Source organism: Amphiura filiformis, chromosome 16 (assembly GCF_039555335.1).
Source record: "Amphiura filiformis chromosome 16, Afil_fr2py, whole genome shotgun sequence".
Lineage (NCBI taxonomy): Eukaryota > Metazoa > Echinodermata > Ophiuroidea > Amphilepidida > Amphiuridae > Amphiura > Amphiura filiformis.
The window spans coordinates 47,961,268-48,033,356 of NC_092643.1; the positions used below are offsets into that span (position 1 = coordinate 47,961,268).

The following is a 72,089-nucleotide window of genomic DNA, read 5'->3' on the forward strand; positions in this document are numbered from 1 at the left end:
AAAAAGGTTTTCAGTTTTGGCTTAGTTTACTCAAGGGCTTTAATTTGATATATAAAACGATGCAATTTGATGGCAAATTTGAATTCACCTAGGATACCTACAATAATTTATTGATAGAGTTGTGCTATTCATTGATTTATTTACATGACAAATTATAAGCTTACACAATGTACATGACTATAATTAGACATTTATGGCAAGCGCTATGTACCTGATAAACTGATCAAAGTTAAAGTTCCGACTCCAAATTGAAGCGTTGAGAAGTCAACATTCAAATCAGATCCATAACATGCATGTTACATGAATCATTTGAACAAATTTTCGATCCCTTTCCTCTCTGATGACCTTAAAAAAAGTTTATGAACTCTTTGTGGTGAATTGGCCAATCAGGAAAAAACAACTAAACACAGCCCGTGGTATGTGTGTATTTACTTAGACAATAATGCAGTGAGATGACCTGAAATGGACGCTACAAAATGCTGCAAATCTTTCTATTTGCAGGCTGTGACTACAATAGTAAGTTTATTAGATGTGTATTAATATTTCACGCAGGCATGCAACATACTGGATTCTAGTGTAATGCTACATGTAGGTTATAATGTTAACATTACCTGGCAGGATTTTTTTGACAAAAAAAAAAGCATGCACACCTTCCGAATTCGACGTAAGCTTAAAATAATTTATAAAAGCGTATGTATTTTTACATAATTATAATTGATCAGTAACAGATCATCGTTCAAGTGCAGGTTGTTTGTATGCCAGCATTTATTCAAGAGTTTATTGCAAGTTGCCATCATAAATCGCAGTTATTCTGTTGCTCAAGACGTCTCACTAACAAAACTGCTGCATCTGCTGATATACTGCCCAACACTCCTTGTTGCTGTATGCAGGTGGAGTAATCCGAGCAGGTACATAATTTCGATCGGCAGTCCGGCATGCGCATATTGAAATTTGCATAGCTAATGAGCTTCACCCACATGCAGAATGGCGCACACCGTACGTTTTACCATTGAATTGCTTACATTGTAATTACTTCCTGGTAGTACTTGTAGCTGAATTCGCACCAAAAGTAAAATACAACTCTCAACTTTACACTAAAAACATACCTGATTGCTGAAAAAACTTACTTATATATGATAGGAAGCAATCAAAAATTGACCTTTTGATTTACTTAAATTTGGCAATCCTGAGTTCCGAGGTGCAAAACTGACTCGAAACAGCGATGAAAAAATTGCTGTAACTTTGGTAATATTTGTCCAAATTCGCCGGGGTAAAAAATATCTTGATCAAAACATATAGACGACACCGGAAGGGTATCGTCATTGGTTTGCAATGGGAAGTCAATGTTTGCCAATCGGGATATCGATTGATTTGCCCAGCGCTAATGCTAAAGCACATGATCAATGACGTCATAATGAGCGGCGCTGTTTATTACGACTTGCCTTATTTGGATAACGAGCTACCATATTTGGATACGATAGATAATTTATGTCTGTTGAGATTCCCTACACAGTTTTGTATATGTGCATCTAGCCAAGAATTTGCTCACCGATAGCTTCACATTCTAGGCTAGAGACCGTAGCATTCAAAATGTAGTCTGATTCGCTGAAGCATGACACCGTGTAAAGCAATGGAAGTTCAGAAGTAAACACAGCCGATCACGACAGGCGATTGCATCCAAAAATGTTGCCAAAATTACACTTCAGCAAAATTTTAGACTGCCCAAAATAGGCAAATCTTGCTTAAAAGATACAGTTGATTGATTCATCAAAATAACTTTCATCCAAATTTCAACATTACCAGAATTAATCCAACAGTCCGACCGAAAAACCATAGCAAAGCACTCTAGCTTCGAATGCGTAAGTATCGTCTGCAAATTCGAAGCTAGAGTTCTTGAGTAATGAAGAACTGGTCTTGGCTGGAAACGGTACTACGAAGGATCAGTCCGAAAAGGGTTAGGGCATTTTATGTTAAGGTTAGAGACAGGTTACATGTACATTGTACACATTAAGTGCATCTTTGCTGGCCGGGATGCATTAAATTTACAACATTATTGCATCCGCCAGGCAGGAGTCAATAGGTTTCCATTTTTTTGGACTCAAAATAACTATGTGTTTTTCAAGCATGAGAACATTTTGAACTCTCTTACGATCCCTTCAGAAAATTTCATCAAAACACTGCAAGAACCAATACGGTATGACAATACATTTTTATGCACATTTGCGATCTTTACTAGGTTTACTTCTGGGTCCAGACTGGAAATTCATTAGGCCTATGTAATGAAATTATTAGTTTCCCGTCACCCGCCCGCAATTTGACCAAAACTTTCATTATTTTCATAAAAAAGTCAATTATCTGAAAATTGAGATGGAAATAAAATAATCAAAATTGAAACTCTCAAAATGTCTGACATCCCCTGCTGATCATAATCAGCAGTTTTTCTTAGTTGTAGGGGTAGAGGATGTGGTAAATAATGGAAATTTAAGGATTACCTCATCATATTTCTAGTGGACTTACAGAAATTGCAAATTTCTTTTCATATTAATAAAAACAAATTCAAATCTTTTCTCAACCTGTTGCAAAATGTCTGTAATGATGATCTAAGCATTAAAACCTGCTTTGAGATGGTCTTTCATCAACAATATATAGGTAAATAGCCTAAAATGAAAGTTTTGACAATAATGAAATTTTCCAAAGTAATGAATAATGAAATCATGACCTCATATTTCACTGAAAAAAATGTGACGGGGAAACTAATCATTCATTTCATTAGCCTTATGCTGTGCACAGTGATCATCTCCGCCATGTGAGAAGTTTTACTCTGCAATGTGCCGTATTTAATTTGGCATGGACTTTTATGGGAATTTAAGATTTCTCTTGTTCATTGAATGCAACAGCTAGTAAATTTTCAATGTTCCTCTACCCACCCGATTACTAAATAGTTTATATACCCATCACCATTGATAACATGTTTCTTGGTTATTGTATATAAAATAAGTAACTTCACACTTAAAGTAATAATATGAAGTCTCCTTTTTTATAGGGCATTCTTTTCATATTCATCAAGAATTCACACAGCCTTGATTGTCCACGCGACAGATCCAGAATAGCCAGGAGGCTTATCAATCAGGTAAAGTATGCATGGTGCTGTCATTAAATTACCACATTTCCTCTAGTAAATGCCTCAAGGGCTTGAAATTTTAAAAACGGGGGGGGGGGGGGGATGTTTATTAGAATTCATTTTTACAACAATAATTCCTGGAAAAATCGTCAGGTAAGCTTAAAAAAATGACGAACTGTGAACTTGGGATCACTGACTTCAGGTTCACTGCCAGGTTTGCGATGTAATACCAAAGCCGTTATATTACCGATCATGTGTGGACTTACTTTCAGGGGGAGTTAGGCAGCATTTGTTTAATTAAATTTTTCAAAAAGACTGGAGGGGTATTAGAGGATGTACGGTACATTACTAGACTATTATAGTCCAACTGACTACCTGGTTCCTAACATTACGTACCGTAAATCTGTCATTGTTGTTGGTAGATTTAGCTAAACATGTAAATGTTTTTAAAAAATACACACACATTGGTTTTGTATATGTATGCATTTTTGTTTCCTTATAGATTATGAAGTGAACACAAATCACATCTTCCCCCTTTCTGGATGCAAGTTGTAATTGTTTTCATTTTTTTTTTTTTTCATTTTAAGCAACCACAAGTGATCCTATCTCTTGGTTCTAGGTCCACAGACTTAAAAAAAAACCAATTTTACAGCCACTGTTTTTTCTATTTCAACATTTAGCACATTAAATGGAAATCAACAGCCTTAGTAATTAGTATAATTTTGTATTTTTGTATTTTGTAACTATAACAAAACCCAATTTTGACACTTACCTGACAGTTTGGACTAGTAGACTACTAAAAACACTGAAGTTGTGCAACCCAAGTCTTGATGCTTTAAGTAGTACTACACCCTCGATAAATTTGTGTCCATTTTGCATTTTCTCTAAAACTAATAACACAGTGGTAGAAAAAGTTATGTATATTATAGGGGCAAGGAATCCAATTACTACACTGGAATTTCAGTGACCCAAGACAAGCGGTTTGTTATTTATGATAATAAATAAGGTACCCCTAGGATGTACCTCATTTCTTATCATATATACTAAACCACGTGTCTTGAGTCACTGAAATTTCAGTGTAGTAATTGGATTCATTGCCCCAATAATATACATAACTTTTATTACAGTGTGTTATTATTTTTTTTGCTAAAAATGCAAAAATAGTCACAATTTACCACAGGTGTAGTACCCCTTAATATGGACATAAATGAAATGTACAGGTGTGCACATTCAGTATCTGGTTGGAAAATTGGGTTATTTCTTCATGTAATTTTACACAAAATTAAGGTTAGGCGGAGGGTTAGGATTAGCTTAGGAAATAATTACATGAAGGATTAGAATTAGCTTAAACAAAATAATAAATGATCAATCAAAAAATTGACAGCAATAGTGTGGTTGTAATCAACATGTTATATAATTACGCTTTTTTTTTTTTTTTTTCCAGAATTTTATATCATTATATGAGTATTATGGCTACAAGATCCCAAACACCTGTGAACTGACTCCCAGACGAGACATGTATCTGGACAATGAGCGACACAAAGATGAAGGTGGTCCTAATAAATGGGGATGTAATTACTGCGGCAAAATGTTCATCCATGAACAGTGGCTGGACAGACATTTTGAAAATCGCCATATGAGACAAGTTTATCGGGTAGGGTACCGTTTTCCTGAATTTATCACTGTGAAAAGAAAAGTACATTGTATTGGACAAACCACCTCATTATATTAAAGTTCGCCTGAACAATGGTGGAATAGCTTTGGTATCCTGGCAATACGAGGAGCAAAACAATGTAGAAAATGAGTACTTATTCCACCCAAATTAGCAAAACAATTTACAAAACTAGTACTTATTCTATCCAGTTTTAAGTAGTTAACCAAGGCAATGCTCTGTACAAGTAGTGGTCTGAAGATCTACATGTAGTAGTGGCATGACGATCTTGAGTTAGTACTCATATTAGTACTAGTTTTGAAGTGGAATGTCAAAAGCTGGTCTTAAATTGCTACTTGGAGTAGTGTAACTAAAACGAAGGAGAGACAAAAGATAATTCCTCATTGTTACCAGGAATTAAAAACAAGGTGGTTTATCTCATACAAGGATACTGTTTTACAGGGTATACTCTCTTGAGAAAAAACAATTTTTCACCTGTGAATCAATATTGTTAGATTTTCTTTTAAGGAAGCCCTGAAGTATTTGATCTCACCTGAACTCTGAGAAGATATCTAACCCTTCCCAGAATCCTTTGCAACATGATACATCCCCTCATTTCATCAAATGACACTCCTTCAGCTGCTGTGTGCAAGTGCATTGATATAAAATTGGTCATTTGATGTCAAGAAAGGGGTGAACAAAAAGGGTGGGCCTTGAAACCCCCAATACCCTTTTTACCCTTTAAAACTTTTGCTACTTGTTTTCATTCTATGTTTACCTTCAGCATTCAGACAAAGTGTGCTTGGCAGATCATTGCGACTACTTACGCTGTGAAGTAATATCAGGTGCAAAGAAACCATCGTACTGGGAACAAGCACTCTGCAAACAGCCAGATCTAGATAAGCTGCGACAAAAGTGTGAGGTAAGGTTACAAAATAATGTATTCTAGCAACAGAATTACTGTAGTTGTTTTTATAGATCATAAAGTTTGTTCGGCTTATAAGACCATATATTGATTAGAGGTTAATAACTGCGCATCGGTTATTTGGAGGGCATTGTGAAAAATCTAAACATTTTGCCTTTGGAACCGAGGAATATCCCGAGGGGCTAGGGATATTCCGAGGTCCAAAGCAAAATGTTTAGATTTTTCACAATGCCCGACATATTACCGATGCAAAATTATTTACCTCATTCATAACCGTCACTTTGATCTCTTCACTTTACAAAATTACACAAAATTTTGCTCAAAAGTTTGTAAAAATTAATGATTTTTACATCTTCCCTTTCCAAAAATCGATCAGGCTAAAACAGGACGACCAATAACAAAAGTGCATATCACAATCTGTGCAAATATGATATCGTGCAATCCAAATACGGCAGCCAGCACGTGCGCAGTTTGTTTGATGCACACGGCAACGCGGAGGCTACTAATATGTTACTTTCGAACAATTACGCATTTTTGTGGTCAATTGTGAGATATTAATGACCTCAATTTGCGTTCGCGATTTCACAGATAACTAAATGTGATTGGATCCCACCGTTCACACGCATCACGTTTAATAATGAGGTTCTGAATATAGAATGGCATGCATGCGATTGGGCCCAGTGCTTTCGCTAGTTGTCTAGTCTGTATGGTCAAGTTAGTCAGAAAAGTTAGCATGAGCCCTGAGCACAAGTAGTAACTGTAATGTATTCAAGGCCGGGGGGTACTCGATGCAAAGGACCATAATAATGAGATGTGTGCAAACGTGTATTGCATTTTTGGCCATTTGGTTTATCAATGACCCGTTTTTCTAGACCAATTTTCCCCAAAAAATTCCCAATTGCATGACTACTGGCATGGAGTGCAGTGAAAGTGGAATTATCATATGATTAATTCTTAACACTTTTACTTTGTTGATTTTGAACCATCTCACTTGTTTCCAAATTTGCGAATCTTCAAAAATCCATCTCACTTGTTTCCAAATCTTCCTAACATAAACATATACGCGGAGGAAATTTACTTACACAATCTTGCTACTTGCAGTGGAAATAAGAACCATGTATCGCACACAAGTACCAATTTTACCAATAAATTACAATGGAACCATGACTTGCATAGGCAAATAAGGCAGAGAAAAAATTCCGGACGTATCTGCCTGTGTTGAACCTGAGCCCTTCAGATAGTGCATCTGATGCTCTAACCAATGAGATGTGGTTTATGTGTAACTCTTTATTTTATGTACTGTATTTGTTAACATTTATACAGGCTACCATGAAATCCTGTCTTCCAGATTCACTCACAGGGATGCATCGGCATGACTTTCTAGGTATGATTAGTAGACATACAAATAACTGATGTGACATATAAATATCTTTTTCAAAGTGGTGATGGAGAAATACATGTAGATACCCTTGAGGCGACAAAAAAAATCCTGTTCTATATATGTCCGACCCAGTTTTTTTTTTTTTTTGGGGGGGAGTTTTCATGTACAAATGAATGCCTACCCAAATTTTAAAAATTTCAGGAAAATGGTTTTTTTTTGTATTTCAAAATATTTACAGATTTTGGTGATTTTTAAAGTCTCTATAATCTCTACATTGAGTACACTCAGTACAAAACAATTAAAAATGTTAAGGTTTGCTTGACTTTAAGTGGCACAGAATAAATGCTATCAACACACAAGTAACACATGGTAAGTTTGGTAATTGGTAGTCTCTAACTTCTAAGTCGCATTGCAACATGCTTCTTTATTTTGTACTTAATGCAGTAGAACATATTAAAAAAGCTGGGCCAGTAAATTTATTGCAGGGCCAGTAGATTTGCCATTTCACTGATCCGGAGGGCCAGTAGAAAACTGAAACCTAAATCTGTCCCTGATTTGAACGTTTGAATTTTGCCAGGAGCTAAAATCAATTTATTATATTCTGTCAGAATTTTAACATACTTTGCAAAAGTAATGTAAAAAGAATAGCAAGTTAAATTTTGTTCTTTATTTTCAGATAAATTGAAGAAAAATATGTGTGCTTCATTAACATGTGAAAAATACTGGGAGAATCCCATGAAACAGGTGAGGTCTAGGAGTGTTATTGTTGAATCACAAGATAGATTGTTCCAATTCTATGTGACAGAATGGCAAGTTGATAGGAACAATGCATTTTTCACAGAATTTAAGATAGATGAAATTTAAGACAGCTAAAAGGGAATTTTGTGATCCAACGCATCATCCCCCCCACTTTTCTTAAAAAATTTTGGAAACTTCTGACTACAAAATGTTCATGTACAAAAATGTTCTTGCAGATTAATTCGCTAAGCAAGACTATCGTGAAATTTGAATTACATTCTGGTACACCAGAACTAAATTACAACAGCAGTGTAACACATACTCATGCATAATTGCAAAATCGAAACCAACTGAAATTTTGGGAATATGTGACATGATCAAGGAGAATGAGTCACATGTTGACCCTGATCGAAAATGAGTTTGACATATGTTTCTAAAGAGGACATTTAGAGCTTTCTGAAACTGAAAACCATATATTGATACTTTTCTTTGCAAAGTTACATCTATTAATCAATCACTGAAAACAATATAAAACAAAAGAATTTCAACACTTTCTTTGCCAATATCTCAAAATCAATATTAGTGACATCCGACTCATTTTCCTTGATCGTGTCACATATGCTTTTTTCATAGATATCTACTGAAAAATGTCATAAAAAAGAGGATGCTAGGATCACAACCCTTTAATTTTTGTTTTATAAATGATATTGCTTAAAATACTAAGAAATACATTTAGTCATTATCAACATCACACCATATTTGGTGTGACACACTTCACATTTTGGGGTCCATCCCATAGCTAACTTGGTGAGTCTGAGAGTCAGGGTACGGTTTGACACATGCTACAGCATAGCACTGTGATGGTATACAAATATTAACTGTCTATGAGTGTGATGGTCGAAATATAATCACGAGATGAAAGATGAATTGCTGGAACAATGCATCTTTCACCGAGTGATTATATTTCGACCATTACACAAATTTAACACAGTTAATATTTGTTTTATATCACTCATACATAAATTCTGTTGCTCAAAAATACTATTTAAGATAGGGAATACATTTTTTCATCAACATAACACCATGTTTTGCCGTGACATACTTAACATTTTGGTGTCCAACCCTTAAACTAAATTGGCGAGTCTAAGAGTCAGCGCACGGCTTGGCGCAGGCGCACTACGGTGCTGCAGAACAATCCATCTTTCTCCTCGTGATTTAATTTCAACCATTACACTCATACACAGTAAATATTAGAATATTATATCACTCATACATAAATTCTAGACAGTTCATTGGTTGATAGCCATCCCATCAGCCTCTCCGTGTGATAGTTTTTACCATCATAGCATTCCACAAGCTGGAATGTGAGTTGGCGACTCTGCGTTTTGTGACTCATGAATGAGAATTGAGAAATGATGAGAAATCATGCAGTCACTTCATTAATATTATTAATATTAATAATGTGATCTACTGCGGGGTAGTTCATTGTTTAGTTTAGCAGCCGAGTATTAAGTAGTGGTGTAAGTAAGTAACACAGCATTTATAATGCGCCTAATGCCAGAGGATACAAAGCGCAGAAACACAGAAAAACAAAAACAAAAGAGTCAAAAGCAACATCATGAGAAAAGGTATGTTTTGAGAAGGGATTTGAACCCGGTGACAGTTTGGACACTGCGGATATTTAGGGGAATTGAGTTCCATTTGTAAGGAGCAACCACTGAAAAGGCCCTGTCTCCGGCACCCTTGTTCGTCCTTGGTACACGAAGATTAAGACCGTGGTCCGAACGTGTGGTGACTGAGACCTCATGAGGACGTTTAACAATTAGGCACTCATCGATATACAGGGGACACAGCCCATTCAGTTGTATATATAAAGCAGAGTTTTGAAAGTAATGTGTTCCTTTATACGAAGCCAGTGGAGTTCTTTCAACAGGGGACTGATGGAAGTGCGTCTCGGCGACAAGAAGACTAAGCAGGCACATTTATTCTGGAGCCGTTGTAATCGACCAATATCCATCTGCGCAATATTGTTGAACAAAACATTACAGTAGTCCAGGCGGGATAATATCATGGCTCTGACAATATTGGCACAAGTATCCTGATAGATATATTTCCGGATCCTGTACAAATTACGGATTTGCCAGTTGATGGTTTGGCTAAGCTTAGTGATATGTTGGTCCATGTTCAATTGCTGGTCAAAAACAAAACCTAAGTTTCGCACAGTGAATGATTGAGGAATGATGTGGAAGTTGACATCTTGCAACCGGAATTTATGATTAGAAGATGACATTACAAAAAACTCTGTTTTATCAGGATTTAACTTAAGTTTGTTTGTTATCATCCATGCGTTAATATCCCTAACACACTGAGAAATCTTGAAAATAGCACGTGGTGCTCATTGTCGATTATGGAATAAGATAAATATTGATCGGTTCCGAATTGGAATTTCAGATCGGATTTGGAAAAGCTAGAATGGATCAGGATGAGATTAGCAGAAGTTCAGATCGGCCAGTCCGGTGTGCAAAAGAAATGAAGCTGGCAGGATTATTCCAAATTGTTGAGGACATGTCTGGTTGGTACTATTCGGGGAATGACAGAATGGGAGTGGAAATATCATACTGCAGTGTTGTTATGATCTACATTGTAAATTGAGCTGTAAACTACTGTGATTTTTAACAATGTTGCTTTCTGTTCTATTTCTTTGCAGTCCTCATCTCACATTACAGCAGTGTATATAGTGTTATCCTGTATGCTGGCTATTGGCCTTCTATTGTACTATTTAGTAGCTTACACACATTTCTAGTAAGTATATCTGAACTTTTTGAATGACAGAGTTATGTACCAGGTGTGAGAGTTCAGCTTTTATGTTGATGGTTTTGTGGTGTTGTTGTTTTAACTTTTATTTTCTGGTGTTTTTTCCCTACACTTGCTCTGTACAAAAGTATAGAAGCTTTCAAAATTAAATTTTTTTGCTAACTGTTTTTAAAAACAGTTGGCAAAATTTTTTTAATTAAAGCTTAAAAGGTTTCAGCACTCTGCAGCAAACGCATGAAGTTTGAAACTGGGTTTTGGATTTGGTAAAAACATTTTGATTACATTGAATGTCAAGGTCATGAAAACGTCTTGTATGAAAACACACTACATGTACAACAACATTATTTGGCCTCACACATATGTGGGGCTCATGTTATGGTCCAGATGGTTGTCTGCCTGGTTGGCTGCCTGCCGTGTTGGCTGTCTGTCCGGGCCATTAATCCACTTAAATGCAGTAACCTATCAACTTCAAACTTGGTATGGTGATAGGGTATGGTGTCCTATCAACTTCAAACTTGGTATGGTGATAGGATATGGTGACCTCATGTGCTGCATAGTTTTGTGTCATGTTATTTGCATATTTATGAATATTAATGAGCTTGTTTGCCTATTTTGCTTCAATTGCATATTCTTTGTATTTACAAACCTTTGGTATAGGGCTACCTTAATTACGAATCGTGTAATTGTCATTTTTAATGTTGTCAAAATGTTATTGTAAAACATTTTTTGCAGGCATTTTTTGCCAATAATTTCAGCAACACTTAAATAACATTGTGTCAGAATATTTTACAATAAATTTCCAAAAATGTTTCTGAATGTTATTAAAATGTTTTATACCATTTATATACACTTTATATAACTCAACATTTAAAGGGGGTAACAGTATTGGTTTCGGATATGGATTGTCTTCAAACTTACATACAATGACAAATATCATCCCCTTTATGCATCTATGTGAGAAAACAGGAACATTTTCAACGTAATTGTGAATAATTAGCATAATTAGCAATTCAATACATTGGTACACATGAATTGCATTCTGGTCAGGGATCCCAAAACAACACTGCACTGTACGCCGTACGGTTAAGCGCATGACTCGATGAAAACAGGACGTTTCGCCTTGGCACTGACAACCAGTTTGTCTTAGTACAGGGTGCCCGCCAGGAAGTAGCCCCCATTGACTTTCTGTACAAACAGGGTCGGAAAAAGCATCATTTTCTTGACTCCAGAGCGACTCAGTTCTTCAAAACTTACCCTTTCTGCAAGTCAGATGAAGACATCCATTGTAGAAATTATATACAGAGTCCGGCATTTTTCTGGAAAAACTAGATTACCCTATAGCCATATAGTTTACACCACCTCACAAATAGCTTGGTGTTTCTGAAATGTAACAGATTTTGAAAGTTTAGCCAAATCGTCATAAATATATTTTTGCGGGCGAGCTGGTATTGAGGTGAAACGGCTTGAATTCATCCTGATACCCAGAACTCCCTGTGCCGTGTAAAATTTTGATAAAGTGTTAACCATCAAAAGACTTTAGGAAATACATAGATTTGAAGCTTCAAATTGCAAGATGGTAATGGAGAAAAATATAATCTATTATATGATATGAAAAACTCATCAACAATAAGAAAAATCAAGGGAGGGGATGATGCTCTGGATCAGGTTTTGGACTTTTTAAACATTTTCTGACAACCTTTTGTATAACTTTCTGCGAATAATGTTGAAAATGTTTTGTGTTTGCTAGGTCACAGACCTAATGTACAAAGGAAAATAATGGTAGCTTATGCATTTCTGATAAGTATATTTGCAAGAAAGATGCTCTACCCAGTACTTAAACATTTTAATTTCCCTCCCAGATAAATCATTTACATGTATTGTTGTTTGTTTTGGTTCCATTTAGGTAAGTTAGGTCAGGCACCATGAAAATATGAGTATTTGTACATTACATTGCCCTCTCTTGACGAGAAGTTCAAATTGCCAAACCTGCAATTTAGCAGCCCAATTGGGCCACTTTTGAAAATTTCCCCCAAGACAATTTCCTGTCCCATAGAAACCAGTGGTTAAGAAAACAAATTGGGCGACTTTTCAACATTGGCTCCAGCGACTTCTGGTAGTTTCCTGTCCAATGAAAACCAATGGTTAAGAGAAAAATTGAATCGCTTTCAACTATTTGGTAATCCTGGAATGTATTTGCGTTGGGTCCTTTTTAAACATGACAGGGATAGGAAGAATATTAGTGACTCTATCAGTTTTGAAGGATTTTGTGCCAAAAGTATTGCAAATAAAAGTTCAGACTTTACTCTGGAGGGAAAACAGCCGAGAACTGAATGCACAAAAAATGAAGTTCTCAATCTGGGTTGTGACCAGGCTGAATTTAGTGCCGGGTAATTTACTTACATGGAAACACCCATCTACTAGGACATATGTTAGTGCCCCACCTATTGATGAAACTGAGAATTGAAAATATCGGATAGTGGCAAGTACTGCCGACTGGCGTAGTCACGACCCTGTTCTCAATAACAAGCATGCCCTTTATATCACTGCTTATAGCTCAAAATGTCATGTATTATTTTATGCATCCAATTTCCAAAATTTAGGGTCATAGTAGTAATAAACTGCTATAAATCACAGAATTTGATGAAACAGCAATTAGCCAATTTTTGCAAGCTGCAAATATTTATCACTGATAATTCATAAAGAGTTCAAACTATTTTATAAAAAGACAAAAAAAAAGACAATGTTTGGTCTCTGTAAGCATATGGTCTGTATGAATTACCAAAAATTATTCTATTGTGGCGTGATGATTGCCCAAGTAGCCCAATATCTGGTAGTGTAGTTTTAAGGGTGGTCTTAACCCTGGAATTACTTTTGGGCCTCATAACTGCTAAATTGGTGGTCTAAAGTATATAAAAGTATACATATTTAGAATGTCAAAGACATGATCAATTCCTTTGTAAGGTCAAATTTGGGCAAAAATGCTCATGTTTGGAGAAAATCCCCCAAAATAGGTTTTTTGGCCCAATGTTTTTGCTGACCACATATTAACAAAAACATTCTTTAGTCAAAATTATTTTTTTATTAATTTTTAAAAACTGGATAAAAATATCTAGGACCCATTTTTTGATTTTCTGCAAAAATTAACATTTTTGCCCAAATTTGACCATTCTGAATATGTATACTCGCATAATATACTTAAGACCAACAATTTAGCAGTTATGAGGCCCAAAGTTCCCATAATTTCAGAGTTTAAAATAAGACCACCCTTAAGGTGATATTTGAGGCATTTTGGAGCGCAAATCAGACTTGAGGTTTCCAAAATATATCAATTTATATTTTCTTTGTATCAATGTAATTAATGAGCTAAAATGACTGCAAAGGCTCCTTAATATCTAATTTTTGCCTATATTTTGCCAACAGGTATATTGATCAGTGTACTTTGCCCTATTTAAATTATTAATCTATTGAAAAAATTTGCAGTATTTCCAAAAATATCTTGATATACCACTTTAAAACCTGACCATGGAATTTGGAAAGTAGGATGTTATTGTAAAGTTTGAAAATGTTGTGTATTGGTTTTTGCATGTGTACACTTCTTTTAGTCATATATCATGCTATAATCATGGGAATAACAAGCTAGGTTAAGTTTAAGGTTATTAATTATTTTAAACTGTTGTGATTTGGTAGTTCACAGCATCTTACGAATGGTAGTGAGCTTTGGCAAAATCTGCATAGCTCAATTCATAGCAAGTGTGTAGAAGAATTAAAATATCACAGATATACTTTTATAGGTGCTGCGGTTCTTGAGATAAGTTGTAAAGAGGGCTGAAACAACAACACTTTTGTAAAACGTACATAACTAATTAACAACAATAAATTAAGCAAGTTTGCAAAGTATACGATTTGTAGAATGAACTTTTGCAAAACATTAAGGTGTTAATTTTCAATAATATATTGATCTAGATAATGAAAATCGATTTTTAGGTTGCTTCGACCAACAATACATCTTCTACCCTTAAGACAGTGACAAATACAGCAGCTTACTGACCTGTAACGTAACAAATTGCCTACTCACTAAAAAAGCAAATTTAGGGATGGGTGTATAGCAGCTTATTGACCTGTAGCGTAACCAATTTATTTCATTTTGCTAGGTTTGTGACACCAAGACAATTACAAGTGTAGGGATGGTATATAGCAGCTTATTGACCTGTATCTTAAACAGAAAGGTGACTGGTACTGGTTGTGTCATACAATGAAGCAGTGCACCATAACTGTTGCCATTAGAAACAATTATATAATGGTTGCGATTCAATAGCCCAATTGTGTGGATTTTGACAGTTTGTCCCCACAACTTTTGACCATTTTTCGTTGCATTCAATTCAATTTTATTTGTTTTCACCTCACATCTCACATAACAAGTTATAATAGACAAATACGTTGGATAATGAGATGTGGACGCTGGGTGTGTGGACGGTGTGGCTGATGGCACCCATACAAACGAATGGTAAAGAGAAATCCTAGGTGAAAATTTTGGCAACCTTGTTGTTGAATATTTTGTTTTGTGTTATCAATACAAGTTATCATTTGTTCTAAGTTCAGTGACACCTCATATAGAAATAGGACCTGTCGATGGGTTGTAAGAGGGGATAGCCTTATGCTTGATAAAATCAAACTAACCTGCCAGACGTGAACAAGGCCATATATAAAAATGTTTTCGCTACTCCAGCAACACAATATATTGTATAGGTAACAAAATGGTCACTCACCAATCAACGAATAAATTGAAGAAAAATGTAGGCCTAAAAAGTATAAACCAAGTATAGGCCTACATGGTATATTTCGCTAAGTATGCTTTTAAAGCACACTTAGCGAACTTCCTCCAACCTTACTGCTGTAAGCCTACAGAGCTATTATTATTTAAATTGCGTTTGGATAATATCCAGAGATAACATGTTCTGTATGCCATGATTGGTGACAGTGATAATAGTAAAAAAAAAAACAAGCGCAGTGATTTATAGTGTGTTGCGCAGACGTTGATCCACAAGTCTCAGCACACTTTACATTGTGGGGAATAGGCCTATTATAATGTTACCCTACCTAGAGTTAATCATACAGGTGTTTAGTGATTATCCAAGATAGTGCCAAAATTTGAATTTCAATATGCACAGCATATTTTAACGTAAATCAATGTTATTACATATCACAGAAGAAAATACCATGTAGTTCTGTATTACATACAACATACAACAATTTCTTATAAGGCGCAATATCCAGTTTGATCAAGGCGCCATACAAAATACAACAAACAATACCACATGAAATATAATACAAAGCAAAAATTATTAATTCAGATGAATGAGTTTTCAGGAGTTTTTTGAAAACTGCAGTTGAGCCGGCATTTCTTACATGCTGTGGAAGTGAGTTCCAAAGTGATGGGCTTGCAACAGTCAGAGAAAGCTGCTTCACCTATACATTTCATACTAAATTGCAGTGTCCCCTCAATTACAAACACAACAAAATATATAATTTGGCCCCACTATCCTGATCAGAAGACAATTCATAACTAATACGTTCACAAAGGTTCATTGATCTGAGAACAGGACTAGTTTAGTACGAAAGCTTTCTAGTACTATCACAACAAGACTAGCACACTGTGACATATAGGGTTGAAGTAAAATATAAGAAACTGACTAAATGGCACATATATAAACATCCAAAAATGACAGAGTTATCCCCCCACTTTTAGAAAGCTCATATTTTCTCATTAATCCAGGTGAAATTTTAGCCTCATCCCCAATTGTGTTATTCCACACATACCATTCTATGGGCTCTTTTTACTTCTGATATCAAAACCATGCCGGTACGCTGCGGGGGTACGACCTCCAAAATTTGCGAGTGTAAAAAAAAAAAAAAAATAAATTGGTCAAAATTGTAGGAAGAGAGTCCACTTTTCACAAAATTGCCACCCACCCCCCCCCCCTGGAAAAAGGTCCACTTTTTCAAAATCAGCACCCCCAAAATAATAAATCCTGCGTGACGGGCCTGATGAAAATGTGAGTGCAGTTTATCGTAAAACTTGGGAATTGGATTATTTTTGGTAGAGACCTGAATGTAAGGTACAAAACACAATACGAACAAATCTGACTACCTACCTGTAATATTAGTTATATTAGTTGTAGTAAGGTCATGCCTTCTATTGGAGTGTATGGACTTCAACTGGAATATCCCATGATAATATACCTTATTCGTCCGAGTATAGTCCCACGTTCGAGTATAGTCCCACCCCCCATTTTTCGAAAAATTCCAGAAATTGTAAAAAAAAAAAAAAAAAATTATTATTATTATTTTTTTTCCCGGTTTTGGAGTGTCCCTGGACCTAGACCTAGATGCTAGGATCATTCTAGGTTGACCTAAAAAAAAAAAATTTCAAGATGTTTTGTATTTTTAATATGAAAATTGATAATTTGTATTCATTAATGATTTCAAAATGCATTCAAATTCTTTTTTTTTTTTTTAATTGAGTATAATCCCACCCCCAATTGTGAAAAATTTTCACCTAAAAAGCGGGTGGGACTATACTCGGACCAATACTGGTACTAACATATAAGTATAACTTTGTTTTTCCATATTACAACAGAGTTTCAACATTAGGCCATTCAGGAAAAGGGACTCTCTTCTTTTTCTGATTTTGATTCCTGGTTTTAAACCCAAAAAAGTTTTTGTGGGGAGTGAAAATGTTTATTGTTTATCATTTGGTGTCGGTTTCACCAAAGTATTGTCTTTGTTGCAATTTTAGGTTAAAACAATAAATAAAAAAGGAGTCATCGGATATGCATGGGGGGGGGGGATTGCTACGGGCCTGGACACATGGATATCCTTCAACATAGATCATTCACAAAGTTATCTCCATTTAGGCAAGGAAAAAGTATGTGTTTTCTGGGTGAGCAGAAAATGGAACAAAATTAGAAATGGAAAAACCTAAGGAAGGGGCACTAAAATATGACAATGATGGAGGCCTAGGACCTTGTGCCTTCTGGAGTATAGATGAATCCAACAAGCCAAGTGATGGTCAGAATTCATTCAGCCATTACTGGGTCCTCTCCACACAAAACTGGTGTTGTGACTGCCCAATAGGGTGGATTAAAACCGCTTAAAATCAATGTTATATTGTATTCTGTTATAGACGTTCATCATTCTTTTGTCTATGTGCAACACGGGTGATGGAATGCAGTTTAAAATCCCCACTAAGGCCGCTTCATTTCATATTTTAGGTTAGACTTCTCCGTAATCCACTTCTCCGTAGAACACTTTAATTCTAATAAACATCAGTATAATTTTGAGTTCAACGGAATGCGTTCATCATGATAAATAATAACATATTTTTTATCAAAATTCGACTATGGCATAGTCTAATTTTAGGTGGGATGGAGGCAACAGGACCCAGCTATGGCTGCCATTGAGGTGTAGGAATGCTTGAAATTGGATTCGTCTATAGATAAGGGGTCGTTCCATAAAAAGCAGGGACTGTTTTGGAATGGGCTACCAAAAATAGGGGCATTCACTGAAAATTTCTGAAAGTGTGCATATTTCAACTCAGCGATTTATTTTTATGAAATGCGCACAATGCGCGAGAAAATTTTGAAATTTTATGTAAAAAATCATGAAAAAGGGGTCTTTGGTGAAAAAAACATTGTGTACCCCCTTCAGTTAATAATAAAAATTCATGTTCCCTTTGATTTTACAGATTTTGTTTTGTGTTCCTCTGTCCCCTCCTCCATCCCCTGGCCTAAATAATGACCCCTCCCTTAGAGGTGAATATTGCCTTGATGATTTTAAGCCTACTGTTTGAGGACAAACACTATACTGGGTTGATGGAGACTTTTGAAGATGTGCTAACACTTGTAATCATTATATTAATCACTCAGTTATCTGGTGGGTTGCTACCCTATATGGTCAAAGTTTGCCTGGTCAACATAAATGCATAATTTAAGAATTTCAGTACTGGTTTTCTTGGTTACTGCCCAAGTTGAATTGGGTTATTCCAGTTGAAATCCTATATACATCCCATATGGAAGGCATGATCTTAATCTCTAACACAAAGGGTGTAGATTTTAAGTGGGGTTATACATGAATGGATGATTCCATTTGACATTTTGACCCCCTGTTTGTGGATTTCAACTTGAATAGCCTATTCAGTATAACTAGTGTTTTGGAACAGTGGCGTAGCTGGGATTTTTTCAGGGGGGGGCAAGCCTGTATGGGGCAGGGGCCCAAACCACCAAAGCCCCCCTGCCCCCCCGGCAGCTACGCCACTGTTTTGGAACTTGTGAAATGTATTTTGGGAAAAAACCTTGCAAAATATTTAACTATAAATAATGTACTTTTATAATTTTATTGTTCCTTTACAGTTCGGACCATTCCTTACTGACCGACAGTGATGGCCTTATCAAACACAGACTGGCCGAAGAAGAACAGAGCCACCTACAGGCTCCAGATGGTACCGTCATGAGAAATCGTGGTGGCTATGCCATGAGTGGCACATGATGTCAGTTGTAATCATTACAAATATTGCAGTCACAAAACTTCAGTTTTTTCAGATGTGTGCATCATACATTATTTGTATAAGATTATGATCAGATTATGACTTTGCTTATCACTTACCGTATTTCGTCAAATAGTCGCCCCCCCCCCTCAAATAAACGCCCCCCACCACTTTTTTCAACCAAGATGTTTCAAAAATGCTGATATTTCCATGCTATCTTGTGATCTTGAATCTTGGATCAGAAACCCGGAAGTGAGCCAGAAGTCAGTGTTTCTAGTTCAAAATTCGTCATTTTAGCGTGTGTTTTTAGTTTACCTAATGATTTTAATGGGAATTATCGTTCTAAAATTGACCTTGAATAAACACCCCCCTTGGGAAAATGTAACGCCTCGGGGCGTTTATTTGACTAAATACGGTATACACCTGATAGACATACCACTTAATATCTTCCCCATACCGAGTCAAATAATAATTTGAAAAAAAAGCGCAACTATTTCAAGAGTGTGCTACGCACAGTCATAAGCCCACAAGCCACAGCAAACATCTAATTTGCTGACCACGGTGGCCCAGGGCGCACATTAAACCACATTTAGCATCATCTAGGAATGCAACTCTATTTAGTTGCAGTACCCTACCCTAGAATAACCATCACAACCTGGATCAGCTTCCTGAGCTCTCATATGGGTAACAGGGACAAGAAGCAGTTAGTGCCTTGTCCAGGGGAATTTCACTCCCCTTATGCTTATCACACTTTTCAATGTACTGGTCAGTGGTGTGAACACTTTGGTGCAACATCTGAACTTATCCATCTACTGAAGAATTGTGACATCAATTTAACTCTATTACATTTCGTCAATCGTCTTCCAATTTGAACCAATATTGTGCAATCAAAAAATGAATTAAATGTAAATCAAGGTGAAGGCACCATTAGTGATTCCTGTGAAAGCATAAATAATTTGAAATTCATATAGAGTGACTTACACAATGTATATCTATTGAATTTTCACTAAGTATTTAAAAAAAACAAAAGGAAAAAATAAGCTCCATTCAACTTGTGCATATGAAGTCAGTTTGCATATGAGAAAGCTGGTATTGCCTTAACCATGTAACCAGCAGCTGCAAACTAGAGTTGGTTGGTCAAAAATCATAATGAGCAAAGAGGGATACAACCAGTGATCCCGCCAGGGATTATCTCTGATGATGTGATCGCAGCATGGAGCCTAGACAATGCAACACTGATTATGTTACCCTTACTTGAGGAACCATGCACAGAAAGGTCTGATTTCTTGAAGCTAAGCTAGTGGTCAGGCTTTCTAAGCCAGCAGGCTAGCCCTACCTACCAATGTGGATCCATTTTATTGATTTATCTTTCTAGGTGATGTATGTGAAATTATATTAAAGTACTGGTATATAGGTCTAATCGAACTTAAGCCTCATGGCTCAGGAAGCCTGACCACTAGCCATGCTTCTAGAAACCAGCCCATAGAGTTTAGTGTAAGGACACCACAGAAGAAGAAATGTAGCCTATGTGTAGACAGGCACCTGCCTGTAATAGTCAGTTAGCACATCTATATCTACAATCCGCAAAATTAATAGTTGGCACACTTGCACTAAACAATGGAAATGCATGCCCTATTAAGATTGGGAGGCGAGGGAAACATGCATGCAATATATGTGCAGTACAGACTCCCCTATATCTCACCCTTCCCCAATCCCCATCATTCAATGTTGGAGGGTCTCACGGACCTGTTGACAACATGGCTTGGTCCAACATTGAATTGGGGAGCGGGGGCAGAGATATACCAAAAGACAGGCAAAATGTGCCAACCTTTTTTTCCTGGATTGTAGGTTTCTTACAAAATGATTGGGATGATTTTTGGATGTTGTGATTTGGTGAAATTCCTGATAGTGTTAAGGTGCTGATTAAGGATTTGATCAGTATTTTTAAAGTGACCAAATTAACTATAGCAGGTAGAGGGGTAACAAATAAAATCATATTTGAATTTTCATATAAATGCTATAAAATTTGCAAAATATTTTGCAAGTTTGTAATTCAAACTGCACTAACTCTGTCTGATACAGTAAAAAAAATAACGAGCCTGACAATCTTATAAATCATTGTTAACCATCATATTCTGCAGTAAACTGCGTTTTTTAATATTTTATGTGGCAAAATATTTTACTTACCAATAGACCTTAACTTTGGAGCTTTAAGGGGGTACTACACCCCTCGATAAATTTGTGTCTATTTTTGCATTTTTCTCAAAAACTAATAACACAGTGGTAACAAAAGTTATGTATATAATAGGGGCAAGGAATCCAATTACTACACTGGAATTTCAGTTACCCAAGACAAGCGGTTTGTTATTTATGATCAGAAATAAGGTACCACTAGGATGTACCTTGTTTCCTATTATATATACTGAACCGCTTGTCTTGAGTCACTGAAATTTCAGTGTAGTAATTGGATTCCTTGCCCCAATAATATACATAAGTTTTATTACCAGTGTGTAATTATTTTTTGAGAAAAATGCAAAAATAGCCACAAATTTACCACATGGGTGTAGTACCCCCTTAAAGGCAATACAAATTTTATTATAGGCTTTAATAGCTATATCAAAATACATTGTAGAACATGCAGCCAAAATATTGGCAAAATATGGCAATTCAGAACTTGGTTTAAAACTGTTTTCATTCTGAACCTGTGACCAACATCAAAAGTTATGAACAAAGTTGAATTGAAAAAAAGAAGAAGTTAAAGAGTTTTATTCTTTATTATCTGTATAATAAATAGAATAATGCAATATGTGAAGGGGTTCCCAGATCACATCACATATGAGCTTTCACCTGATACCAAAACTTGCATTTTGATGGGGTAAAGCAGTATGCAGACTTTTTATTATATGTAAAATATTGTATGTATTTACATATCTATGTTATTTAATCTATTGCCATTCTATTTCCAGTAATGTTTTTAAGTTATAACGAATGTTTGATGACGTAAAATCGATAATATATTTCGACTAGATTTTATATGTACTATATTATCGATTTTTCGTCATACTTAAACATTACTGGAAATAGAATGGCAATAGATTAAATAACGTAGATATGTTACATACAATATTATATGTCTAATACTCGGAGTCTGCATACGACTTAAGTGGTGAATTAGGCTGTCAAGCACCTGCAAGTAACTTCACAGGGAATCACTGTGCATTGTAGCCAGCATCAGCAAGGTCAGCTTGCAACAAAACACCTTTTTGAGACTGCATGCAACATTAAACAAATCGCGTCAACTCAGTGTAATTAATTGCTTGTCAAAAATTTAAGGTGGGCTTTGGTGGTAGTGATGGTGCCAAAATTCAATCAATAACAAAAACAAGTGAAGGTAGATGACCTATATCCAGGTATCTCTATTATGCATTCAATTTCAAAAAATACAATACATGACCAAGTTTTTCATGCATGATCAAGTACTGTTGGATTGGAATACCCACAAATTATTGCATTTGATAAAAAGGTGGTATATAGGGTTATTCCAGTTGAATTCACTACACCCCCTATGGAAGACATGACCTTGGTCTCACACAAAAGGGTGTATATTGTAAATGAAGTTACATGTACCCATTCAGGTAACCCCATTTGAAATTTGACCTTTTAAGGCCAGAGTACGTAATGGGAGACAATATGGAACTTTTCAAGCATCATTATTTCTGAATTGTATGTCCAAAGTATGAAAAAATCACAAAAATTCACTTTTTTACCCCAATTTTATCTGTTCGGAGTAAAAAAAAATCAGTTAGCTTTTTATGAAGAAGAGACATGAACTTAGGGAAGATTTTTTTTTTTTTTTGAAATTTGTCTCTTTTTTCCAAATATTGTGAAAAACATGTGAAAAAAACTATTATGTCACTCTATTAAGCTAAAAATTGCACATAATGGTGTATATTTTTGTTTGAAACAAATATTTTGAAAAAATTAGAAAATCTTCCCTAGACTTTGATGTACTCTAAAGGATAGTGCAAAAAGTTTACCTTTTGCTTGCATATTTTTTGAGTTATCTTGTCACAAAAATTGTGTAATATTGTCAAAAGTGAACTCTGAGAAATTGATGTTTTAGTTATAAAATGTCAAAATTATGCACAAAACGTCCTAAAATTTTAAAACGGTAAGACTTTCACGCTTGTAAAAGCTGTATCTGGTACACGGTCTAAATATGCATCATTTTGCACCAATGAATCTATAATGTCTGCTTTTAATTTGCCAAAATTCAAAATAATTAAAAAATGTAAGTGGCATTTTGACTGTAAATTTTTGTTTTGTTTACCCCACATTTGCTGGCGTTAACAACATACCGAATGCACCTTGGCTGCATTGGACATACGCAAAGAGTTGCACTGCGTCACGCGACGCGAATCGCGCACGTTATCACAATATTTCGCATTCGCGCATTTCTGACTCATTATTTCCCGCCAATTTACCAAGCTGTCTTGAGCCATGTGACTTTTTAGAGTTAAAAAGAGTGAAATAAATCCAGCAAAAAAACAAGTAAATATTAGCAAGTTGTAGTTTATCAGTTTCAAGTGAAAGAATACATGTTAGTGTTGATAAATTTCAAGAAATCTCAAAATTCGGGCGTGACGAAGGTGTCTTCCATTACTCTGGCCTTAAGGGACTAGAAACCTTTAATATTAAAGTCCCATTCAGTGATCCCAGCGAAAGTGTACAAAAATTAAAATTATTCGATAAATTACTTCAAAGTGAAGGATAAGTCTTTAGAATTGTCATAAGGTATTTCTGGAATGAAAAATTTGGCCAAAAAATAAGGAAACAGCATTATTGACAAAGTTGAAGCCCCATTGAAATACATGTAGCAAATTTCTTCACTAAAAGGAGTATTTTGTGTTCCTATCATCCTCTTTTTATGACATTTTTCAGTAGATATCAATGAAAAAAGCTTATTCCCAAAATTTCATTTGATTCTGATTTCTGCGTTTGTGAGTTATGCATGATTATATGTATTACACTGCTCCATAGGCCAGTGTTTCTGGTGTATCAGAATGTAACTCAAATTTGATGATATTTTTGCGAAACAAAGTAATCGGCAAGACATTTTTTGTACATAAACATTATGTAGCTCAAAAGTGGAGAAAGTAGAGAAATTACTGATTCATGTAAAATGTCTTATATTTTTCTTTAATACACAGCTTTCAGGTTAAATGGTAGCAGGCTATGTTAGCAGATTTATGACATGAACAAAGGTGCCAAAATCTGATGATTTTTTCATAATTCGGGATGAGCAAATCACTGAATGGGCCTTTACAGAAATGACAATTAAAAGCTAGGTTGCAAAACTATTCCTAATTCCAGAATTATTTCCAAAATAATAAGTTCAAAAAGACTTCAAGATCCAGGGGCATCAATCCATTAAAAAAAGTTGGGGGTGGGACTGGTTAGAACAGATTTGTTTTAAGTGGACTTTGGAGCACTATGTAGGGTGTGTAAAGGGAGATGTGCCCCCTCTGAATTTTTTTTTTTTTTTTGTAAAATGAAATTTGATTAAAAAAAAAAAAAAAATTTATATGAAGTCCCAGTTTAAGCCATTTGCTACACATTTTTTATGATATTATTGGTTAGAGCAAATAGTTCTATAAATTTGTCCTTGTGACTTAATGATTCATATAATTATGGGGGTAGAGGACATTTGATAGTGTGCCCCTCCCCCCTTTAAAATATGCGGGGATCATGTCAATCATGCATGTTTAAATTAGATAGAAGTTTAGCTAAGTGCAGCATCACAGAGGGTACATTTTCCAAGGAACTTGAAGGTCAAAGCAATCACTGAAATTTATCATGCATATACTTATTTGGACATGTTTTTCAAACTACAGGATAATTTCACTAATTTGGTGTGAACAACTATTTAAGGGATTTGTTGAGAACCAACAAAATTTGTAAATCTTTCTGAAGTTGCATAGAAATTATTAATAAATTGAAGAAATGCCCTACACCAGTTTTTCTTTTCAGAAGTATCACAAAGTATTTGCACAGAGTTCCATACCGGGTATAAAAAATTAAGATTTTTTCTCTTGCCAAGAAAATGCAATGCCTGGCTTACTCATTCATTGTCAGAGAAGATATCTTACCCTTCCCAGAATCCTTTGCAACATGATGCATTACCTCATTACAGCAACTGACACTTTTATTACTTTGTACAGGTTCCCTTTGTTTTCATGTTAAGAACATGGTTCGATAGTCAAGAAATAAACATATTTTGCAAGATCTGGATGGGGTCTGTTCTGTTTGTTGAGGTACTTTTTGTGACTATCGACCCATGTTTCACTTGATAGCAAATCAGTACAGAAAATTGAAATGGAAGAAATGCATTGTGGGAAGTGGAAGATATCTTATCTGATTCATTGTATGTGTAGTATTCTGAAAGTGAAAAAAAAAGAATAGTGTAGTTTAGGATTAAGGGATATCTGAATGCTCCTTGAATCAAACCACATGTTAAACACCGTTCTGATCAGAATATTGATTTTCTGACAAGTTCTGTGTTGGGGATACACGTTTGTTAACAGATTAACACCTGGACGGTATTCACATAGCTTCCTTGCCCTCCAGATCATCTTTCCTATCTAGCAAAACTCTTTATGCGATATCCTCTGAGGCTTGTTATAGAATACTTAAAATCGGTTAAGAATTATCAATAAGGCGACAAAAAACCCATGTTCTACGGGTGGACAGACCTTTCAAGTAGGGTAGGTCGGTCGGGTTTTTTTTTTTTTTTTTTTTTTGGAAATGACCAAAAAAAATCACCAAAATCTGTAATATTTGCAATTTGGGCAAATGCAAAAAAACCCATTTTGTTCCTGAAATTGTCGAAATTTGGGTCGGTATTCATTTGTGCAGGAAATTTCTTTTTTCAGAATTTGTTCAAAATCTGGGTTGATCTGGCCTGTAGAACAGGGTTTTCTATTTTCATCGCCTGAATGCATATTCTTTACTTACTGAAGCCATAATGTATGATTTTAGTTAAATTTTAATTTTGTTATTCTTTGCCAAAAATTATTACATAGTATCAGTAACTGTCAAGGTGGTTTTCTGATCATTTTAAGCCAAGATAATGATGTATAATGAAAGAAAGCCACTCAGCCGTTTAAAGCCATGTGTGATTTGCTCCACAGTGTAGCGACGCCCTCAAGTTTGGTTGAATTTCTACTTTTTGCATGATTGTATTGCCCAACGGTGTACTAAAATACCATGTTAAAGACAAAGCCTGAAGTGCTTTAATTACAGTAAACCTATATTAAAATCGGAGAACTCTGGTTTTATTCAGCGTTCACCGATGGAGTGATGGCAAATAAATCAGGGATGCCCAGTTTTCTATAAAGCACTTCAGGCTTTAGTCTTTCTCATGGTATTTTAGTACACCATTGGGCATTACAATCGCGCAAAAAGTAGCAATTGAAAGAAATTAAGAGCGTCGCTGTGGATAAGATTGCACATTATGGCTTTAAAAGGAACCAAATAATCACATGCTTTCTGAAATTTTTATTCACTTTACCAGAAAAGAGAGCAATTTGAGCCAGAAAATTTGCTCTTTTTTTGTAAAAAAATGTCTAGCTAAGCCTATTATCAAAGAACAGGGTTTCCTTTTATCTTATTTTTGTTGCTTTTAAACAAATTATGCTTCCTTTTGTTTTGGTGCTGGTATTTCCTTCAATAACTTGATTACTATATTGTCTAGTGAATCGCTGGCCAATTTGATACGGTTTTTAACCCTGTGCAATGCATATGTTTTTTAAGCCTGTATACAAACAAATTTCTGTTTTGCACAATATAATGATCAATTATGTTGATTGCTGATGATTACAAATATAAGTCATTTTGTCAAATTTGTGTTGAGTTCAAAAGTCAATTATCTGGCATTTGTGTAGACATGTTATACAAAAATGTTCTTAAAACGTTTAAATGTTGGGTTATATAAAGGACATTAAAATGCTTGAAAAACGTTTTTAAGCAGAAATAGAACATTTAAAAATTGTCAAAATGTTATTGTAAAATATTTTTGGCAAAAATTTTTGCGAAACATTATGTCAACATTTAATAACATGTCTTCATCATCAAGTCTTCAAAAATGTTTTCTGAATAATACTAAAATGTTTTATACATGTACCCTTTATATAACCAAACATTTTCTGTAAAATGTTTTTTGTTTGCTGGTTGTTTATTACGTGAATACCAAAAATATGTTATTAAAATGTAGTAAGATGCCTTCATAATGAGTTCAGTGGTGTAAACCCATATTCCTGCGCGAAAAGCTTGGGACAGTTTGTTTATTTCACACATCCATGCTTCCCTTAATCAATGTGGAATGCTAAAAAATAGTAAAAAGTGGTTGCACTCAATGTCTGCTCCAACATTGTTTCCAAGGGGAGGGGAGGGGAGTAAGCAAGTACATAACATGAACTATGAAACGTATCATGTATTTTCCACATAATGTTCAATTCACAAGAATTTCATGATCTTTAAAACATCAAAATTAATGTCCCAACGATTTTCGCACAAGATTGCAGACGTAAAAAGTCTATCATAAATGACGAGGCAGCAGAGTGTCACAAGGAAACAAAATATAGACCTCCATAGACACCTGTATTAACTGACAAGTAATTGAAGGGGGTCCCAACTGAGGGGGTCCCAACTGAGGGGGTCCCAACTGAGGCCCTCCTCCCCACTCCCTCTGGTCTATTGATCACTTAAGGGCTCAGATAGCAACGTTTTCACAAGCGTTAGGACCGACTTAAACTGGCTGTGTAGGAGACTAATCTGCAGTATGAAATGTCAAAATTTTCAATTGATGGTCGGCTTTTCATAATATAAATATAATGATATGTACTTAAAGTATAATAGCTGAGATGAAAAGCCATATAAAAATGTTTACCTTTCGTATTGAAGATATAGATTTTTCCCCAAAATGTAGGTCTTTTTTGGGGAAAACTATATCTTCAATTAGTCTCGGGCCAGACTGTATGTGGCTATCACGAACGACGAGCATTAGGACCGACTTAAACTGGCTGTGTAGGAGACTAATCTTCAGTATGAAAGGTAAAAATTTTCAATTGATGGTCAGCTTTTCATCCCAGCTACTTACACTTTTAATTAAGTACATTGGTACATATCATTAGATTTATAAAGTTTACTTCGAGGACTGTTCAATATCAAAAATATGAAAAATATCAAATTTTAATCATTTGCCATAAAATGTGTATTATATTGCAAATTTTAAAAAAAATCTAAATTATTTGATATCAAAAGGAATTTCCTTGTATTTAGAATGCAATCAGATATGTCTGATGTGCTCTCAGGTCCCACAAAAAATACTGTGCAAACGTTGCTATCCGATGTTTTTTTTAGCTCTTTGCCTCTGTTTTATAATAATTGAATTGAATTATTACGAATTAAGTTAGGCGGGCAGCCTAACTTATTTCTTTCTTAAGTTAGGCGGGCAGCCTAACTTATTTCTTTCTTAAGTTAGGCGGGCAGCCTAACTTATTTCTTTCTTGCCGTTTCTTTCTTCCTCTTTCTTCCTCTTTCTTCTTTCTTCTCACAATTTGCTACTACTTCCACATCGTTGATCGGATTTCGACCAAACTCAGTCACAAGCAGTATTGGGTAGCTGGCTATAAAAGGTATGGGTTGTTGAACGTCAGAGGTCATCCAAGGGGTCACAGGGGTCAAAAAAAGGTCATCTTAACCGAAAATACTCCAATTGAGCTGAAATTTATATGCAATGATCCTTATGACATTCTAAACATGTTTAAAATATTTTAAAATTTATTTAAGGTCATTAAGGGGGTCATAAAGGGGCCAAAGGTCAAGTTTTTCAAAATGCTTCAATTGAGCTGAAATTTAAATGCAATGATCCTTATGACATCCTAAACATTTTAAAAATATTTTAAAATTCAATTAAGGTCATTAAGGGCCATAAAGGGTCAAAGGTCAAGTTATTTAAAATGCTTCAATTGAGCTGAAATTTAAATGCAATGATCCTTATGACATTCTAAACATTTTGAAAATATTTCAAAATTCATTTAAGGTCATTAAGGGGTCATAAATGGGTCAAAGGTCAAGTTTATAAAATGCTCCAATTGAGCTGAAATTTGAATGCAATGATCCTTATGACATTCTAAACATGTTTAAAATATTTCAAAATTCATTCAAGGTCATTTCAGCGGTCATAAATGGGTCAAAGGTCAAGTTTTTTAAAATGCTCAACATTCTCAACATGTTTTAAATATTTTGAAATTCATTTAAGAACATTATGGGGGTCATGCTGGGGTCAAAGATCAATTTTTCAAAATGCCAGCTTTCCACGATCAAGGTAGGCTATATATTAAAACAGCAATTAATGAAAATTAAAAAAATTATTATTATTAAAATTAATCTTATCCAGCACAGTATTGCTGCTTGATCAGATCAGTCATCCGCCTAACTTCCCTCGTGCCCTTGCAAAGGGCACAGTTGCTCTAGTTGCCATTTCTTTCTTCCTCTTTCTTCTTTCTTCTCACAATTTGCTACTACTTCCACATCCTTGATCGGATTTCGACCAAACTCAGTCACAAGCAGTATTGGGTGGCTGGCTACAAAAGTTATGAGCTGTTTAACGTCAGAGGTCGTCCAGGGTCGCAGGGGTCAAAAAAGGTCATTTTAACTGAAAATGCTCCGATTGAGCTGAAATTTAAATGCAATGATCCTTAGGACATTCTAAACATGTTTAAAATATTTTAAAATTTATTTAAGGTCATTAAGGGGTCATAAAGGGGTCAAAGGTCAAGTTTTTTTCAAAATGCTCCAATTGAGCTGAAAGTTAAATGCAATGATCGTTATGACATCGTAAACATGTTTAAAATATTTTAAAATTCATTTGAGGTCATTAAGGGCAATAATGAGGTCAAAGGTCAAGTTTTCAAAATGCCAGCTTTCCACGATCAAGGTATATTAAACGGCAATTTATGAAACAGTCTTATTAAAATTAATACTATCCAGCACCCAGCACAGTATTGCTTGATCGTCACAATCATCCGCCTAACTTACCTCGTGCCCTTGCAAAGGGCACAGTTGCTCTAGTTGTGTATTATGATCATGAAGATTATTGTCTAATATTGAAATATTTTTAATGTTTAATAAAAATGAAGGGTATTAATCTACAAGTGTTTCTGTTCTTTATTGTTATACATCTCCATTTTGATATGTGCAGAATTTAAGTGAAACTCTCGCAATTAAAGTTTGGGATTTGCAATGATAAATCTCAATTCATCCACTCATTTATTTATTTATTATTTATTCATGTAGGCTATTATTAATTTCTTTTATTTATTTATTTATTTATTTATTTATTTATTTATTTATTTATTTATTTATTTATTTATTCATTCTATTCATTAATTCCATTGCATTCATTCAGTCAGTCATTCAATCAGCCTCATTCATTCATTCAGTCAGTCATTCATCAAATCAGCCTCTGTCATTCAAGCATGTATGTATTCATTCATTCTGCGGTATGTTGTCGCACTGCATCGTATTGCAAACTACTGCATTGCGATATCGCAATGAAGTTAAATACATTCAAATATCACAGATATACTTTTGTAGGTCCTGTGGTTCTTGAGTTATGTTGTAAAGAGGGCTGAAACAACAACACTTTTGTAAAACGTACATAACCCATTAACAACAATAAATTAAGCAAGTTGTCAAAGTAGCCTATATGATTTGTAGAATGAACTTTTGCAAAACACCAAAGTGTTATTTTTCAATAATAGGCCTATATTGATTCAGATAATGGATTCGATGGTAAAATAATCATATCTAACATATGGTCAAATATGCTGATAATGTGCTCCAATGGACCCCCCCCCCCTTAACCAAAATATTGGGGGTGCCTCCGGGATATACCACCATTCATGGGATGAACAAATCTGGAATGGACAAGTATGTACTGAATTGTACTCCCATCCCTTTTTCATGTTTTCTTAAGAAAATTCAACTTGGTTAGCATACATGGGTAAGGGCTCTGGTAACAACGTTTGCACAGTATTTTTGTGGGACATGAGCGCAGATACAGGGTGTATCAAAATGATTGGTACCGGGCTATGTGACATTTTCAAAAATATATCAAAAATATGAAATTGCTAAATAATATAGTTTTTGTACTATAAATAGAAAGGGGCATATGTTAACTTATTGATCTATTAATCTGAAGTTGATAGGTTGATGCATCTGGGAGCTATTGTCATTTAAACAAAGATCGACGTAATCATGGTTTGACTTACACAACACAAGATGAATAGGTTCACTGCTTGAACCATTTATTGCATACATACTCTTCAATATCTCACCTCAGTATACATAACATAAAATTGCTTTACACATGCTTTTAGAAAGATAGTTCCTGATGTACCTGCCTTACGACTCTTTAAGAACTTAACACCTGGGATGGGTCCATTCTGTAACTGCCCATATCAAATTTTGAAGCATTGCAAGTTATAGCATGTTTGCATGGGATGAGCCTTGCTCTTAGAAACTGTCTCCTAAATCTTCTCTGCACTTCTCCATAGCTTCGTGTCGACCAGTGCTTCTTAACTATGAATGCACACTGAAGTGTGGAATACTGTGGAGTCATTCCAATAACTTTTACCAAGTCTAAACTAACCTATACTGTCTACAGTCTATAGCCATTCTGGCACACCATCTACTTGGTAATCTCAATAATACAATTTAAATTACCGCCCTGGATGGTGTTTATACACAAACTTCTTTCACCCCACTTATTCAAGTCAATAATATTACTCTCAAGCAATAAATATTGATTATAACATTTATTTATATTATGAATGAAGAAATAGGCAAGGGAAATATTAAATATTTCCATGATTTTTAACATATCATCCTCACAAGGTAAAATAGTAAAATAGAGCTTTGAAAATGGTGCGCTACTGATCCAGCGTTACAATGAAAAGTGTAAAAACACCTACTTTCCTTTAGAATCATGTAACTTCTGAATAGAATGTGCTATCTTTATGATCTAAAATTCTTAGAGAAGATAAAACTACTATAATTACAAATATTCAAACATTTAACCCCAAACTGGCACAAAAAATAGTTTAAAAAATCGGCAAATATGAGAAGTCTTCGGTACCAATCATTTTGATACACCCTGTATATCGAATTGTATTCTGAATACGAGGAATGCCCTTCTGATATCAAATGATTATGATTTTTTTGGCGATATATGCCCTAATACAAATTGTGTAAGGCAAATTATTAAAAATTGATATTTTGTTTATTTTTCATATTTAATAGCCCTCAAAGTAAAATCTATAAATCGAATGATATGTACTTAAAGTACATGTAGCTGGGAAGAAAAGCCGGCGATCATACGCAAATTTTGACCTGTCGTATTGAAGATACACATTTTTTTCCACAAAAGACCTCAGGTTCACTGTTTTTGGAAAAAAAATCTAGATATTCAATACAGAAGATCAAACTTTTCAAACTGATTTTCGTCGGCTTTTCCGCCCAGCTACATACACTTTAAGTACATATCATCAGATTTATAAATTTTACTTCGAGGACTGTTAAATGTCAAAAATATCAATTTTTAATAATTTGCCATCAAATTTGTATTATATCGCGAATTTCAAAAAAATATTTGATATCAGAGGAACATTCCTCGTATTCAGAATGAAATTCGATATGTCTGATGTGCTCTCATGTCCCACAAAAAATACTGCGAAAACATTGCTATCAGAGCCCTTAAAAGAGTTCAACTCGTTGATAAGGAAACTTCAAAAGAGTTTGTAAATATACATATTAGGCTTTAGACAGAAATGCATTAAAGTAATCAATTGATCAATTCTCGTATTACTAGGCTTTGTACTATACTGCGCCAATAAAGTCTCCTTACACTTGGAAAAATAATCACAATTTCAAAACCAAACAATATTGGGGTAAATTTGTTTTTTTAATAGATGCATTATCTAATCCTGCACATTATGACACCACATTGAATCCAATGTGACCTATAGAAGTAAAGTTATAAGCAATTGAATTGACGAGGGTCCAGTTTTAAAAGTGACAAACTGGCCTATACAAGGCGCAAAAAGATTACAACAAGCGAAACAAAGAGTTTCTTCAATGAAGCCTTATTTAAAGCAGTTTTTATCTCAGTTTTTACTTCTCTATATTTTTCATAACTTTCATTTCTTTTGTTTCGGTTTTCTTTTGTTCCTTTTGTTTAAAATTAAAGCCAAACGCATAAATGTCTAGTCTGTGGAGTTTTGAATAGGCCAGTTTGTTACTGTTTTAAAACTGGACCTTCGTCTAATCAAATGCTTGTAACTTTGCTTCTTGAAGTCACATTGGATTCAATGTGGTGTCATAATGTGTATGATTATGTAGTGCATCTATTAAAAAAACAAATTTACCCCAATATTGTTCAGTTTGGAAATTGTGATTATTATTTATTCATGTATTATTAATTTCTGTAAGTGTAAGGATACTTTATTGGCGCAGTATATGACAGAAATGCATTAAACTAATCAATTTACCATTCTCATATCCTTTGATTCATATATTCACTTTGTTTGTTGATCCAATTTCTGTAAATACGATAATGTTGAATAATGATAATTATATTTGACAGCATCAATATGATAGATATCCATGACTACTCCGATAATTGCCTGAGTAGGCCTACATTTGTGTAATTTCGAGAACAAAGTACAAAATATGGTTCAAGCATGCATTCAAACATATCTTTGCACAAGAGTAATGATAATGAGACAAAGGGAATAGTCAGTGGTTACGTAACTGATGCATGTTTGAACCATATTTTGTACTTTGTTCTCAAAATGACAAAAATGACGTAGGCAATTATCGTAGTAGGCTGACGTAAGATGCTAAAAGCACTAATCCGTGCAGCTAAATTATCGTCTCTGATGTGTAAGGCAGTGGCGATGGCGTAGCCAGGTGGGAAGGGGCAAACGAAAATGACAAAAACAGGCCACAGTTGCTTAGCGTGGGACATCATAATTATGGGAGGGGGCACCGACCATGATGGGGGGGCAGGACTGATGGGGGACAAGTCATTTTTCGGCAATTTTCCTACTCGGGATTTTCTTAATTTTGCAATCGATTGGGGCGGCACATCCCCCGGGCCCCTATGACGCTATACGCCGCTGAAAAAAGGCCTCTCACGGGGTGGGGAGGCAAGAATTCTCACGGGGCGACTGCTCAGTCCCCTTGGCTACGCCACTTGTGTAACTGAGAGATGCATTACCCCGCGGGTCTGAGGGGGTGGGGCAGCTGGGGCTCTTAAAAAGTAAACCGTATGGGCCTTTATTTTTTTATTTTTGTTTGTTTGTTTACCTTGTATGAATGTAGGCCTATATCATACAAGACTGGTCGGCGCTTCATGTGTTTTGTAGGTGAGCGATAGTGATATGTCTTGGACCGTCATCTTTGTCTCTTACTGTCCTTTTATATCTGATATTTAAAAAAGTAATGATTTTTATGTTACGGTTTATGATCGCTGGGAACTGGTAGTTCATAGTTTACTCCCTCCACCAGTTCCGGATTCCAAGCACAGGAATGTAAAACAAATGAGACCTGAAGAAAAGAAAGACAAAGCCTTAAAGCAATAATGTGAAAATAAAAAAAAGAATAGATTCCTATTCAAATGTTTGTTTTCACTGATCACATTATCCCCTTTTAATTTCGAGCCAAATAACGAAGAAAATTCCAGCGCCTACAATGTGTGTACTCGACGTGTACACACATAAGCTGACATCCACGGGAGATCTTAGCAAGCAGTCCGGGCGATCGATGAACTCTGAATAAAACCGGGTCGACCCGGTTTTAATATAAAAAGTTAAATAACAGTGTCATCGCCCCGATATCTTCATGGCAGAAATCGCCATAGGAATCCACAGCCACGCATGTCCATTTTGTTCCGACCTTTGAGACGCATAATGAGCCGAGGGACATCCGACTAAGGCTCTGTGAGTGAGCATGTATACACCATGATGAGGTCAATGGTCATCTGCTTTTATACTGCCTCCACGGGAGTGAGTATAGCTAGCCTACGCTGCGCTATAGTTCGGCATATATAAAATCAGAATATTTTTGTCAGTTTTTGAGTTCAAGACGCACACTTCTTTCTCAAGACGCTAGCTAACGACTATCATATCCGTTGAACACATATATTCAAGTGCAAGGAACAAAATCTGGCTTCTTTAGACTAAATCAATTACGGGAGATATTCATCACTTTCTACCCCGGTATCCAAAGATTTATCGTCTGAATATCAAATCGTGCATAGCACATTCATGTGTATCGATCCCGGGTATTCATTTCAGTGTCTCTGCTGTATAATGTAATTATTAACCGGGCGATGTCGGTGTGCTTCAGGCTTAGTCTTTTACGTGGTATTTTAGTAGGCCTACACCACTAGGCATTAGGGCCTATATTTATATGCAAAAAGTAGAAATCCGAGTAAAATTGAGGGCATCGCTGTGAAGCAAATCACACATTAGCCTATGGCTTTAATATACGATTTCTGTCGGTCAAATTTTAATTTGGGACATTCTTTGCCGACTTTATGTACCGGTATATATAATACCAACTGACAGGGAAGTTTTATGGTCTAATGAGGTACAATGAAAGAAAACTCACTTACTATAATATATCTTTGCTGCTCTATGGGAGCTTATGGGAAATTTAAGGGGTCGGATAGTGACGTTTTCACATATTTTTGTGGGACGAGCACATCAGACTATCGAATTGCATTGTGAATGTCCTCCTGTTTTGATTGTTTTTAAAAATTCGCGATATAATACACATGGCAAAAGATTAAAACTCGATAATTTTTTTTAATTTAACAGTCCTCAAAGTAATAAATCTAATGTAATGCTATGCAGTAGCGTGTCCAGGGGGGGGAGCTTTGGGTGCTGAAGCCCCCCGCACTTTGTTAAAAATCATGTAAAATCAGCCGTTTTTTGGCGATTTTAGCCATAAAGCCCCCCGCATAAATCTGAAAAAGGGGCTGAGCCCCCCGCAGGAAAAGATCCTGGACACGCCGGTGCTATGTAGGCTGAAGCTCCTCCATGAACATTTTGACCTTTGGACTTTGGTATTGAAGATATAGATTTTTTTCCCAAAAATAAAATGTAGGCCAAGCTCTTTTTGGAAAATTTCAAAAAATCAAAATTATTTGATATCAGAAGGACATTCCTCGTATTCAGAATGTAATTCGATACGTTTGATGTGCTCTCGGGTCCAACAATAAACGTTGCTATCCGATTCCATAGCAAACAGGTGAATTCATTGGATGTATGATGTATCACTTCGCAGGTTTTATATCAGCGACTGGAAAAAGAGATTAGCATTATCTGGTCAAAGTGCATCTCTATGATCAACAACTTGATTGATTGTGTGTGTCGGTCTTCAGATGGAAATTTTCGCTGATTTTGCTATCAGCACGAACAAACTGTTGTAGATATTAACATTATGTATTCGTAGAGGAAATAAGGTAAGGTTTAAATGGTGTTGAAATGCATAGTTATACGTCTAACTAAGAAATATCGTGAACGTCGCAACGGCGAAGCTTGTTCATATGTACGTGTTGGAAAACAGATCATGAGATTGCGAATTTGGCAACCTTGACCACTGTTGACACCGTGTACATTGAATATATATAAACACTAAATCAAATGATCTTGCCCTGACTTCAATTTCTTGAGATGGCCTGCAATTGCATGTACAGCTGCGATTATTTTTTTCGTACATCATATATTAACACACATACCATACGTACGTAAAAATCAGTTGATTTTTCAGAAAATCATATTTTTTCAGTGAGTTTTGCTTTATTCCGTGTTTGATTATGAAAATTAAAGAAACGGAGCTCAGACAAACTGGCATTATAAATAAAGGAGAGAAAAAATCAGAACCGTTCGAATTTGAACCAGTGTGCACTAACTAGGTATGCCAGGCAAACCTTAGTTTTAACACGGCGATCTTTTCCTTTAGACCACCCTCTCGCTATATTGGGACTAAATTATTACTTTTACATCAAGGTTTATTTTTGCATCAAGCTTAAACAGTTGCCAAACACTTTGAAGTCAAGGTTTAATGTAGTGGAAGGAGGGCAGGGCTTCGATAAATGAGGGAAATTATGGGGTAAAAAACAAGGTTAAAACAACTTTTTGAAAACAAGTGAAAACGGCCATTTTGCTAGGAAAGTTTTGCCTCAAAAAACAATTTAAAAATTATCGGAAAAGCAAGAAACATACCTTCATAAAATCAGCATCACTTCCGTCACATAAAAAGATGATCAGATCAGTGGATAGTGGCAAAGAATTTGCGAAATGAAGTAATTTTGTAAATAAAAATACATCATGTTTTTCGATAAATTCGCCATCTTGAATAAATGCAGAATTGCGTCACACAGTCAAAAACTGTCAAACGCGCTTGAAAACGCTTGATACGCGAGCGTAAATCACCATCAAAATGAGCGTGCATCAAGCGCTTGTGCTGCGCGAAACAGTTTTGGAGTTTGCATCACCGGTTTTGCATTCAGCTTTTTTTACGGCAAAAATTGCGATAAAAACATGGATTTTGGAACAAAATAAAGCTTGTTTGACGAAATAAAAGGTATGTTTGTATAGTTAAGAGCATGTTTTACCTTGATGCGAAAATTTAATTTGATAAATTCGTAATTTTAACCTTATATAGCTCGGGTGGTCTAAAAGAAAAGATCGCCCATTTGCTAGTCAACCAAATTCGCCTAGAACTCAATACCGGTACATATTTTACATAGAAATTTAAAAGAACAGGCTGGTCAAGGAAACCTACATAAATATGTTTTCTTGACCCAAATATATGATTTTTTATGGTGATAAGACAATCACACATGGAATTTTAGAGGGATTTTGATAGCAGTTCCATTAAAAAAAGCTGGTATCATAATGATGCTGGTTTCATACTACCCTGCCGCTTGCCGCTGAGCGGCGTGGTGCACGCGCATTGCAGACAAATGGAATGGACACAATAAAGGCTTGTCATTGGTTGAAACGCCCTGCCGCTTGCCGCAGCGGCAAGCGGCAGGAAAGTATGCTGGAGGCTTGAGACTAGGATCTAGAAACACCCCGAAATGCCGTTTTGGGGAATTTTGCTAGCTGAATCTTTTTGATGAAAGTCAATCTTTGACAAGATGTAACTTTGCTATGGAAAGTGCTATGAAAAAAAAGGTTTTCAGTTTTGGCTTTGTTTACTCAAGGGCTTTAATTTGATATATAAAATGATGCAGTTTGATGGCAAATTTGAATTCACCTAGCATACCTACACTAACGATTACATGTCGTATAGCTCACCACCACACGCCACAACAGCTCATGGCGGATCTACCGGTGAATTGAACATGTAATGATTTTATTCTCTCAGAACATGTAATGATTTTATTCTCTCATAAAAAATTATGAAAAACGGAAAAAATAATCGCATCCCGGCCTGTCATGGCTGTACTAGTCCTATACCTGTTTTATTTCCGTCATAGACTTCAGCTTGATCATTCATGACCTTCTCTATACATGTAGTACTAGGAACTTTAATTATAATTTATAGGTACATTGTACTATGATCATCAAATTTTCAAGTAGGATATTTCTCATGAAATTTTTTGTTTAGAATGGTGGTTATTTAACTTAAAAAATGAGGGGTCAACCATGTCTGCCGGCAGTGTTCGATTTACCACCTGCATACCTGCACCAGTGCATGTAACATTCCCTCTGTGCATGCAGCTTTTCACTACCTGCCTGCACGCGTGCATGTACGATTTTAGCGCTAGCGATATGACAAGGCAATATACAAAAGTAAACAAGCAGTCAGTCCGATTTGGAAAAACCCAATCTATTTTTAGCGCAATATCCTGACTTCATTAGAAGGGCTGGCGCAAATCGCGCAATTGACAATTCCCGATACCCCTATCATGTGAGAACTGTCACTTTTTTTCATTGACTTCCCTAGTCTCCTACACAGCCAGTTTGCGTCGGTCTGATACTTGTCGATCCTAACGAACATTCGAGATAGCCACATACAGTCTGGTTCGAGACTATGACTTCCCTTAGAGGGCTAGCGTCAGGCCCGACGCAGGATTTTTTTGGGGGTGCTGATTTTGAAAAAGTGGACTTTTTTCCAAGGGGGCGATTTTCTGAAAAGTGGACTTTCTTCCCAAAATTTGGACCTTTTTTGACCCAAAAAAGCGTAAAAAACCTCATTTTTTTTGGGTCGCTACGCCGCAAATTACAATTTTGGGACTTTTGGTACACTTTTGCAAATTTGGGGGAAGTGCGACCGCACTTCGCTGCATCTGGGCCTGGCTAGCGTAATGTGACGTCATCCACCAATTCCCGATACCCTCGCACATGTAGAAGCTGTCATTTTCATTTCATTGAAAAAAAAAGAACCAGAATTTAAACCGTGGGAAATATTTGTTTACCTACGGAAAATAATCATAATAATGTCCAGCAAAAAAGGAAATAGCTCAAAAAAAACTTACATCATTCTGGAAATCGTGCACCTTGTCGGCGACTAGTTCTAGAACAGATGAAGCCACAGCATCCAGTGTTTTGGCTAAGAAATCAGCGAGTGATCGATCGGCATAAAAATGACAATGACAGTGGAGCCGGGAATATTATTACAAGCTTAACTGACAATGATCCTGATTCAATGTGATTTTATGTTTGCTTTAATTTTGGTGCATGCACACTTTTTGCTGTGCATGTAGAAATTTTGGGCTACATGCACCAGTGCAGGTAGGAAAAAATTTGTAAATCGGACACTGTCTGCCGGGCATGTCTGTAGCCTGTAGGACAAAAATTAGCAAAGTTATGGGCAAATGTATTTTTCCAAATTCTGTGGTGACCATCATTGACCGTACCTACAATGAATTATTGTAGTATGTACAAAAAAAGCAAGTACCGGTATGCAACATTTTTCAGCACGGTGATCCATTTTACAGAAAAGTGATTGTATTTGAAAAAATCGTACTATAACTTCTGTATCAAGGTATATCAATTGACATTTTTTGAACTACGTAATGTTTCTGGTGTCCAAATTTCAAATTTTTGTATTTTCCTATGGGGATTACACAGTTAAGCCATTTCTGTGGTCACAGTTGGGAGTTGAAGGAGACCCTCTATAATAAGCTATGTGGGCATACCTACTTTAATATAGTTATACATTGTCCTCATTCATAAACTGATAGCAATACTATCTGTCCAGCGTATATTGGCTAAGACCATACGGCAGAATGGTGAAGGAATATTACACAGTGGAGAATAGGCTCCGTCACCCGTTGTTTGGGATCCGTCACAGTCTCCCAAAACACCAAAAGCGATGGACATATAGATGAGTTGACTTCTGACGTCAATGCCTGGCAGTGTGCGCACGCATCATCACAATTTCCAATTTTTTTGCCTGGCAGTATGCGCACGCATCATATTTTGTTCAGGGCCTGTGTTTTTAAAACTCCCGCCACATCACAATAAGATTATTGAATAGTGTAGTGGTTGCATGAAGATATACCATTCCCTTGCCTTTGTTGATAAACATTGAGGTCAACTCATCTATACTTACTTAAGTTAAGACAGTCATTTATCATATTATTTATTTTATACGCACACAAAGTTTTGTCAACTTGCCTAGAAAGGTCAAATTTTGCCAAATTTAATCTCTGGGCAATCCTATGCAAGTCCCACATCACATCGATATCGGCGATCATGTTTTTTATTCCGAAGTTTGGTTGGTTCCCACAAGCGTTATGCATGTGACACAGCTAAAATAATTTACCGGGAATCGGGGATCATTAAAATGTCAACAGTTTCAAAATACACAATGACAGTAAACTTAATGGCGAGCGGTCCGAATTTTGAGCCATACAAGTTACGTGGCGAACTATCTACTAGGGCTGTGTAATATTTTATGAATGTGTATCCCGGGTGGTGAATTCTCAAAATGGTCTGCCAAAATCGCTTGCCCCTCCCCTTGGCCGCTCCAAAAATCTTTACCCCACCCTTTTGACATGCCAAAAAACCTTTGCCCCCCCAATTTGATGTGCCAAAAGGCCCCCCCACTCACACACACACACACCGTGCAGTGAGAAAATTGAAGTCAACTGGTCATCCGATGATCCGGGCATGATGGGCATCCTGATTGAAGCCCAGATTTGCTGGCGGATGACCAGAAATTCACTGCAGGTTATTCGTCGGACACCCATACTTTATAAATCTTTTTTTAATTTTTTTTTTTTTTATATTTGCACTTTGGAGTGTTACTTAAGGAAGGGGTATGAACGTTTGGACAGTATTTATTGTGGGACATTAGAGCACATCAGACATATCGAATTGCATTCTGAATATTTACGAAGAATGGCCTGATGATATCAAATAATTTTGATTTTTGAAATTGCAATGTAATACACATTTTATGGCAAATCATTAAAAATTGATATTTTTGATATTTAACAGTACTCGAAGTAAACTTTATAAATCTGATGATTTCTACCTAAAGTGTATGTAGGTGGGATGAAAAGCCGACCATCAATTGAAAATTTTGACCTTTCGTATTGAAGATATGGATTTTTTTCCCAAAACACCAAAAAAAATTAGGTCTTTTGGGCATGATTGGCATCCTGATTGAAGCCCAGATTTGCTGGCGGATGACCAGAAATTCACTGCAGGTTATCCGTTGGACGCCCATACTTTATAAAAATTTTTTTTTTTAAATATATTTTCACTTTTGGAGTGTTACTTAAGGGAAGGGGTATGAACGTTTGGACAGTATTTATTGTGGGACATTAGAGCACATCAGACATATCGAATTGCATTCTGAATACGAAGAATGGCCTTCTGATATCAAATAATTTTGATTTTTGAAATTAGCAATGTAATACACATTTTATGGCAAATCATTAAAATTGATATTTTTGATATTTAACAGTACTCAAGTAAACTTTATAAATCTGATGATTTCTACCTAAAGTGTATGTAGGTGGGATGAATAGCCGACGATCAATTGAAAATTTTGACCTTTCGTATTGAAGATATGGATTTTTTTCCCAAAACACAAAAAAAAAATAAGGTCTTTTTGGGAAAAAAATCCATATCTTCAATATGAAAGGTCAAAATTTTCAATTGATCATCGGCTTTTCCTCCCAGCTACATACACTTTAAGACTATATCATTAAATTTATAAAATTTACTTCGAGGACTGTTATATCTCCAAAATGTGAAAAATATCAAACTTTAATAATTTGTCATAAAATTTGTATTATATCGTGAATTTTATAAAATGAAAATTATTTGATATCAGAAAGACATTCTTCGTATTCAGAATGCAATTCGATAGGTCTGATGTGCTCTCATGTCCCACAAAAATGCTGTCGACACGCTCAAAACGCTCATTCCAGTTCCCTTAACATAGAGCTAATTACTAGGATCATTCATGTACATTAGGTATAAAAGGCAAACCTACACATTTGGAAACCTACAAAGGTCGTAATGATTCTCATAAGATTGGTTGCAAGAACAACTTCTCTCATTGTATCATACAGTAAGTGCAGTGACTATGATGGATTTTGATTCTCGCAAACCAAGACGAAATCTAGGCCCTGATATGTACATTATAAATAGTCTATACTTCACTTGACCCAAAATATGAGAGAATCGCACATATATGGAAATTTAAATAGCAGTTCCACATAGAAAAAGCTGCTCGACATAAGGGGGCTGGCATTTTCTTCGGAAGGCGGGGTGTCCCAAATACAGGGTTCAAAAGAAATAACACCCCCTTAAAATTACGCAACATTTCTTTGCATAACTTGACATACATTTGATTGATTTGAAAAATTTAAAAACCTGTGAATAGAGGAATCTTTTTGCTACCCTCCCAATTTTCCAAAAATGATACTTTCAGAAAAAGTTGCACTTTTCAACATCCTATACATGCAATGTACAAAACGTTCTCGATATCAACGTGATCGATGTTTGGATTGATTTAATTGTTAGTTTATTTTCTTAAATTTTATGTATCCGATTACTCAGTCACCCATGCAATCAACTTTCAGTATAAAACAATGATTCATTGACATGAATTTTGACATGAATCGGGTTTTCAGTCAGTGTTTCAAAAAGTGTAAAATATCTATAGGAGTAGAAATAAGGTTTGTAGTGTCATGCCTATTTCTTTCATTGGCTGGAGAGATGAAAAAAGAAATGGTAGATTGAAACAGTTGCAAAGATCTATAGCAATGACAAAGAAGAAATGGCCAACAGAGATTGGAGGTTGTAAGTCAGCATCCAGCCAATTAACTGCATGCAGCCAATCTTGTGTGGCCACATCATGAGTGTTACACCTTTATCCAAGAAAGCCATAATTTTCAATCAAAATGCAAGATGCTTCAACCGATCCAATTAATACAGGTAAATGTTCACCCTTTAGGACAAATGTATGCGTGAAGAGCTCATTTCTCCTTCCTAGTGATTTTTTCATTTTGAAACAACTGCTGATTAAAAACTTCAAAGAAAATCTCAGTTTACGTCAAAATTAAGTTCAACAAATCTTTGTTTTGCACTGAATGATGGTTGCATGGGTGCCTGAAGAATCAGAGACAGAAAAGTGAATGAAAAACCAAGAATTAAACCAACCTTAACATTAATATCGAGAATGCTTTGTACATAATGTGCAACTTTTTCTGAAAGCATCATTTTTGGAAAATGTGATTAATTTTGAGCAAAAATATTGTTTTTACAAATGAAACAACTTTGGAAGGGTTGACAAACGATTCCTCTATTCACAGCTTTTTGAATTTTTCAAATCAACAAAATTTATGACAAGTTATGCAAAGAAATGTTTTGTAATTTTAGGGGGAGTTATTTCTTTTGAACCCTGTATGTCGGTGACCGGAGGTTTATGACCCCCCTATCGCGGCCAAAATATTTTTACAACCCCCTATTTTGCTTGGGTCGAACATTTTTACGCCCCCCCCCTTCCACCTACACAGACTCAAGACAAATTATTCATTGCCGGAACGCGGAGCGGAAGGTGCCAGGAGCTAAGAGAAGAAAGTGCGCGTAGTGTGTTAAAAATTTTATCGTAAGTGCAAAGAAGGCGCGCGAAGCATGTAAAAAATCACTGAATTTGCTGTTTTTTTATGTTCTTCTGCAGGTTAGCAGTCAATGAAATAGCAACCCAAGAGATTTCAACAGATCTTTCAACAAAGATGATGTGCACCAAAATGAAAAGTGTGATCAAACCAACATGAGGATTGATGTAGAAGACATTCAAGATGAAAGTGCAAGATAATGTGAGCAAAGAAACTGATGAAGAAGAGCCTTCAAAGTCATTCTCATTATGGACCCATAGACCACTGCAGCAGGGACGCCTTCCTTTGAAAGTGGCGTTACAAGATGTAATAGCACAGGAGGATGACAGAGTCTTAATTGACTCTTTGATGGAGTATAGTGAAGAAGATGAAGAAGAGGGACTTATTGGTACATTATTCTGTGGAGATTGGAGAGACGCTGTGACAGGATGGAGCTTGGCTCGTCCTAATGTGAAATATGCATGGGTTGAAAAATCCAGCAAGGACCGTAAACACAGAAATGCAGCTGCTAAGAAACGAAAGCAAGAAGAGCAATCATCTTGGAAGAACAAAATCGAGCCGGGAACTTACAAATACAATCCTGGTTGTGGGACACAGTATCGACCATTTGATATTCCAGAGAAGAGGCAGGTCCATCCTAGTTTACAACAGCATATTGATAAAGTCAGAGAACATTTGGAGAAGACACTGATGAAGCAACCATCTACTGAGGGTCTGCACGATAGGAAAAAACTTGCACCATTACCAAGTATATATACAAAACATGATGGAAGTGGTGATGCACATGCATCGAGCCTTGATGAACATAATCACAAGCAGTATGTAGTAAAAATGACGCCACGAGGACGAAGGCATAGTGTTGAAGATGATGACCTGCAGTATCATTCTGATGTGGGTGCAGATGGCGAGAGCCATTTCCATAGAAATGGACCAGGTCGTCAAAGTGACACAAAGCTCTTAAATCTTAGTAAAACACAGATCAGACATAAGCAGTACCAAAACTTACAAGCTAATGATAATAGCAAAGCGATAGATTTGGTAACAGCTCTTGGACAAAAACTTAATGAAATCCTCATGGAAGATCGGCTGAAATCCATTAGTGGGACAACAAGTTTACCAGTATCCAAGAAGATACGGAAGAGTTCTTTGTTTTCAGTTAATAACAGCTATGAGCGCTTTCCAACCACTGAAATAGCTTCATATAATGAGCAGACTTTGAATCCTTTGACTAAAGTAACCCCGCAACAAAGGCAGGTTCATGATGATAATGAGGTTGTTGCGTCACAGCAAGAGAAGACGACTAGTTTATCAGCAGGATCACATGGAACTCCATACATGTATTCCAGTGACATGTCTAGAGAACACTCATCTAATACAAATAAAGATTTCATTCATATAGGTATAAGTGGTCAAAGAGTGCAATCATCAAAATCTGAAAGGAAACAGGTGAGTCATCACAATTCGGAATCACCGGTTATTTCAGGCAAGAAGAGTCGTAGTTCGGTGTCTAATAAATATCATAAGCTGCCTTTAACTCATGGGAAGATGGAATCATCTAGCAGTGAGAAAACTGGAGATGATTTGCATAGGGGTGTGATGGATCGGGAAGCGGCAGCAGCCGTGGCAGTGGCGCTTATGCCAGGTGTCAGTGGACGAAAAATTGAGGTTCCGAATGTATGATCAAGAAGTAAATAAAAAGTTTTACTTGGGATACCGTATTCATTCCATTAACCGCCATGCCCCTATAAGCGCCCACCCAGTGACTTTACAACTAGCAAACTGCCCATCCAAATCTGAATCATTGTCTGAAACATTTGACACACTGATGATGATGGATGAATATTTTGTGCCTTTTGTAAGTATTGTCGGCTTAACAATGTAAAAAATAACGTCCACCCAAAATGACTTTGTTAAGTGCCTTGGGTGGTTAATGGAACGAATGCAGTACATGTACACAGTGTCCGAAATAAGGAAAAATGAAGGCTGTCCTGAGGACAACCTAAGCATACAGATTCTGCTTACCCTAACACCATAAATATGTGCAGTTTATTTATGTTTTTAAATTTTATTTATTTATTATGATTTTGCCAGTAAAATATCTGGTTGTTCATAGGACAAGTGCATGGCTCATCATAGTTGTCCTCAGTGATTTTTGGACAAGAGGACAAAAATCGTCGGGTGCATTACATAGTATACACATATCGACTGCTATGAGGGACATGGTTAAGATTATAGGACCGCGGTGATCTCAAAACCATGCTATGACCCGAGGCGCAGTCGAGGGTCATAGCATGGTTTTGAGATCACCGCGGGCCTATAATCTTAACCATGTCCCGAATATAGCAGTCAATATTTGTTTTATATACCGAATGGATACGTGGATGTTGCGATTGCGCAGTGTGATTGGGACGCACGTAACCGGTCCATAGTTCATTTCCATGGACCGGTCCATAGTTCATTTTGCGGGCATAGTTAATTCAATGACTGCGCTTTCAACCAATCAGATGACAGGAATCTATATATGAGGTATATAATGATGGATCTACACTTTACGGTAAAATCCATATAGTGACTGATGTTCATGAAATCATGAGCTCTCAAAATAATTGCGCAAGACATAGTGGCGGATAACTTTGACAAATTATCTATTACATATGTGAGATGTACCATATTACTACATTTTAACATTTTGAAAATATCTTTCAAGGGTCTACTTTTAATAGACACATGAATTGCTGAACATTAATGGCAAGTTTATAATCTGCCCAATACAATTTACATGCTCAACATTTTCCCGATGCCCATTTTTTGATAAATTTGCGATCAACATCCATCACTATGTAATTGCACCCTGGGTTTGACATCCGTCATTATGTTCAGTACTGGCTGGAATCCACCGGGCAAAAATTGCGTGGGTTTTGCACGGCATTTTGCATGGACCGCTCAAAAACGATCTTCACAGATCATACCGATTTGCGCGGTTTGCACGGTTTTGCGTGGTACAGTTAAAAGTTGTGCTAACCAGCCAACTGCCCGCGCGGTTTATGAGCGGGTTGTTGCACGGCATAAGCCTATTATAAATCTAATTTGCTCTTCTTTGTCAAGCACTTGACAAGTGACACACACATTCGGAAGTGGTATTTCAGTTCGCAATGCAATCAATAGCTGTTCAAAACCCTTGATATGATTCGTTGACCGTGTTCCGAAGTATAAAACAACGTACATGCCGAAGTACTGAAACATGCATCTGGAAACATGGGTCTAACTCTAACACCACCGGCCGGTCAATCATGCGAAATTTCATAACGGGTTTTGGTTTTACCGGTTAAAATGTTATGTATTGTAGGGCCTACTAGTTACACGTTTAAAATATTAAAATTACATTTGTTTTCATTTTCTTTCGAATTTGTCTTTCATAAAGATGTAACTTGTATTAAATTGAGTATAAATTGACTAACAATTTATCATTATTCAATTAATAATAAAGCTAGGGGAAAACTTAGAAAAAAGAAAAATATATGAAGAACGATCGAGATAAAAATAAAATGCGTCGATGGAAGAACATACATAATGAAAATTTACAGAAGGCTTATCATTGGGCTTAATTTTCACGATTATCACTTTGTTTGCGGCAAAATATCGTAAAATATAGACCCATATAATACATTCTGCCACTACCAGAGTTGAAGAGAGAAATAAACTTCACCAAGCATGGCACCAAACCATCCCGAGCTCCGCGATCGCCTGAGCCGAGTGCCTTCCAGCGTTACGGTATCGGACTATCTTCGCCCCGATCTTCGCCACAAAATCATCATCATTTATTCATGTTTCTCGCCGAGTCACGGCATTTATTCGACTTTAAAATCATCTTACCTTTAGTTCTATATTAAATCTATCATCAAAAATATAAAAGCTGCAATTTATTCCAGAAAGTAATGTCGATAGCCGTTTCATTTATAAATGGCTTGCCATCGAAGGCCTTTCCATCTTGTTCTTTGAGGCGATGAAATCACGGGATGTAATTCAAACATCATGAACATGCATGATTCACGATTTCATATATTCCTGAAGAGCTGTCATTCCTATTCTGATACTTCATAATTTATTTATTCCAGGTATGTGCGTGTGAGAGAGTGATCAAGAAAGACACAAGAAGAGGTGTTGAGAAGATCTTTGAAGTTCCTTCTTTGTTGGAAAATTCCCCATATCAACAAGAATACAAGATCATTCGAAGCATTTCACCAGTCGTCATCATTTCAATTGAGACGTACATTTTTGTCGCATGCACAAGTCAAACTCTTAGTCAAAACATTCCCACGTCTCTATCATGCTATGCAGGTGAAATCCCCCCGGGGGGGGGGATTCAGGTGCAAAGCAATGGAGTTTGTAGAACATCCAGGGTGTATAGGGTCACCGTCTAGGGCTTGGTTTATATGCCACGCGCTGTATACCACATTCCATTCATACCATGTCCGTCCACCAAGATGGGATGGTATACCACAACACGTGTGTGCTTGTCATCACAGATCGATCGGAAGACTAGAGGTTGCATACAAATTACAATACAACTTAATACAAGAAAGTTTTGAAGAGAACAATTGATAGTTCAGTTTGTCCCGGGTAGTTTAGCCTATTTTAAGTTTTTTAAATCTTTCAATAATATAATTAATATTCTTCCCACAAGACCACTAGTTGACATCGAAATCCGAATAATGAACAAGCCGAATGCGTCGATGTCAACATGAAATTTTTTTATGAATGGGGATGTTATAAATAAACCTAAGAAACAAGCGAAACAACCCAATACGCGATCTCATTGGATAGCATTTCTCAGGCCCTGGTATTTCCCCGGGGTATTTCTTTGCGGTCCTGTGGATCACATGATTAATTATTCATAATTTTAAGGGCTGTGCAATAATTATGAGCCCGGGCCCGGGGGGGGCAAATATTTTTTGGCAAGCGGGGGGTCATTCAAGCAATTTTAAACAGGGGTGGGGCAAGCAATTTTGGCACATCATTTGAAATCCCCCGCTCATAACTAAATAAGAATTAAACAAAATAAAAAATAAAAAATATTGTCAAAAAAAGTTGCTTTTCCCTCACTTCTCGCGAGACATTTCTTACCTATTTAAGATAATATTCCACCAAAATCGTTGTTGTCATCCCGGGAATTTAAATATCTATCGTTGGTATTCTAAATTCATGAAATTATCCTGGCACTAATTATAATATCAAATCAAAACACGTGCATACGGCACTTTCCCCTTTCCCACACATCACACGCACGGTCTAAATATAGATTGGGGGTTGAGCTGACCTAGATTATCTAGCGACCCTGGAAGCAAGCACCTTCACCACGTGCGAGCGGGCCAACTGAAGGGATAAGAATATTTGATTGGTAATTATTTTTCATAATCGAATTGAACTTTCAAAGTTTCGCCTTAACATTTTTTTTTGTTTGAAAATATTCACAATGATGTTAATAAAACCGTAAAAATATCCAACAAAATAAAATCTGTGTGTCTTATTGCGTTCTTCATTTTCAGCAATGATTTCACACTCATCAGAATATTGATAGCCATATAGCCAAAGCACAGTCTACGCCCATTTGCCTCATTAATTATTCATTAGCTCAAACCAACGATCCCCTCAACTTTATGTCTGGCTCAAGATCTGCATGCGGTCAAAAGAGTAGCCAGTAAATATTTGGAATTCGAGAGAGAGAGAGGGGGGGGAAAGAACTGGAGGGGGTGGTGGAGGAAGTAAAAGAGGAACTTTGAAAGAGACGGTAGGGTGAGAGAAAGAATGAGTATTGAGGGGGGTGGGTCTTTTTTAAAGTTTTAAAAGATACCCAGGAAAAGTCGAATTTTATTTTAATAAAACTAATACAAAAAAGGGTAATATTTGAAATTTGAGAGATGGATGGAGATAACCGGGAGGGGGTAAAATGAAGTAATAAGAACTTGGAACTGGAAGGGAGGGGGAAGAGACAAATGGCAGGAGGGTGAGAGAAAGAAGGGGAGAGGGAGGTAGTAAAAGTTACACCAATACACCAAATGACCCTAGGCTATTGTGCGTAAAATTTCATGAAAAAATAATGGAAATATATGCGGCATTTGCCAATATTATTATTTTTATTATTATAATTATTATTGATCTATTTGTTAAAAATGATTGATCAACTTATAATTAAAATATTTTGAGCATAAGTCAAAAAATTTCAATTCTGTGTTATGTCTGAACTTGAGTCAAGTTTTTAGAAGGGAATTTTAATCCAACACTTTCATCATCTTCGTGATTTTTCTGTCATTTTCAGTTCAAGCAAATAGGCTAGATTATTTTTCTTTGTAATTTTGCCCTGAAGTAAATATTGATGAACCAACTCGAAATATAATAAAGTGATATTATAGAGCTGTAATCCCTTACATAATTACGCAATCATCCAGCAAAAAAAGTGGGCATTTGCTAGGAATTTCCGTTCTTTTGAAGGAGCACCATTATGATACATTTTGTATGCGTGCCTGATGGGTGTGTGCAATTGGCTTCACAAAACACCAAATGACCCTATTGACAATTAGCATAAAATTTCATGAAAAAATATTGAAATATATGCGGCATTTGCAAATATTATTATTTTTATTGTATTATTATTATTATTGATCTATTTGTTAAATGATTGATCAATTTATAATTAAAATATTTTGAGCATCAGTCAAAAAACTATAAAAAGCGATTACCTGGCTGATGGTGACTGTACCCACCAAGTATTATGCCCATAGGACAGTTTTTACTAATTTGACCTCAGATGACCCCTTGTGACCTCGTAATGACCTTCCAAAATTTGGCTCTAAATGTTGATTGTACCCACCTCGTTTCATGCCCATACGACAGTTTTTACTAATTTGACCTCAGATGACCCCTGGATGACATCGGGTGATCTTGGCCCACTTATCGAAACAAACATGTTCTGTCTGAGGTCCAGATGCACCCAACCACCAAGTTTGAGGAACGTGCGACCCATATTCTCCGAGAAAATACGCGGAAAACAGTTGTTACTAATTTGACCTCAGATGACCCCTGGGTGACCTCGACCCACTAACCAATACAAACTTGTTCCGTCTTAGGTCAAGATGCACCTACACACCAAGTTGCATGCCCATATGACAGTTTTTACTAATTTGACCCCTAGATGACCTCTGATGACCTTAACCCACTAACCAATACAACTTGTTCTGTCCCGGGTCAAGACGCACCCACCCACCAAGTTTGAGAAAATAGGTGGACAGACAGAGTCACAGACAGACAGAGGCACAGACTACCAGTATTATTAATAGATATGTATGAATGTCACAAATCATGACATTTCTTGCCAGATTCTTTACGAAAGAAGTTTTTTGTCTTTTCCTAATAATAATGTTAGGCCCATTTTCCGAAGAAAAGTAACTTGGTGACGTCAGATTTACTAAAGAAAAAGGTGGTATTTATTGTTTAAAGAAAAATACGCATACATTCAATGAAATATTAATCAAAACGCAAATCGTAGTATTTAAAAACAATTACACGTACACATTAATAATAATTAATATAAAGAAAGGTGAAAGAAAATGTTAATTGATTTAAATTTGCCCGTGTTAAAAATATTATAAATCACACACACACTACAGATCCTGGAAAGAAATGGGGTTACCATGGTGACCTTGGCTGAAAGCCGACTAGCAACTATTGTTTGAGCGCCACGCCCCTCCCCACAATAACTAGATCGAGGGGTCACCCAGCGGTTAGTAGAGGTTGTTTACAACTATTTGCGCACTTTCCCACACTATCTGAGGGTCGTGCCTACGTGCATCAGGGCACCCACGTGGTCACGTGCGGTAGAGCACGCACGGGCATGTCAAAACCCAGGTCAAAATAAATATTATTGCGTGATTCAACCGGGGATTCTGCACGGGGATTCTGTAGGGGAAATATTCTTTCGGAGTTTGTATTTGAGCTTTTAATATCAGCATTTTCATTTGAAATGAAGTTTGGATCATGGGTTTTGGAATCATATAAAGCAATTTGCTGGAATAAATTGCATCATCCAATCACAGACTCACTATTCACCGCGAAAATTGCATTTTTTCGCGAACCTATAAATAGGTGAATGTTATGACATGGTGCGACATCAAAAATGTTGGGAGTGGACTTTCTTATTATTGTTTTTAAAATACATCATTTGATGTTCACACCACATTCCAAAGATAACTATACGCGGTACGGCAATTGTTGGCCAATTTGAATAATTCAAATAACATGAAATTGGTCATAATCGGCTGAGCGGCAAGAAATGGTGCTCGACATTCACGTGAAGATGATAAAATGTTGGTCGGAGCAGCAATTTCAAGGATCTCTGGTTAGTCAACTCATAAAGGATTAATAAGTCGTGCCAGGATCCTCTGTGCCAGGAATCAGGATGATCTTTTCGGGTGCGGTCTCAAAAGCCTTCCGATTCATCTCTTGCCAAGGCGCACATATCGGGGTTATTTGGCAGCTGCCGCATGCCGGGCTGGGGCATTGAAGACCCAAGGGTGCGTACGGCTTCTCAGTCCTGGGGCTTCGGCGCACTTGGCTATGGATCATTGGATGTATAATCTACGTGCACTTTTAGTTCTGAAACGAAAAGGAAATACATGTAGAACAAGTATTGTGACTTTGTGAGATCGTAAATATGTGTTTGTCTCAAGGTAAGAACAAACAAGAACAGCTTGAAAACCTGGCCCGGGGAAAACTGGGTATCAAACATGTCGGCGAAATAATATTGAAAACATAAAATAATTATGTACGTACAGACACATCACTGTAACGAATGTTGAATTATATCGGTCATCTTCTATGTATCGGTCAGTAACATTTGTGATGGCAAGACGATTAGGTTTTGGGTGAATAAATTGCTATTTCATAAGATTCGCGTGTGGGGAAATTTGATGCACAAACCGATAACTCGGAGACCAGCGTATCACGGGCTGACTTTGCGCTCGTAAGTGCGGGCAAAAATGTCAGGTTCCCGTTCCCGGTTGGGTTCTTGCCAATTTATCGCGAGAGAAGTTTTAAAGTTAATAATACATAGCGCTCGTACAAACACAGGTTTGAGCATAAAGCGGGGATTTTTCTCAAAAATTGCTGTTTTTATTTCCATTTTTTGTACATGTTTAAAAACAGGTTGTCTTATTTTTTTTATTAGTTTTGTAAATTAATTGCGCATCGTCGATGTTTTAACTTTTGCCGAAGTTCTTCTAAACATGGAAATAGTATAGTAGGCATATAGATATTTAGAAGATAATGTTCATGTTCCAAGCTAACATCAAGCTGCTCAGTGCTTCATGTCATGATGTGTCAATCAATAACGATGAAGGTACGTCTTGTTGAACTACTTCAAGTGATGAATGCGAATCATTAGCCTATCGATTGAAGCGAATAGGATTAAGCCGTGCAAAACTCATGCGCGGTTTTGCGCGGTACAGTCAGTAGAGATGCTAATCACATAAGAGGTTCATCAGAGATGACCGTGCAGCAACTACCGCGCAAAACATCAACCCGCGAATACCGCGCGTGGGTTTTGCACGGCCCGTGCCCGGTGGATTCCAGCCAGTACTGTAATGCACCCGATGAAATGTGCTTATTTCAAACACTGCCTATCCATGTATGCTTCAAAAGGCTGCCTTCTGTATATTTGTATAACAATTTCAATAACAATATAGATAAAATAAACACAAGGCAGCACATACAAGGTCACAATTTGCATCTCAGCTCTTCAGGACCTCTTTTTGGCTGCAAGTTTATAACAAAAATGCAAAAGTTCAACTCATTATTTATGGGTTTGCTCAGTCTAAAGTTGAAATTATCCAATTGGAATTAGATGTGGAATTTAGTGATAAATTGTATGTACATTAAAGGTGTATTTTGTGATCCTAGCATCCTCTTTTTATGACATTTTTCAGTAGATATCCATGAAAAAGCTTACTCCCCAAATTTCACTTGATTCTGATTTTGCGTTTGCAAGTTATGCATAATTATGTGTATTACACTGCTCCATAGGCCACTGTTGTAATTTCATTCTGGTATACCAGAACGAAATTCAAATTTGACGGCATTTTTGCTAAACGAATTAAGGGTTCCAAAATGAGCGTTTATTGCGTTTCGACAGTATTTTTTGTGGGACATGAGATTACCTCAGACCTATCGAATTGCTTTCTGAATACGAAGCATGTCTTTCTGATATCAAGTAATTTTCATTTTTTGAAAATCACAATATAATACAAATTTTATGACAAGTCCTCGAAGTAAATTATATAAATCTAATGATATATTCTTAAAGTGTATGTAACAGGGAGGAAAAGCCGACGGTCAATTGAAAATTTTGACCTTTCATATTGAAGATATGGATTTTTTTCCCAAAAAAAATCCATGTCTTTAATACGAAAGGTCAAAATTTTCAATTGATCGTCGGCTTTTCATCCCACCTACATACACTGGGCCTCAAGGAAGAACAGATGATTAATTGTGTTTTCAACTGATTGAGTGTCCCAGGTTAAAGAAGAAATAAAACAAACAAACAAACACTTTAAGTATAAATCATCAGATTTATAAAGTTTACTTCAAGTACTGTTAAATATCAAAAATATCAAATTTTAATGATTTGCCATAAAATGTGTATTAAATTGCGAATTTCAAAAATCAAAATTATTTGATATCAGAATGACATTCTTCGTATTCAGAATGCAATTCGATATGTCTGATGTGCTCTCATGTCCCAAAATAAATACTGTCCAAACGTTCATACCCCAGCCCTTAATCTGCAAGAAATTTTTGGTACGTAAACATTATGTAGCCAGAGGTTTCCAGTGGTATAGAAATCTCGACTTTTTTTGAGAAAAGTGGGGGATGAGGCTGTGGATCACGAAATGCCCTTTTAAGTATACATTTCTGTTGGAAGCAGGAGCCAAATTATTGAACCAAGGATGTACATATTCTACCAGCAGGACTCAGTTTGGTATATTTCAAGTGGATTTGTATACGGTTAACTAATTTGAAACCCATCCCTCGGTATAAATGGCTTTACCTATATCTTCCACAACTGGTGGAAGTTACCCAATTGTCTATGAAACCTTGCCTCCCTCTGCAGTGGGCATCTTTATTTAAATCTTCCACAAGGGGAGTGTGGATTTCGAATAGAATAGCCCATCCTATATGTATATAGTGCTTGAAGCCAGTTAAACCTTTGTTGTTGCTCACACTTAGCACTCTTCCCCAGTGGCGTGTGCAAAGGGGGGGGCAGGAGCCCCCCACTTTTGGTCATTCGGGGGAAAACGTTAAAAACGTCAAAATTTGCTCCTAATCAGACTCCATTCGGGGGAACTGAACAACCTGGCCCCCCACTTTCAATGTGCTGCGCACGCCACTGCTCTTCCCCCGGGTGGGGGGGGGGGAGGCACTAAAGTTTCACAGTGTACACATGCATGACCACAAAATCATGAATTAAAGGTCCTTTTCAGAGAATGAACGTGAATCACACGAATCCTGTTTATGGGGTCAAAAATGCCTATTTTCAACAAAAGGTAGTTTAACTTCTAGTTGGTGCATTTAGGGGCTATTTTAATTATCTTGCTATTTCACAAAGCGTGTTTCCCTCACATGTTTTGCGTCACAAAAATCGCCCAAACGTAAGTACTGTACTGACACGAGTATAAGTCCCACCCCGTTTTTGGGTGAACATTTTTCAAAATTGGGGGTGGGACTAGACTCGAATTTCACAAAAAAAAAAAAAAAAAAAATCGGTTTTGTAGTGTCCCTGGACCTAGACCTAAATGCTAGGGTCATTCATGGTTGACCTAAAAAAAAAAAAAAAATTCAAATTCAATGCATTTTGAAATCATTAATAGACTATGACATGAAAACAAATTATCAATTTTCATATTAAAAATACAAAACATCTTGAAATTTATTTAAAAAATTTTTTTTTTTAGGTCAACCATGAATGATCCTAGCATTTCGGTCTAGGTCCTGGGACACTCCAAAGCCGAAAAAAATAAATAACTTAAAAAAAAAAACCGGGGCTTTACTCGAAGGTGGGACTATACTCGCGTCAGTACGGTATTAGAAACACATACTATAAGGGTTTATTTGATCAAAAACCTGTGAGGGTGGTACCTTTCAGATAAAATCCTGCTTATTTCAGGTAAAATTTTGTTTAGGGGGTAAAATGTAAAATTTGTTGCAAACTGCGCTAAATTCCTGTTTAGGGTGTATTTTGCTCAAAAGGGCAAACCTGTTTAGGGTATGTACTATGTTTTGAAAAGTTCTGGTCATGCATGTGTACACTGTGAAACTTGAGTGGCCCCCCTGGGACTCTCCAAAAGTATTTCAGGGTTGGTTTTTCTAATATTATTAAAACACTGCACAAAAAGTTCACTTTTGTTTGGTGTGACATATAAATTCTTTACGATCAACACGATTGATTATCAAGTTGATATGAATGTGGAAGAATTTGTTATTAATATTAGTTGCTGTCACTTGTAAAAAAAAAGAATTCCAAATCATTCAGATTTTAATGATGTGTAATTATTGAAATTGAACTTGTAAGGGTCTTTGGGTGACAGATCAAATGGAAAAATAGGGGGTCTTCGGGTGACAGAGCATGTGTTCGTAAAAAAGAAATATGGGGTCTTTGGGTGACAGCGATGCTGAAAAAGGGGGTCTTAATAGCCCTACATATGCGTCACCTCCAAAGTTGAGTGCCCCGGGGAAAAGTTAGATCATCTTGTGTAAAATTGATTAGATAGCTGGGTGACTGACTCCACACGAGAGTGGGAACCGCATTGAAATACTTCAATTCGATATCCTGGGATGTGCATCCATATAAATGAAAGTGTCTACACAGCACTTAATTAGCATCTGGCAAACTTTTTTCTTTTCATTATCGCAGTGACAACTGTACAAAGTAAACGCTGTGGAAGATTTCACTGCGATCTCAATTCCAGCTGGAAATTTCAATGTGGAATTCCAGCTGGAAATTGTTGAAATATTGTGGATTCCAGCTAAATATTGTTGAACTTTACAAAATCCAGTTGCAATTTTGCCAAATTGACCCTAAAATTGGACAATTTGATTGGAATTCCAAAATCTTCCACACCTTTTCCAAATTTTATGAATGAAAATGGTTGAATTTGGAATAATATAAACTGTTGAATTTGATTGGAATTCCAAAATCTTCCACAGTGCAAATGGAACAGCGCATTGCACATGACACTGCAAGACTAGATCGTATAGTGCAATATTAACATTTGGGACCTACCCAGCAAAATAAAAACATTTTACACAAATATTTAAATGTTGGGTTATATATTGGATTGTTGCAAAAATATTTTTTTTAAAGTTTGCAAAAAATAAATAAATAAATAAAACAGTACTTTACAATAACATTTTAACATTTTTATAATGTTGTGGTGTTGTTGCATATAAAAACGTTTTCACAACCTTTATATTTGTTTGGTTGCAAAAATATTTCTAAAAAGTTTACAAAAAAATAAAATGAAACAGTACTTAACAATAACATTTTAACATGTTTATGTTGTTGTGGTGTTGTTGGATATAAAACATTTTCAAAACATTTTTGCAACCTTTATATTTGAGCCAACATTTATTATTAAAGTGTTTTGACATGTTTACAATGTAAAACAGATAACAAAAAAACGTTTCTGTGTTTGCTCATGGAAGTGAGAGTCTCCTACTTCCATGGTTTGCTGGGGTTATGGTAACATACAACATGTATAGAAAACTTTTCTGTAAAAATGGATGAAAAGGTTTAAAATAACATTATGTAGTTCACTAACATACTATGTGCAAGCTTAAGGGATCTGGAATGAGCGTTTTGAGCATGTTGACAGTATTTTTGTGGGACATGAGAGCACATCAGACATATCGAATTGCATTCTGATTACGAAGAATGTCTTTCTGATATCAAATAATTTTCATTTTTTGAAATTCACGATATACAAATTTTATGACAAATTATTAAAATTTGAAATTTTTCACAGTTTTGATATATAACAGTCCTCGAAGTAAATTTTATAAATCTAATGATATATTCTTAAAGTGTATGTAGCTAAGAGGAAAAGCTGACGATCAATTGAAATTTTTGACCTTTCATATTGAAGATATGGATTTTTGTCCCCAAAAGACCTATTTTTTATTGGTGTTTTGGGAAAAAAAATCCATATCTTCAATACGAAAGGTCAAATTTTTCAATTGATCGTCGGCTTTTCATCCCACCTACATACACTTTAAGTATAAATCATCAGATTTATAAAGTTTGCTCGAGTACTGTTAAATATCAAAAATATCAATTTTAATGATTTGCCATAAAATGTGTATTACATTGCGAATTTCAAAAATCAAAATTATTTGATACCAGAAGGGCATTCTTCGTATTCAAAATGCAATTCGATATGTCTGATGTGCTCTAATGTCCCACAATAAATACTGTCCAAACGTTCATACCCCACCCCTTAAATGGAGTCAAAATGATTTGTATACCACTTATACATGTATAAGTTTAGTTAGAGCACAAATTCAACTCAAAGTTTAATTTTGAATTGATGGTCAGTAGCATAGGAAAAGTTTGTTTTCAGATTATTGATCAAAAGTAAAACTGATGGTTATACTAAGTATATTTTATATAGGTTGTTGATTTGTGAAATACATTTATAAGTAAATTAAGGGCTTAGAACCAGAACTAGGTATGATTAAAACTAATATGTTGAATTTAAATCTTTGATTCGTACTGAAAAAATTATTCTCCTTGACTTAATTTTTAGCCCCCACACATGTGCAGACCTGAAACTTTTACTCTTTTTAGCGGATTTCAGCTTTGAATCTTGATCAAATTTATGTGTTTTCTTTTATATTCAGCCCAGTTTGAGCCATTTTACGCCCAATTTTACGCTGGTTTTCAGCTTTTTCTGAGCATTTTCACTAAAGGTTAGTTTCAGGTCTGCATGTATGAGGCTTATGTTATCATCCAAATGCAGAATACAATAACCAATCAACTTCAAACTTATATGGTGGCCTGTGGCTTGTTTCGCTAAGATGTACGTAAATAGGGTTTCTATGTGCAGTATTTGGCGTTACTTACAACTGATCGTAGCCACGTACTGGGGTGCAGGGCGTCAGTCCGAAACGTCCTTAGTCCGAAACGTCGTCAGTCCGAAGTGCAAATTTACTATATCTGGGGGTTCGTTAGTCCGAAAGTCATTTTAGGTTTGTCTGTCCGAAAAAAAGCTTCGCTAGTCCGAAAATACAAAACACGTCATTAGTCCGACACTTCATCAGTCCGAAGTCTTCAGTCCGAAACGTCTTTAGTCCGAATCTGAAAAGCACGTCTTTAGTCCGAATCTGAAAAGCACGTCTTTAGTCCGAATCTGAAAAGCACGTCTTTAGTCCGAATCTGAAAAGCACGTCTTTAGTCCGAATCTGAAAAGCACGTCGTCAGTCCGAATCTGAAAAGCGCGTCGTCAGTCCGAATCCGAAAAGCACATCGTCAGTCCGAATCTGAAAAGCACAGCATCAGTCCGAATTTGACAACCACGTCAATAAAATAAAATGAAATAAAATAAATAGACACATAACATGCACATAGCCGTGGCATTTCAGTGTCATTTAACCCACTCTTTGCACTCTGTGAGGGGTATTTAGGCCTACTAGCAAAAATTCCGGGCCGCACTCCCTCCCCCACACCCACACAAACACTTTTTAGATTCTTGAGCGTCATGGCAAAAAAGGGGGTCAACAATTCATTGTGTTTGAGACACACATTTTATTTGCTTATGATGTACTTCGAAATCCAAGATGGCGTCCAAAATGATCTCCAGTTTCACCGGCGTGACCTCTATTGTTAGTAACAACGGCGTGACCTCTATTGTTAGTAACAAAATGGTGAAAATAAGCTTTTTGGAAAACAAAGTTGAATACGAAAGTCATTTCTCGCTTAAATTTTGTATTGAGTTCATAGATAAGATATGAAACATGAGCCTAACCCTAACGCGAACCTAACCATGCCCCTAATCCTTACCCTATAAACCTAACCCTAAGCCTAAACTAACCCTAAGCATATCCCTAAGCCTAAACTAACCCTAAGCATATCCCTAAGCCTAAACCTAACCCTAATCCGAAGCCTAACCCTAACCCTATGCATTATCTAACCCTAGCTTCCCAGCAAACACAAAAACGTTTTAAAAAAGTTATATTTTGGCTTTTGGTTTAGGTAAAAACGTTTTAATAACATTAAAATGTCGGGTTATATAAGGGTCATGATAACGTTTTAAAACGTTTTATATGAAAACACACTACAACAATATTTTTAAATGTTTTCAAAAAATGTTATTGTAAACTATTTTTGCAAACATTTTTGCCAAATGTTTTGTCAATACTTAAATAACATTATGTTAAAATATTTGAACCCAGCAAATACAGAAATGTTTTTAAAATGTTTTTTTTCAAAACCTTTTAATAACATTTAAATGTCGGGTTATATAAAGGTCGTGAAAACGTTTTTAAAACGTTATTGCAAATATTTTGGGCAAACATTTTTCGCAAAATATTTTTTCAACCCCAAAATAGCATTTTGTTTAGAATGTTTTGTATCAAGTTTTCAAGAATGTTTTTGGAATGTTATTAAAACGTTTTTATACCCTTTATACAACCCGACATTTAAACGTTTTATGTAAAACATTTTTGTTTGCTGAGCAGTAGATTATCAAAAAATGTTTTTTAAGGTTATGAAACCGTTTTATACTCTTAATATACCCTTTATATAACCCGACATTTAAACGTTTTCTGACAACCTTTTATAACCTTTTGCGAATAATGTCGAAAACGTTTTGTGTTTGCTGGGTTCTTAGGAGTTGTTCCGGCGTCTAACCCTAACCCTGACCCGAACCCGACCCCTAACCTTAGACCTACCCCTAACCCTAATCCTGAACTTAAGCCTAAACCTACCCCTAACCTTAACTCTAACCCTAAGCCTAAACTAACCCTAAGCCTAACCCTAAGCCTAAGCCTAAGTCTTTCCCTAACCCTGGGTTCTTAAAAGTTATTTCGGCGTCTAACCGTAACCGAACCCTAACCCCCGGCCCTAACCCTAATCCTAAACTTATGCCTAACCATAACCATAACCAGGGTACACCCGTCAGTCCGAAACACCGTCAGTCCGAACCACCGTCAGTACTAATTTTAGGATTACTAACTAACACTAACCCTAAAAATTCGGACTGACGGTGGTTCGGACTGACGGTGTTTCGGACTGACAAGGATACTCCCATAACCGATAACCCTAAGCGTAACCCTAACCCTGAGCCTTACCCTAACCCTAAGCCTTGTTCCGGCGTCTAACCCGAACCCTCACCCAAACTTTAACCATAACCCTAACCCTAACTTTAACCCTAACCCGAACCCAAACTTTAACCATAACCCTAATCCTAACTTTAATCCTAAACTTAAGCCTAACCCTAACAATAACCATAACCCTACGCTTAATCCTTAGCCGAACCCTAACCCTAACCCTAACAGTAAGCCTAACCCTAACCCTGACCCGAACCTTAACCTTAATCCTAACCCTTACCCTAATCCTAATCCTAAACTTAAGCCTAACCCTAACAATAACCCTAACCCATACCCTAACCCTAACCCAAGCCAATGTAGGCACCATCGGGTATAATTGTGCCTATAGCACCTCTGATTATAAGGTAATCAGTATTACGGTCAAGTTTTGAGAACAGGTAATTTTTCCGGCGTCAAACCTGAACCCCTGCCCTAACCATGACTATAACCAGGGGCGTAGCAAGAGCCTCGGGGGCCCATGGACAAGGAGCAATACGGGGCCCTTTTAACATCTCCTTTATAAGCTTTATCCCTAAGGGAACAACCCGAGAGTTCGATGAAGTCCTATAAACGAACGTTCTTTCGTTAGAAGGCTGAACCCTCCCTCCCGCTAAACGTAAATGTGAAATATCGAAAATTCCAGTATTTCTAGGCAAAATGAAAACCAAGTAGCCCAAAATTATATGGTTTACTTAGCAATAAATTGGCAAAAATAATGGCCATTTGCGACTCACTTTTCTATAGATATTTAATCTTTAAGGTGGTACTACACCCCTGATAAATTTTGTGACTAATTTTGCATTTTTCTCAAAAAATTACTACACACTGCTAACAAAGTTATGTATATAATAGTATGGTCGTTGGACATTTTGACCCAGAAAAAATTGGTAAAAAGCTGATTTTTGCACCAGACAAGCAGAATACATCATAGAACATCATATTCAAAATCCGAAGAAATCCTCCTTGGGGAATTTGTTTTATCCAAGATGGCCGCCAAAATGGCCGCCACAACATATAATTAGCTGTATCTTAGCTTCTAAAGCAGATATGATGAAAATTTTAGTGTCTTTGAATAGGTTTAAGAGGTTAGAGATTCAAATTTGTACAAATCAAACACACTGATGTCTTTAATTACACTGAAATCCAAGATGGCCGCCAAAATGGCCACCACCACATATGATTAGATATATCTCCGCTTCTGAAGCAGATATGATGATGATTTTAGTGTCCTTGAATATATTTCAGAGGTCAAAGAATTCCAATTTGTACGTATCTAAAACACTGAAGTCTTCATTCACACTGGAATCCAAGATGGCCGCCAAAATGGCCGCCACCACCACGTGTTATGTTTAGGTATATTTTGGCTTATAAAGCAGTTATGATAATGATTTTAGTGTCTTTGAATAGGTTTAGGTAATGCAGAAGTCAATTTTGTATTTATCTAAAGTACTAAGTCTTCACTCACACTGTAATCCAAGATGATCCTCAATATGGCTAAAATCAAACATGCTTAGCTGTATATCTCAGCTTCTGGAACCAATATAATGATGATTTTAATCTTTGAATAGGCTTATATGAGAATGTAGGTTTTAGGGGTTGCAGATTTCGATTGCAGATTTCAATGTTGCAATTACTTAAAACACGGAAGTAAGTGCTCAGTAACAATAGAATCCAAAACAGCTGCCACCACATGATTTTCTATATCTCAGTTTCGGAAGCAATAGTAGCTATCTTCGACTTCATCTGCAAGTATAATCGCAAGTACAATCTCCCCAAGCTGTGACACATTTAAGTCCCTTTTTGCGACAGGAACATCCGTTATTTCCACAAGGACTCCTGGAGGATAGTTTACATTTGTATCGTACAAACTTAACAAGCCTTGTGGTGCTGTATCTAACCCCATTGTATTTGGATCCAAGTTATTGTTTGTGAGCTTTCTCCAAAGTATGACATGCAAAAGAACACTCAGACTGTGAAAATACGCTGATCTTTTTAACTAGGTGGATGCTTTTGTGGATCAAGTGATGCTTTATTTGATGATACTATTAATAAGCGAACCGCAGGCCGCAGAATCTTCTTCTCTGCCACCACATAAGACAACAAATACTCTGATGCCATTTGTACCAATCTGTTCTAATGTCGCCTCAGGATTGCTCATCAAGGATGATATCTGCGGCAATTCTTCTTATCTTCTGCAACAAACTTGTCTTTCCATGTCCAAATGTTGCAGAAGCGGAGTCACAACCACTCCATGCATTGATAAACAGGACCTGAGATGGAATGTCAATACTTCACCAACGTTGTTAATAAGGTCTTGAACTTTCCAACCCACCGATATCAGCCATATTCTGGTCCCCAGTGGCACTTCTATTCCTTGTCTTGAACATTGAAGGAGTCTTGAAGGGTACATTCCACTATCAATGTGTCAGCATCTCCGGTACTATTGTGCACCATCCATCGGCTCAGCAGCGAGATAAACCGACATTTGTTCTTCTCATATTCAGCTCACAGAATCTATGAAGGTTCTCACCATGACCAGCAGACCTTCTTCTCGAATGAGAAGAACAACAATCAGTTTATCTCGCTCCAAGTCGATACTTGGAAACCAATGGTCAGATCGAGCACAATAATACTGGAGATGCTGATACTTTAATAGTGGAATGTACCCTTTAATTTGCAAGACAAGGAAGAGAAGTACCTGTAGTAGCAGATGACACAGATGTACTTGTCCTTTTGATGTACCACTGAGACCAGACTATGACTGATATCTACTTCCATTCAGATAAGAAAGGGTTGGTGGTTTGGAAAGTTCAAGACCTTGTTAACAAAGCTGGTGAAGTAGTGGCATCCCATCTCCTGTTTATCCATGCATGGAGTGGTTGCAACTCAACTTCTGCAACATTTGGACATGGAAAGACAAGTTTGTTGAAGAAGATAAAAGAATTGCAGCAGATATCATCCTAGATGAGCGATCCTGAGGCGACATTAAACAGATTGGTACAGCTGGCATCAGATTATTTGTTGTCTTATATGGTGGCAGAGAAGAAGAGTCTTTAAACGGTCTACGGTTCGCTGCGGGTTCTTTTACAGGTCATACTTTGGAGAAAGCTAACAAACAATGACTTGATTCCAATTTAAAGCAATGGGACTGGAAACACTCTGACATCGCACAAGCACTGGTCCTTACGAAATTTAGATGCAGCACCACAAAGCTTGCTTAAGTTTGTACGATACAAATGTAAACTTTCCTCCAGGAATTCTTGTGAAAATAACGGATGATCCTGTCGCAAAAATGGACTTAAATGTGTCACAGCTTGTGAAGATTACACAGGAGAACATTGCCAACTTTGGCAGCTTTTTGGGATTCTATTGCGACTTGTACTTCAGTGTTGTAAGCCCGGGTTTTAAGTAATTGCAACAATTCTCTGACCCTTAAAACCTACATTCTCTTAAAAGCCTATTCAAAGATTAAAATCACCATTATATTGGCTTCAGAAGCTGAGATATTTAGTTAATCATGTTTGATTTTAGCAATATTGTTGGATTACAGTGTCAGTGAAGACATACACTTATGAAGATAAATACAAAATTGACTTCTGTGTCACCTAAAACCTATTCAAAGACGCTAAAATCATTATCATATCTGCTTCATAAGCCAAAAAATACCTAAATATAACATGTGGTGGTGGCCATTTTGGCGGCCATCTTGGATTCCAGTGTGAATGAAGACATCAGTGTTTTAGATACGTACAAATTTGAATTCTTTGACCTCTGAAATATATTCAAGGACACTAAAATCATCATCATATCTGCTTCAGAAGCGGAGATATATCTAATCATATGTGGTGGTGGGCATTTTGGCGGCCATCTTGAATTTCAGTGTGATTGAAGACATCAGTGTGTTAGATTTGTACAAATTTGAATTCTCTGACCTCTTACACCTATTCAAAGACACTAAAGTCATCATCATACCTGCTTTAGAAGCTACGATACACCCAGCAAACACAAAACGTTTTCGACATCATTCGCAAAAGGTTGTCAGAAAACGTTTAAATGTCGGGTTATATAAAGGGTATATTAAGAGTATAAAACGTTTTCATAACCTTAAAAACATTTTTGATAATCTACTGCTCAGCAAACAAAAATGTTTTACAGAAAACGTTTAAATGTCGGGTTATATAAAGGGTATAAAACGTTTTAATAACATTCCAAAAACATTCTTGAAAACTTGATACAAAACGTTCTAAACAGAATGTTATTTTGGGGTTGAAAAAATATTTTGCGAAAAATGTTTGCCCAAAATATTTTCAATAACGTTTTAAAAATGTTTTCATGACCTTTATATAACCCGACATTTAAATGTTATTAAAAGAGGCTTATGTTATCATCCAAATGCAGAATACAATAACCAATCAACTTCAAACTTATATGGTGGCCTGTGGCTTGTTTCGCTAAGATGTACGTAAATAGGGTTTCTATGTGCAGTATTTGGCGTTACTTACAACTGATCGTAGCCACGTACTGGGGTGCAGGGTGTCAGCCCGAAACGTCCTTAGTCCAAGTGCAAATTTACTATATCTGGGGGGTTCGTCAGTCCGAAAGTCATTTTAGGTTTGTCTGTCCGAAAAAAAGCTTCGCTAGTCCGAAAATACAAAACACGTCATTAGTCCGACACTTCATCAGTCCGAAGTCTTCAGTCCGAAACGTCTTTAGTCCGAATCTGAAAAGCACGTCTTTAGTCCGAATCTGAAAAGCACGTCTTTAGTCCGAATCTGAAAAGCACGTCTTTAGTCCGAATCTGAAAAGCACGTCGTCAGTCCGAATCTGAAAAGCACGTCGTCAGTCCGAATCTGAAAAGCACGTCGTCAGTCCGAATCTGAAAAGCACGTCGTCAGTCCGAATCTGAAAAGCACAGCATCAGTCCGAATTTGACAACCACGTCAATAAAATAAAATGAAATAAAATAAATAGACACATAACATGCACATAGCCGTGGCATTTCAGTGTCATTTACTGACCCACTCTTTGCACTCTGTGAGGGGTATTTAGGCCTACTAGCAAAAATTCCGGGCCGCACTCCCCCCCCACACACCCACACAAACACTTTTTAGATTCTTGAGCGTCATGGCAAAAAAAAGGGGTCAACAATTCATTGTGTTTGAGACACACATTTTATTTGCTTATGGTGTACTTCGAAATCCAAGATGGCGTCCAAAATGATCTCCAGTTTCACCGGCGTGACCTCTATTGTTAGTAACAACGGCGTGACCTCTATTGTTAGTAACAAAATGGTGAAAATAAGCTTTTTGGAAAACAAAGTTGAATACGAAAGTCATTTCTCGCTTAAATTTTGTATTGAGTTCATAGATAAGATATGAAACATGAGCCTAACCCTAACGCGAACCTTAACCATGCCCCTAATCCTTACCCTATAAACCTAACCCTAAGCCTAAACTAACCCTAAGCATATCCCTAAGCCTAAACTAACCCTAAGCATAATGCCTAACCCTAATCCGAAGCCTAACCCTAACCCTATGCATTATCTAACCCTAGCTTCCCAGCAAACACAAAAACGTTTTAAAAGGTTTTGAAAAAAACATTTGAAGAACATTTTTGTGTTTGCTGGGTTCAAATATTTTAACATAATGTTATTTAAGTATTGACACAATAATTGGCAAAAATGTTTGCAAAAATAGTTTACAATAACATTTTTTGAAAACATTTAAAAATATTTTTGTAGCGTGTTTTCATACAAAACGTTTAAAAATGTTATCATGACCTTTTTATAACCCGACATTGTAATGTTATTAAAACGTTTTTACCTAAACCAAAAGCCAAAATATAACTTATTTAAAACGTTTTTAAAACGTTTTTGTGTTTGCTGGGCAGCTAATTATATGTTGTGGTGGCCATCTTGGATAAAACGAATTCTCCAAGGAGGATTTTTTCGGATTTTGGATATAATGTTCTATGATATATTCTGCTTGTCTGGTGCAAAAATCAGCTTTTTACCAATTTTTTACCAATTTTTAGCCACTGTTTTTCCTCTTCAACGACCATACTATAATAGGGGCAACTAATCCAATTACTTCACTGAATTTTTTTAGTGATTCAAGACGAGTGGTTCATTATAGGCCTATATGTTAAGAAATTAGTTAGATTGTAGCGGTACCTCTTTTCTTTTCATAAATAACGTACCGCGTGTCTTGAGTCACTGAAATTCCAGTGCAGTAACTGGATTCCTTGCCCCTATAATATACATAACTTTTTATAGTCCAGGAGCAAGATCTCACAGGGGCCCTAAATAAGGAGTTGGTTCATCCCCCACTACATACAAGGTTTGACACCATAGGTAGTTAGTATGGACCCTCTAGATCACTGCTAGGTAGGTAGTGGTCTCAAATTGTATCACTTTTTTTACAGGTCATTTTATATATGGACATAAAATCACAAAAAATAGGACAAAATTAAGGGGTAGGGGAGATATAAATTCCCATAACTCAACTTTTACTCATAATAATGAATTTATTTTGGTATGAATATGTAGCTAATTGATGGTTCTAACTACCTAGTATTATTTGAAAGCAAACCTAGGTTTCATTAGATCATGATTGGAAGTGGCCAGTCCATACACTAGTGAAAAATCTGATTTTTCACAACAATGCGCAGAATGTGTGTTTTTGTGACATTGGCTTCAAATTTTACTGTTGTGCCAATTTCTATTTTAAAAATTAATTAAGTTTCCATCTTTTAATTTTGTTTTTAATATCAAGCATATCTAGGCAAACTTTGATGTTCTGGTTCAAATATTTATGTATGTGCATGTTTGCTCGCGTGTTGTGTGGGTTTGGGGTAGGTGGGTGGGGGTATGTGGGTGTGGGTGTGGGGTGTGTATAGGGTTCAGGGATGGGGTGTTTTACGTGTCTTAATATGTCACTTGGCTGAACTATATAAGTAAAGTTCTATTAACAACATTTGTTTGGTAAGTTGCCATTCATGTAATATTTTGAATATTTATATGTGCGGGGTGAGATCAACCGCTGTTTGTCGGGAAAATAGACTGAAAATGTAAAAAATAGTTACTTTTCCACATGTAGTAGCAGCAGGGGAAATATAAACCATCATAACTCAACTTCAACTCATGATAATGAATTCATTTTGGAATTAATATGTAGCTAATTGATTGTTCAATCGTTTTAGTATTATTATAAAGCAAAGCTAACATTAATTGTCAGGTGGATAGACATAAATGTGAGAAAAGGTTACTTTTTCATGTATAAGCATGTCAAATATGGCATTATTAAGGGGTAGGGGAAATAAAAACCACCATAACTCAACCTTTACTCATAATAATGAATTCATTTTGGTATCAATATGTAGTTAATTGATAGTTCCAACTTTCTAGTATTATTTTAAAAGCAATTAAACCATTAGTTGTCAGGTAGATAGACATAAAATGTACAAACATGTTAATATTCCATGTCTAACAGCGTAAAATATGACAATATTAAGGGGTAGGGGGCATACAAATCACCAACACACAAGCTTTACTAATGAAAATGAATTAATTTTGTTATCAATATGTAGCTAATTGATAGTTCTAACTTTCTAGTATTATTTTAAAAGCAATTAAGCCATTAGTTGTCCGGTAGATAGACATAAAATGTTTGAAAATGTTAATATTCAATGTCCAACAGCATAACATATGACAATATTAAGGGGTAAGGGGACATACAAACCACCAAAACACAAGTTTCACTGACGAAAAATGAATTCCATTTTGGTATCAATATGTAGCTATTTGATTGTTCTCATTTTCTGACATTATTTTAAAGGCAATTAAACCATTAGTTGTCAGGTAGTTAAACATAAAATATGAGAAAAATTTCAATATTCCATGTCTAACAGCGTAAAATATGACAATATTAAGCTAAGGGGCAGGGGACATACAAATCACCAAAACACAAGTTTTACTGATGAAAATGAATTCATTTGGGTATCAATATGTAGCTATTTGATTGTTCTCATTTTTGGTATTATTTTAAAAGCAATTAAACCATTAGTTGTCAGGTAGTTAAACATACAATATGAGAAAAATGTTAATATCCCATGTCTAACAGCGTAACATATGAAAATATTAACGGGTAGGGGACATACAAATCACCAAAACACAAGTTTTACTGATGAAAATGAATTCATTTGGGTATCAATGTAGCTATTTGATTGTTCTCATTTTCTGGTATTATTTTAAAAGCAATTAAACCATTAGTTGTCAGGTAGTTAAACATACAATATGAGAAAAATGTTAATACCCCATGTCTAACAGCGTAAAATATGACAATATTAACGGGTAAGGGGACATACAAATCACCAAAACACAAGTTTCACTGACGAAAATGAATTCAATTTGGTATCAATATGTATAGCTATTTGATTGTTCTCATTTTCTGGCATTATTTAAAAAAAGCAATTAAACCATTAGTTGTCAGGTTAAACATACAATATGAGAAAAATGTTAATATTCCATGTCTAACAGCGTAAAATATGACAATATTAAGGGGTAGGGGACATACAAATCACCAAAACTCAAGTTTTACTGATGAAAATGAATTTTGGTATCAATTTTTTTCTCACATTTCCTTCAGTATCTACATAACAACTAATGATACTAGAACGTTAGATGAATTCATTATCACGAGTAAAAGTTGAGTTATGGGAGTTTATATTTCCCCTACCCCTTAATATTGTCATATTTATACGCTGCTAGATATAGAAAATGACTTCTTCTGACAGTTTCTGTGTAACGACCTGACAACTAATGATCTCTTTGTTTATAATAATACTAGAAAGTAAGAAAAGCCGATTAGATACATTTTGATACCAAGATGAACACATTTTCATGAGTTAAAGTTGAATTATAAATTTCCCCTACCCTGAATATTGTCATTTTACGCTGTTAGACATAGAAAATTTACCTTTTCCTCACAGTTTCTGTATATCTACCTGACAACTAATGGTCGCTTTGCTTTAAAATAATACTAAAAAGTTAGAACAATCAATTAGATACATATTGAATTTAATTGAATAGAATTAATACCAAAACGAAGTCAATATCATGAGTAAAATATTGAGTTCTGATGATTTATTTTCCCTACCCCTTAATATTTTTCTATGTTATGCTGATATACGAGGGAAATCAACATCAGTTTTTGTTGTTGGTTTTTTTTTGGTTTTTAAAACATTTTTGTCTTTTCCCAGTGGTTACTCACGTCCTACACATAAATATTCAAAATATTACATCAATGGAAACTTAACGGATTTTGTAAATGGAAGTTGGTGCAGTGTAGTGAGATAATAAGACATGTACACACACACCCCCACCCCCTCACCCCCACCCCTACCCTATGTACACCCCGCACCACACACACACACACCTCGTCCCACAGACACTCCAACAAACTCATACATATTATAATGATTGGAACTGTTACATTAATGTTTCCCTTGATATGCTTAACATTAAAAACAAAATAAAACATTAAAATTGAAATTAAAAAATTAAAAATGGAAACTTAATCAATTTTGAAAATATAAAGTGGTATAGTTGTGAGATTTGAGGTCAATGTCAAACTTCACACATGGTTTAAAAAAAAATCAGATTACCACTCATTTATGGATTATACACTTCCAAATATGCTCAAATGAAACCTATTTTTGTTGAAAAATAATACTAGAAAGTTAGGGAAATCATTTAGCTACATATTGATACCAAAATGAATTCAAAATCACGAGTAAAAGTTGAGTTCTTGGAGTTTATATCTCCCCTACCCCTTAATTTTGTCCTATTTTTTGTGATTTTATGCGATTATACGTCCATATATAAAATGACCTGTAAAAAAGTGATACCACAATTTGAGACCACTACCTACCTAGCAGTGATCTAGAGGGTCCATACTAACTACCTATGGTGTCAAACCTCGTATGTAGTGCGGGATGAACGAACTCATTTTTTTGAGGTTGCTGCTCCTGGACTATGATACCAGTGTACTATTATTTTTTGAGAAAAATGCAAAAATAGTCACAAATTTATCAAGGGGTGTAGTACCACCTTAATATATGAATTTTAAGACCGCTGTAAAATACTTTACATTAAGTAATTAACACACATGAAACAACAGGCAAACATTATGAATCTTTGTTGCTGGTTTATTATATGACTAGGAATGATGTTAACGTACTTATATTCATCTGTCATTGATGTGGATCCTCATCCATTTAAA

At 36.1% G+C, this 72,089-nt stretch overlaps 2 protein-coding genes across 2 annotated transcripts; both read left to right on the top strand.

Moving 5' to 3' along the window:
* The first annotated feature begins 426 nt into the window (after nt 1-426).
* Nucleotides 427-27,179, top strand: LOC140136112 (uncharacterized). The gene is made up of 8 exons (XM_072157818.1): nt 427-516; nt 3,044-3,130; nt 4,566-4,775; nt 5,557-5,694; nt 7,021-7,081; nt 7,755-7,822; nt 10,524-10,618; nt 19,039-27,179. The coding sequence occupies exons 1-8, from the start codon at nt 463-465 to the stop codon at nt 19,172-19,174; spliced, it is 849 nt and encodes a 282-aa protein (XP_072013919.1). The 5' UTR covers nt 427-462; the 3' UTR covers nt 19,175-27,179.
* Nucleotides 27,180-36,640: 9,461 nt separating this feature from the next.
* On the top strand, nt 36,641-49,291 carry LOC140136113 (uncharacterized). The gene is made up of 2 exons (XM_072157819.1): nt 36,641-36,765; nt 44,460-49,291. Exon 2 carries the CDS (start codon nt 44,581-44,583, stop codon nt 46,075-46,077), a length of 1,497 nt encoding a protein of 498 aa, XP_072013920.1. The 5' UTR covers nt 36,641-36,765; nt 44,460-44,580; the 3' UTR covers nt 46,078-49,291.
* The last annotated feature ends 22,798 nt before the right edge of the window (nt 49,292-72,089 follow it).

Bases quoted from the DNA above. Each gene is read 5' to 3' on its own strand.
- LOC140136112 (XM_072157818.1), top strand. From the start codon at position 463: ATGGACGCTACAAAATGCTGCAAATCTTTCTATTTGCAGGCTGTGACT. The intron at 5,695-7,020 runs GTAAGGTTACAA...ACATTTATACAG, and splicing joins AGCTGCGACAAAAGTGTGAG to GCTACCATGAAATCCTGTCT. The intron at 7,082-7,754 runs GTATGATTAGTA...CTTTATTTTCAG, and splicing joins GCATCGGCATGACTTTCTAG to ATAAATTGAAGAAAAATATG.
- LOC140136113 (XM_072157819.1), top strand. From the start codon at position 44,581: ATGAAAGTGCAAGATAATGTGAGCAAAGAAACTGATGAAGAAGAGCCT.